At 41.8% G+C, this 60,948-nt stretch overlaps 1 protein-coding gene across 1 annotated transcript; it reads left to right on the top strand.

The window, feature by feature from the left end:
- Nucleotides 1-498: 498 nt before the first annotated feature.
- Nucleotides 499-52,588, top strand: PIN1 (peptidylprolyl cis/trans isomerase, NIMA-interacting 1). Its single transcript, XM_089482992.1, has 4 exons — nt 499-604; nt 15,688-15,888; nt 38,972-39,082; nt 51,012-52,588. Exons 1-4 carry the CDS (start codon nt 547-549, stop codon nt 51,119-51,121), a joined length of 480 nt encoding a protein of 159 aa, XP_089339118.1. The 5' UTR covers nt 499-546; the 3' UTR covers nt 51,122-52,588.
- The last annotated feature ends 8,360 nt before the right edge of the window (nt 52,589-60,948 follow it).

Here is a 60,948-nt window from a genome sequence, read left to right as displayed (position 1 = left end):
CCCTGACGCTGAGCCAGGGCAGTTAAAGCCGCCTCAAACTGGATTATTTTTTCTGCAGTGTGTGTGTTTTTAGGCCTTTAATCTCCACAGAGTCCTTCTACTACTCCAACGTTCAAACCATGACGTCACAATGGCTATATAAAAACCGCCCACAAAGCCGCCTTCTTCTTCTCCGCGGTTTTTTTTCCTTTTCCTTTTTGTCCCTCCGCGGCCCCCATCCCTTTCCATACTTGAGCATATATATACCGTCATTCCAACATGGCTCGTTTATCGGGGAGCTTGGGAGACGGGATTTAGCGACTCCCCTCTCGCGCGCGCTTGCTCCCATTTTTCTTTCTTTTTTTAAAGGAGCTTATAGCCAATAGGATCGCGGCTGCTTCTCTGAGCGTCCAATAGGAAGAGAGAGGGGAGGAGTTTGGGTTTTAGGCTCGCGCAAGCGTTCCGCCAGGGCCGTAGTGCGCGTGCGGCGTTGGCGTTGTTGCCAGGAGAAGTGGGCGTGGCCGTCTCTGCGCTGAGAGAGAGAGAGAGAGAGAGAGAGGAGGGAAGATGGCGGAGGAGGAGAAGCTCCCCGCGGGCTGGGAAAAGCGCATGAGCCGCAGCTCTGGTACCGCCGCCGCGGAGGGGGAAGCGGGAGGGCTGTGTGGGCGTCCCAGGAGGGTGCCTTGGGAAGGGGAGAGGAGGAGGAGGAGGAGGAGGAGGAAGGGAGCCGCCTTCTCCGAGGCTTTGGGTGGGGTTGAGGGGCTCCTGCCAGGAAGGGAAGGGTCCAAGGGCGGGCCAGTGTCAGGAATGGAGGGGTCTCCCCTGGTCCTTAAGGCAGGCTTGCTTTGCTTTATTTTAATGTAAATGTATAAATATATAAACATAAAGGGAGCAGGAGGAGGAGGAGGAGGAGGAGGAGGGCTGCCTGAAGCTTTGAATAAAGCAATCAAATGTATAAATAAATATATAAATAGTGATAAACATAATATATATTATATGCAATAATATGATAATATAAACTTAAAATATATAATACATATTATATAATAATAATAATGTGATATATATATATAAAACAATATATAAATAATAGAAATATAAAATATATAATACATATTATATATAATATAATAATAATGTGATAATATAATATATATAATAATATATAAATATATAAATAACATAAAAATAAAATATATGATATAAAATAAAATATATAATATATTATATAATAATAATAATAATAATAATATAAAATATATAAACAATCAAATATATAAAATATATTTGGATTGTATATTTTTAAAATTTGGATTGTATATTTTTAATTCTTTCTTGCTGCCCTGATTGCATCCTGCAATTTTTTATTATTATTATTATTATTATTTATGTTTATGTTCATAGTTATTTTATATATATTAGTAAGAAGTTTGGAAACTGAAAACAAGGACACCAGTTTATCATATTTGAGTAGAATAATGTTTTATTTCGCACACAGTTAGGTTCAGTACGTATTTAAACAATTTGAGAAGAGCCGCTGGTATGAAATTTAAATAAAAGGGGAATATATTGATATTGCGCATAAATACTCACCCATTGTAGGGCAAAGTGTTAAAATATGTTATGTTTTATATGTGTATAAATGTAACAATGGCCCTATACAGACAGATGCTTCAGGTCACTTTGGAGGTATGGTGTTTCAATGATGCATGCATCCGAAGAGTCTGGAAGCTGCACCAAAGCTGCACTCCAGTCCTTAGGGCTGGAGCGTGGCTTTGGTGCAGCTTCTGGACTCTTAGGACGCATGCCCCATTGAAACACCATACCTACAAAGTGACTTGAAGCAGCTTTATTTTGGCCTGTCTGTTTCAGGCCCATATCTCATGTGACACTGATTTTGATATTTATAGTAATAAAAATAAATAAATGTATAACTGTGTTTCCTCCTCACAGAGCGACTGCATCCACGTTGCAGAAATTAATCCAGTTTTACACCACCTTAACTGCCCTGGCACAATCCCTGTGGAGTTCTGGGATTGGTAATTTTGTGAGGTGTTTTAGCCTTCTCTATCAGAGAGAGTTCTGGTGCCACAATAAAGTACAACTCCCAAGATTCCCTAGCACCGAGCCAGGGCAGTTAAAGCGGACTCCAAACTGGATTATTTCTGCAGTGTGTTTTGAACTAACTACAGTTCACAGGGTTCCATAGCATGGAGCCACGGCTGTCCAGGCGGTGCCAACACCCGCATCTGCACTGCAGAGATAACCCAGTTTGATGCCGCTTTAACTGCCTCGGTTCCATGCTGTGGGGTTATGGGATTTGTATTTTTGTGAGACATTCAGCCTTCTGAATGGTGCCACTAAAAACCCCAGAATTCCATAGCATTGAGCCATGGCAGTTAATGTGGTTGTGAAACTAGATTATTTCTGCAGTGTGGATGCAGCCTCCTAGTCACTTGGTCTTCTTCCTCCCTGCTTTCATTTATATTTACTTGGATCACTTTATCTCCCCTCCCTCCGTCTCAATTGTGGAGGCCTAGGGCGGGTTTTTTGTCACTGTCCTGTGCCTTCAACTCATTTTTTACTTATGGTGACCTATCATGGGGTTTTCTTGGCAGTTTCCCCCCCCCCCCCCTTCAGATGGGGTTTGCCATTGCCATCCTCTGAGGCTGAGAGAATGTGACTTGCTCATGGTCACCCAGTAGGTTTTTATGCTTGAGCAGAGACTTGAGCCCTGGTTTCCTCATCTTTCTTTATTCTGTCTAAAGCTATCCTTGCTCTTTCTTTGAACACTGTTTTTAAATAATAAAGGCAAACTTATAATTAAGAGTTCTTACCATTTTATTTTCCCCAAATGGCGTGAAGAACTTCACATCACTGGCCCATAAGCTCCCCCCCCCCCATATGAACACTTTCCCCCAAAGAAGATTTTTATGTGTTGCTTTTATTAACAGCATTCCAGGCCATGTATTTGCATATGGATTTTAAACTTGCACTTTCCCAAAATCTCTTAAATTTACTTTTCAGTCACACCTTTTGAGGTGAAGGATTTGCCCTAAAATTCATATGTGAGCCCTATTAGGCCATATTACGTTTTCCTTTGTCCAAGGTCTTCTGCATTACAGCTCCACAATCCCTTACCATTCTCCAAACGGACTGTGCCTGATAGGCACTGAAGTCCAACGTTTCTGGAGGCTCAGTTGTACTGATGCGGTGCCTGTTTCACACCAGTTGCATAGATAAGCCAATGAGCTGCATTTCCCCCACAAAGAAATTGATGCTTGATTGCATGCTGTCTCTAAACACTTCTATATGGCTTTTATGACTAATAGCAGCTGATAAATCTCTCATCTGTGAATTAATTCAGTCCTCCTTTAAAGTAAACAGAGGTAGGGACCATCATGTTCTGCTGTGAAAGCAAATTCTGTAAGTCAGAAGTGGGGGACCTGAGACCTGGGACCATATAGAGGTTTCTGGGTTTTTTTCACAGATGACCACGCCTCTTTCCCCATAATGTCATTTGGTGGGTTTTCTCAGTTTTCATGTGCTTCCTCTCATTTTAAATGATTAAAGTGCCATTTATAAGGGAGCCAGCATAGCATAATGGTTTGTGTTTCACTACGACACATAGTGACCTGCATCTCCCATAATCACCGCCACTTGGTATAGACACAATCCCTTACAGTTGACCATGCAGAGTAGGGCTGATTGGACCATAGGCCAAAATATTTGGATGGCCATGGCTTCCACGCCCCTATGTTATTTAATATACACAGTCAGTTTTGCTCTGATCTGTGTAGATTTAACTGAGGGGGGGGGATGGGTGTTGTTGCCATTATGTCCATTATGTTACACCATTAAGCTCATTTGACATGTTCTTGTTTATTCACCAGCATGGATACTTTAGGAAGTCTTCACTCATACTGAGCTCACAGTATCTTAAACAGTATTTATTTATTTGGAGTATTTATACCCCACTCTTCAGCTATAAAGGGTTTAATCAGACATTTCCCTGCCCTCAGGCTTACAATCTAAAAAAACATGACAAAAGGAGAAGGGAATGGTAGTAGGGAAGGGGACTAAGTCCAGCAGTTCTCTCTCTCTTGAGGCCATGAGGATGGCAGATGGACTGGACAGAGGGCCCTTCTTCTTTCTCTGGACTAGGCTTTGTGCAGCTGGGCCTGCCCTTCTCTCCCTCTGAGGCCATGGTGATGGCAGATGGACTGGAGGAAGGGCCCTTCTTTGGGCTATTTTATCTCCATACTTCCCTCTTTCCCTGTTCACCTCAGACTCCAGGCCTTTTGTGTTTATGTAATACTGGTCCAAATACAAACACACAGAGGACTCTGTTGTGTGTATACAGTATATACACTGGTTAGTCTTATCCACTGACTCCTGTTGTTTAACCAATTTGTAATCAATAAAAGACTGTCATTCCATGATTCCTATGTTTTCTCAAGACTCTTTGGAACTCTTATATTGTCAAAAGCTTTTGGAAAGTCCAGCTATTATAATTATCTTCTCTCTCTCTCTCTCTCTCTCTCTCTCTCTCTCTCTCTCTGTGTGTGTGTGTGTGTGTATATATATATAGAGAGAGATGCACATAATTAGTTTTGAAGATTTTAGAAGGTTGCTGTGGTAGTATTTCCCTTTGTAAAAACCATATTGTATTTAGGCTTCTACTTGTAACTTATTTAAGAACTTGTACTTTACAAGTAGAAGCCTAAATACTTTGAGGGCACCAGATCCTGTATGATCTTGAAAGCAAACCAGGGTCAGCCCTGATTAGTATTTGGATTCAGGTGGAGTATGCAGTCCATTACCTTGTGAGGTAGATTAGCTTTAGAGAGCATGATTTACCCAGTGGACTAAATGAATGAGTAAAGATGTAACTCTGAGCCTCCTCTGTTCGAGTTCAATACAATGTGCTGCTGTAGTACACTATCTGGACATATTAATTGTGAGTTTTTAATTTGCCATTTAAAACTAGAGTGTCATCTCTTGTTACAGCTATTTAACTTTAGAGCTCCTCTCAAGGAAAATCTAACTGTGCAGCATGTTCCAGAATGGAAACAAATGGAAAGAATGAATTCTGCTTTTCTGTAGCCTTCCTGTTTTCCTTTAGCAGTACTTTCACTCTTTGTTATTTAGCTGTTCAGCCATATCCCTGACTGTTGTTTCTAATTTAGGCAATATTATAGTTTGCCCTTATATGATACGGTTGTCATTCTTATCAGTGCTAATCGGTGATGCAGGACAATTGTTACAAAACAAGCCTACACTGATCAGAAAGAAGAGGAAAGTATCAATATTCTCAGGCCATGCAAACCTGTAGGATTGCAGAAGTATAGAAATAATAATCAGAAAATAAAGTGTTAGCTGTGAGAAACCTCCTGAATTAGAAAATGCCAAGACTACACATGTATGTGGTTACATACAGGAAAAGGCAGGGAAGAAAGAACACAGATAAATCGGAACTGTGCGGCCATTTAGTAAAGCTTCCTGTTCAGAGCACTAGCAAGACTCACTCTTCACTGGAACAAAGTTTGTGCTTTCTGATGGAGGAGGAGAAGGAAAAAAAAGGTAGGAAAAGGTGGGAGGAAAGATCCTTGAGAGAAAGAGAGAGAGAGAGGCAGATGAGATAACCTAGGAAGAAAATAGAGGGTTTATAGGGCGTAAAACATCAAAAAGGATAATCCCACCACTGCAGAATCAATTGAAGACTGGGAATGTTAGGTAGCAACGGTCAGTTGGAAAAGAAAAATGGAAAACAGCTGAGGATGAAGTGTATTGTCCCAAAGAACAGCATGGTTGTCTGGCTAGAACTCTGAACAAGGACACTCCATACTTCAACAACTTGTTACTGGTCCTGCATTTAGTAGCCATAGCATATTTCTCTCCCCCCCCCCCCCCCAGTTTCATAATTTCTTATTCTTTTTTTATTTTATTTGCTGCGTCTGTTTTATTATCCTTTGGGCTTGACTTCCACCTTTTAACGGAAACGTGTGCCATTTTTAGTTTCCTTGACAGCTCATTAACTGCTGACATCTTCTCAAATTTGTTAGTAACTTTCTTAATCAGTGTTACACATTTCATTTGCAGTTGTGCTATTATGTTTTAACTCCATGTCGAAGAACAGATTCTGTCCTAAGTCCCTTCAATTTGCTTTTAGCTTATGTCCTTATTTTATAGTGGTTCACTTTTGAGATTTAAATGTAGCCACCTTGGACTTTTCACTTAGTGAATTTTGTAGAGGTGATGGTCATTGTTCACCACCAGTTCCAATCCATTTATGTTCTGCACCATACATAGAGTGTACTTGGATTTGTGTTTAACATTGCCTTCTCTGCAGCTGTTCCTTCGCTAATTTAAAGCCCAGTCTCTTAAAATATCTAGAAATGTTGTGTCTTCGCTGTGCAGACATTCAGAGTATAGTTGAAACTACCTAAGATAATAGCTTTATCTCTTATGCTGCCTGCCTGATTATTTTCCCTCTCAGTATCATTTTCAGTTTTGGCTGGAGTAGTGAGATAGTACAGGGAATATGCTAGTTATGCCTGGTATTTTCACTTCTGTGATTATGTGAAGAAGTTTGCTTTCATGTTTTAGTCCCCCTCCTCCCACAGATACTTCTACCACACACAGTATGGTCTTGCCTGTTTCCATATTACTCCAGATATCTGAGCATAAATATATCCCACGAATTCTCATTGTATCATGAGGTTTCTGATAAGCCATTTTGTCTGCATTCTTTCATAATATCAAGCATGCTGGATCAGGCAGTTTTAGTGAAATATCTGGCCACAAGTTTTCCCCCAAATATGTTACACCCTCTTTCTGTCTGTACCTTCTTACCTATGGCTCCTTAGATACCATATTGTCGACAATTTCTGTGCTATCTCCGATTTGAGTCATAATTTAACTTTTAGTAATCATTGAACATGGGCTTATATTAGACCCAAGGTTTCATGGTTTTTATTATCCTTCCTTCAGAAGTTTGCTTACAAGCTGCTCTGGGATCTTTGTGGTTGCATGAATTAGCAGATTGGTTCCATTCCACTTCAAGGGCTTGGCTAGTTTCAAAATGTTCTTCAGTGCGTTCTTAAAATTATTCCTCGTATCTGCCTTCAGCTTTATATACGTAGTTGGTGGCATTTCTGAAAATAGTACCTTGAAAGTTCAGATTCTTAGGTTTGTGTTTAAAATTTCTTAGTGTTGATTAGCATACTAAGCATTAGCATACTAAGCATTAGCATACTCTGCTGTATTAGCTATTATCCCTCGTAGACACCATGCAACATCCAAAACAGTCGTATTGGTCAGAGAAAGCCATGATCAAGAAATCAATCTCTGAGCCCCTAATTGTTCAGACTCCTGCTTTCAATGCACTCTGTTGTGTTCAGACACTTGTCTTTGGTTCAGGAGTTATAAGTTCTTCAGTCAAGAAATTTGTTCATTCTAATGGACTCTTCCCCCATCTCCACCCCTGTACAATGCCTACCTGCCCTCAAGACACGTCACTTCTTTTCCAACATCCTCAAGATGTTCCTGCTTTTTTTTGGATAGTCAAGAAGTGATCAGCAGCAGAGGTCTATTCTGTCTACCTGTCTTCAAATATCTTGTCTTTGGATTTCACTGCTTATTTCAAGTCATCTACTGGGTAGCAGTAAGCAAAGTTATGACGCTGTAGGGAATGGGGGACCCTGGACAGTCTCCACACCAACACTAGTTTCCTCTTTTCATAACATTTTTGGTTAAGTTATTAAAGCTAAAACATGTGTTGGAAGATTTATTTAAAGCCTACTCTGATGGTTGGCAGAGAGTGGCTTTATTTCCTTGGCTTTTGTGCTCTAGCCAAAATTGTATAATGTTATGCTAATTTATCACTTCACTTCTTTTTCAATATCTTGTCTTTAGCGCTCTGCTGTATTTGCAGGGCTGGATGCTCACATAATATCTACATGCATTTGTTCCAAAATATGATACCCTACTCTTAGTTACTCTAGGTAAAGGAAAAGGGCTGTCTTCAGAAAAGTGGTGTTAGAATGAGGGAAGTTGGAAGATGAGGCATAGAGAGAAGTAATATCATATTGGTGTGACTGGCCATTATAATTAGAAACAAAGAAACAGAAATCTCTATCCTTATATCACAGTAGGTTGCAACATGTTTAAACCTAATTATTCAAAGAAAATGTTTACTTTGCATAGAAGAGTGTTACATTTTTAGAGCTTGTATAACTATAATTAGGGGGATACCTTGTCTAATTGTTCTGTTTTTTTGTACTTAGCCTTTCTGTTTGATTGCTGATTCTTCTGTCTTCTGCTGCCTCTTCCTGCTGTATTTGTGGAATAATCTTTCTGAATGACTGGCTAAAGTCTGAGATGCATAAGAAACTTTGCTTTCAGTACTTAAACATAGGAGTAAACTGTACTCATAATTGAATTCATTTTCTTGTTACCTGAAGGTGATAGCCACAGTAATATTTACAAAACAGCTTACCATTAGGTGCCATTGCCTTGTCTTCAGTGCCTAGATTACTTACTTGGTCTTATTGTGGTTATGTTAAAAAGAAAGTAAATACATTCATGAATTGAACAGGTTTGAGTTGTTAGGGGATATTTCTGGTGTTCTGTCTGTCATTAATTTCTTTACTGCTTTGTGTGGTTAGAATTAATTGTTCTGTACAGTGGTACCCCGGGATACGAATTGACCGCGTTACGAAATTTCCGGGGTACGAAAAAGTTAGATTTAAAAAAACTGTTCCGGGTAACGAAAGATTTTTCGGGTTACGAAATTAATTTCGGCGTGAAATTCAAATCGGAAGCGCGGCTAGCGGCTTTCCAGCGGCTTTTCGGGTTGCGAAATGTATCGGGTTACGAACGGCGCCGCGGAACGAATTAATTTCGTAACCCGAGGTAGCACTGTACTTTAGTGGTGGTGGTTGTAGGAATCAACTCTTGGAAAATTAAGACTAATTCACATGTGGCATAAGTAACAGTACATCTATATCTTCTCTTCTTATAAAGTGGCAATTCATGTTTGCCCACTTTTAAAAAGGAGTCCAGTCTTTCATTGCAAGATGTTATCAAGTGATGGTATGGTTGGCACAGTTTGAGTTGGGTGGCATTCCTAGTGAAGCTCCAGCTGCTTTTCTTTGTCCTGCCATTTTCTATTCCTTCAGTACCTCATGACAGGCCACACAACACAACTATGACCATCATTTTAAACTACCAACAATGATATTCTATCACTCTCAACTGCTTGGGGCATATTTTGGTGATTTTTTCTTTTTTGCTGCTTCTTGGTACCACCTGCCAGCTGCATTTTGAAACAAAAATGTTCACTGAAGAGTTATTTTTCAGCTTAAAAATGGAGGAGAGGGGGCTAAAAAAGAACCATGATGGGTGGGCCCCCCAAAGGTTGCACAGGGTCCTGAAGGGTTGCATGCAACCTGAGTCCCACCTTTGCAGTAGTAGGACTCTACAAGTATGCACAGTTCTCCTCAATCCTGAGTGGGGACCTACAGCCAGTTACTTAAATTCATGATTAGAATGATAATTCAACATGGGTCTGCAACTCAGGGGTGGTAGTTGTAGGAGTAAATCCCTCAAAAGACATCCGTGAATTTCTGTAGCAGATACTAAATGAAATATGCTGTCCTCTGTCTCCTAAAAAGCCTTTTAAAAAGCTAGCAGCTGATATACAGTAGGCTCAAGGCTGAAGTCAAAAAGCCTGTTACATAACTAGGTCCATCCTAACCAGACCCCTTTGTAAGCAGTGGATAAATGGAACCATATGAATTATTCTCTGAAATATTTGAACACATTGGATTGCCAATTAGACTAAAATGCTGAAAACTGGTTAGCCACATTTAACATCTGTGGATACACTAATCCTTTCCCCACCAACTGAGAAGTGACTTCTCATTAGCCTCAAAGAGGCATGCGAAATTTCAGAATGGCCCACCTAACCATACAGCATATTCACACCTAGTCTACCATTTGCCATTTACTGTTTTTTTGCAAGCAAGTGGCACCCAAAGTAGTATCTAGGCATTTAAGAAGAACCTGGTTTTCTAGTATCAGCTAGGATCATGATGGTGGGCTTTTCTCATCATTGCCATCTGGCCACCAAAAACATAAGCTTTCAGGCAGCTTATTAAAAAACAAACACACAGCCCTCCCAAACCTCTTCCAGTGGTGGTAGAATTCAAAGACATAGCCATGGTAGTCTGGAAAATCAATATGCAAAGGGATCTTGTAGCACCTTTGAGACTAACTGAAAGAAAGAAGTTGATGGTATGAGCTTTTGTAGATTTGATGCATCTGAGGAAGCAGGCTCAAGTCTATGAAAACTCATATTACCTACTCCTTGCAGTTTGTCTCCAAAGTGCAACAAGATCTCTGCATACAGATCTCTTCCCGTTTAGAAATGTTTTCTTGCCTGAAGGCCATAAGAACCCATCCAAGTTTCTATTTGCAAGCTTGGTTCAATATAGATAAAAGCCTTATCGAGAAACTAAGAAGGTGCCCAAGGTAGCACTTGAGGCAACATACATTTTAAAGCAGAATATTTCTGTGGTTTCAGGAGCAGAAAGTGGCTAAGTAAGACATGGAAATAGATATTCTAGGAAGGCTGGGGTGGGTTTCAGTGACTGGTAATTTTCCCATCTGAGATGGATTTTAGTGATTGGTAATGATCCTGTCAATAACAAAAGGGGAGCAGGTCTGTTTACTGTACGCCCTGCACTAGGAATTAAGCATAGGTGACTAAGCAGTCTATTGAATTAGATTTCATGGGACCACGAATAGAAGACAGTTAGCAATGTAAGGGGATGCATCTGTGTTAAAGCTTTTCAAAGTGAGGTGGAAGAAGAGATAGACCTAGGAGAATTCAACATGTCTCTTCGAGTTGCCTTGGAGCTTTGAGAAGGAAACCCACAGTCGGCAATAGTAGAGTACTTTGAATTCCTAGGTATTGTGTTGAAAGTTGAAGAGGCTCAGGTGCTTTGGACTTTCCCAATCTCAGTCATGCTGCTCAGCCTTTTTACGTCTAAAATCTCAGATGATGCAATGTGTTTGAAAAGCAGTATCAGTCAGTCCTTGCAATATCCAGGCTTTTCATCTCCTTTCTACAGTATATGGATTTATTTGTGATGAATCTCTTTCAGTAAAGGGAAAAGGAATATTCCTCTGCTCTGGGCCATAAAAACGAACTATCCTTTCTCTCAGTGCCAGCCTAAAATAGTCAGAGTGGTATGTACTGAAAGGCTGCAGTCACATGACTGTCAAACTGCAGATGCACACACTCCTTTTTCAACAACCTTCAGGATTGTCAGTGGGCCTATCTCCTGCTTGATTGTTTACAGATTAATGCTGCTTTGTGCATGAGGAGGACTGCTGATGTCAGTAAAGTGGGCCTAAAACTGCTGTTTTCTTGGCCATCTTTTAATGCTAATATTCCTTCATTAAGGCTCTTGATCACAGCTCCAAAGCAACTCAAAAATCAAATATGGGTAGGCTTGTTTGTAGCAATTTCCAGTAAGTACGGTAGTAATTTGGACAAAATCAGGGATTTTCAGACCTCAAGAGCTATGCTAAAACTGAGTGGGCATTGATTTAGGGCTGTGTGTGCGCGCTTGTGCTCTAGTAACTGGGCAGAGGGAGAAGCTATGTTTGTATAGGGGACTCACAGGCTTTATCATGACTTCTCTGCCTAAAGGAATTGCTTTCAGGTTCTGCAGCACTTTTAGCTTCTGAGCTGATGTTACAGCCTCTTCCACTTGCAGAATCTGGCATCTTGCAGACTTGCTCAGATAAATGAAAGGCCAGAAGGATACCTCCGAGCTTGGTTTGTGATAAGCAGGCCTTGAATAAGATTATAGTCCTGTTTGTAGGACTCTGATTAAACAGACTTCTTGAAAGAGGCAGGCTTGTGTTTCTCTAGTCAAGTGTTTTTTATACTTTGTCTTTAAGGAATCATTTGCATTGGTTTGTCTGCCACAGAATTTCTCTGCATTGCAGAGAATTCTAAGGTAAATTGTGATGTCTTCTGATGTCCTCATTTCACATGGGATATTACTGAGGTTGTTGGTCACAATTGTTGCTCTGGGTGAACTGAGAATGTTCATTTGTATCTGGTTTTCCAAATTGTGATGCATACATGCATGCATACTGGGAGGCAGAAAGTTCAAATTTATAACATAAATTTATAGCACACTAAATATTAATTTAAAATCTAGACTTACAGTTTAATGCAGGGGTAGGCAACCTTTTTGAGCCGGGGGCCGGGTTGCTGTCCCTCAGACAACTGGGGGGCCGAAGCCAAAAAATTTGTCCCCAAACCAGGACAAATATAGGACTTTTTCAAATGTAGGATATATTTTTAAAATGGAGGACAAAAAAGTTGCTGCTTTTTAAATGCATGTTTCTTAGGCATAATCAAAATGGAGGACATTTTGGCATTATTCCTAGACAGATGGTAGAAATGTGGTTCCCTTTCTGGCCAACCCCCCCCCCCCCCCCCCAAATTCCAAAACACACATGACAGCACATTTGAGCATTTCACATGGCTTTATTTACCATGGGTTCTTGCAGATTTCATAGAATCATAAAATCATAGAGTCGGAAGAGACGCAAGGGCCATCCAGTCCAACCCCTTGCCATGCAGGAACTCTCAATCAAAGCATCCCTGGCAGAGAGGCTTATTGCATAACCAAACCCTTTCGGTTTAATACTTAACATGGGGTAACATGGCTATGCATATTGAACATGTCAAGGTGGATTAACAAGAAGAGGATTTGCCCTCGGTTAATAAAAATACAGGAAAGGGAAAATAAATACACACATATAGGGGAAAAATCCACTTAATCAAAATACAGGGGAGGAAAATAAAAGGCACACAGAGAGATGGGGCCAGGAATCCACTTAACAACAACAGTACACAAGGCAGGGAAAATAAAAGGCACACAGGGCCAGGAATCCACTCAACAACAACAACAACAACAGTACACAAGGCAGGGAAAATAAAAGGCACACGGCCAGGAATCCACTCAACAACAACAGCAACAACAGTACACAAGGCAGGGAAAATAAAAGGCACACAGGGCCAGGAATCCACTCAACAACAACAACAGTACACAAGGCAGGGAAAATAAAAGGCACACAGGACCAGGCATCCACTCAACAACAACAACAACAACAACAACACACATGGCAGGGCAAAAACATGTTGGAAATGACTACCTTCCTCCTCCTCCTTTTCCTTTTCATCTTTGGCGCCTAACAGCACCCGGAAATGGCCCTTTTCCCTGCCGCTCGTCCACAAGGAGAGGCTTGAGCTCAGTGCTCCTCCTCCTCCTGGGAAGCCTCACCTTCCCATTGAGGCTCGCCAATGGTCGACTGGGGCTGGAAACAGCCCCGCCCCCGGCCTTTTCCCATTGGCCAGCCAGCCTCAAGGGAAGGAGTTGCTCTTTGTGAGCCCCGTGCGTGTGCACGCACACAAGCTGGCCGCTCACCAGCTGCTTCCGGCCCCAGGCAGGGAACTCCCAGGGCCTGTGCGGCCGCGCTAAAGCGCTGCGCTCAAAGAAGGAGCGCGGAGAGGGGCAGGTGGGTGGATGGATGACTGGCCGGCTGGCCACATCAGCAGCCAAAGGCACCACACTAACAATGCCCGGGGGGCGGGGGCAAATGTTATGGCAACTCTAGCAGCGGCGGCGGCGGCAGGACTGCCCTGGGGCCGGTACAAAGGCCTCGGCGGGCCTGATTAGGCCCGCGGGCCGTAGGTTGCCAACCCATGGTTTAATGGTTTGCATGCTATACCAGATGCCAAATAAGTTGTAAACCTAATGAATTTCTCTGTATCCTTCTTTGTTCATAACCAAACACATTCGGCAACAATACTTACCTTAATAAAACCCAGCAACCCCCAGACCTTTCAAATGTTGGTAACTACTAGCAGAACCATTTCTTTCCATGTCATGTAAGGCAGTTTGATTGGAAAATCCTGAATATTTGAGAACAGAAGATACTATAAAGCTTGGAGACTTAGAGATCATTAGCTAATATATTGTGGGGAGGGAGGGCCTTTTAAAAATAATACAGGTTGAGTCTCTCTTATCTGACACCCCTGGGACCAGAAAGTTTTAGGTTTCAATTTTTATTTTTTTGGATTTTGGAATACCTGTATTTGCATACTTCTACATAATGAGATACCTTGATGATGAGACCTAAATCTAAAGACAAAATTCATTTAGTGTTTCATACGCACTAATACACAAAGCCTGACAGTAATTTTATAAATATTTTAAATAGTTTTGTTCTTGAAACAAAGTTTGTGTATACTGAACCATTAGAAAGCAAAGGTGTCTATCTCAGCCACCCATGAAAAAGGTTTGATTTTTGGAGTATTTTGGATTTTGGAATTCCAGATAAGGAAAACTCAACCTGTATGGGACCTGAAGCTGATAAAAAATATGGCAGCCTAGCTTTAATCAGTGATAGCAGTGTAGAACAGAATACGTCATATTACAAGAGCCTTATTGCATGTCAGTTTGTTTTGAGAAAAACATTATGGTGTTGTATTTTACTTTAAAAGTACCATATATGTAGTGCCCTTTAATGGGCTGTTTAGCCTTGATTTCTGATATTTGAAGGATCCTCTTCTTCCATATTTACTTTTGTTGGTAGCACCTTGCAGAATAAAGGAAGATTTGTCATTGAAATTGATCAGGCTAGTTTATTGTGTCATAAGCATACTCATCTTGCACATGCTGTAACATAACAAGGTAGTTACAATAACACTGTGGCTGTCTTGAGATTCTTTTCATTGGCTTTTTTTTTCAGGGAAGAAGGTTGATAAAAAGAAAACTTCTGAATTGCTTATTAAGGGGGGGATGAGCTAAAAGTTAGGAAGGTACTGACATTTAAGCTATTAGATCTACTCAAGATGGATGAACTAACGAAAGGACTAAGAAATAAAAACTCAAACAAATACAAAGAAGACAGGGGTGAAGTAATAACTATGGGGGTTGAATCAGAATTAATTATAAAGATTATTGGTTAATGCCAAACAAATATAATATCTTGTTTATATCTGCTCTTTCTCATGTTAAATTACAGTAAATTCCAGAACCCTGGAAGTTTAAGTGATTCCAAAGATTATTTGTGTTTGAAGTAATGGATAATTTGGAAATACTCTAGAAAAAAAGATTTATTTTGTTATATTAAAGATAACGATAAACTCTGAAGATACTATCTCCAAACCAGTAGGAAGGAAGTAATGAATGTTTGGAGGATCGATGTAATTTTATTTACTGTTATTGTTTGTATGTATGGAAGGAATGTATGATATTTTATTTGTGTATTTTTAAAATAAATTTTATTAGATTAAAACAACAATTACAACATAACATACATAGCATTACTATTCCAAAATCATTCAAAAACATCAATTTCTTCTACACCTGAAGACAAAACAGAAGACAAAATAAAAAAAAACCCAAAATACAAAATACAAATGTTTTTATACAAATATTTGTGTATTTTTAAAAACCGAATAAAAATTATTTTTAAAAAGTTAGGAAGGTACTTTGAAACTAAAATAAGTATGGCAGGAAGAGTATAAGATGATACACCTTAAGAAGCAGCTGAACTCTGAAGGATCTGCTTCACCCGAGAACTAAAATTTTCCTCTTTCTTTATTTTCAGGTCGTGTGTATTATTTCAATCACATTACAAACGCCAGCCAATGGGAGCGCCCCACTGGAAACAGCAAGAATGGACAAGGGGAGCCCACAAAAGTGCGATGCTCACACCTCTTGGTGAAACATAACCAATCTAGGAGGCCCTCATCATGGAGGGAGGATAAGATTACCCGGAGCAAGGAGGAGGCCCTGGAGCTAATTAATGGCAAGTAAAGCAAAGGAAAGTGAGAGCTTAATACACTGTCTCTGCTTTCCACATCAGGGAGGCTAGCAGTCTATGAAGTGGTTTCCTTTTGTATTTCTGGTGGATGCCAGCAGCCAGTAAACAAGTGGGACTTCTTGTTTCACATTTCATCCCTATTTTATCGTTTTTTTCAATTACCTCTTGGAACCATCTGTTTTTTCAGAAATTGTGCATGCATATGCAGATTCCAGTATGTTCCAGAGAACTTAGATTACTGAGAATCTTGTGTCTATTTTAACATCTCTGGACTTTAAGATTATGGAGATGTGTTTGGAAGTGGGCAATGTCTGTGAAGGCTTGTCCTTCTCAAGCTTTCCAGGTCTATCTATCCATTCTTTGCTTCCCCTATTCACGTTTAGCCCATAAAAACTTTGCCATCTCATCCATCTCCCCATGCCAAGAATTTCCAGTATTATAAAAATGCCATGTTCTAAATTAAGCATGCTGATTGAATTTTTTTAAAACCAGCATGTTGATGTGCCATGAAAGTTGGGAGCACCAGATGTAGATGGCTTTTAGTCTAGAACATGAGAAGCATAGACTAGGGAGATGGCATTAGTTAGGTTTTAAGGCCTGTTTCATATACATATCTGTTGAGGTAGTGAAATCTGCTCAAATACTATGATATTTCATACTGCATATGGAGAGTATTCCAAAGAACAAGTTCCCTCCTGCCCTCCTGTTGAAGAATGGGATGTATTCTTGTGCATTAAAAAGTAGCTTACTGGGGGATGCACTTTTCCATAGCATCTAATTCTTTTAAAAAAAACCAAAACAAGTTCAAGGGGCTTGTATGGTGGGGTGTTCAGTCAGTGCAGTCTCCTTCTGAGCTGAAGTGGCACTGTCCAGGAACTATTGACTATGTCTTCTGCTGGTGATATGACCTGTTCCTAAAAACAATTGTCTTTAAGATATCAAAATAGTAAAAAGGAGCCTTCAGTTTTGTTTGAACAAAAATGGAAATGCTGTCCAGCACAACCTGTTCTAAGAAGTTCAGTCTATATTGTATATTCTGGCATATACCACATAGAAATCCATTCTCCCACCACAGAGAGGGAGAGAGATTAAAATGTCAGTCATATGCTCACAGCAAATAGATTTATCCCCTCTAATGTTGTAATCAAAGCATTACAGTGTGGGTGGAGTCAAGTGAAACAGGTTTGCAAGGTAAGGATATTAATAGGATTGTTCAAGCAGTGCTGCCAGTTCATGTTGATGGCTCTTATTCTAGACTACAGTACATAGAACATCACAAAAGGACAGCCATTGTCTTTCCAATTCAGCAAACGAGTGTGGGTGGATGGGGGACCATGACATACTGGTATCATACATTATCTTGAAGTTGAAGATTGAAGTGTAGACTATTGTGTAGGACACCCACTTCGGAGGAATTCTCAAATCTCTGCTGAATCATTTGGCTATTGAAGTATCAGTTGCTACAGCTTCCAACCTGTTCTGCCATCTCACTTCCATTCGTAGCACTTTATTTTGTAATGCTACCTGAGAAGGTATGCTTTGTATTTTCTTTGTAAAAATGTTTGTTTTTATACTGAAAATAAAATTTGTATTTCAAGCCAAAACAATGCTTGTTAACACATTTTCCTTTATGTTGAATATTTATTTTGTGGTTGGAGGGAGACAAGAGGGCATCATAACTGTGGGCATAGCATGGGAGATAGGCCTGTGATATATGTGAGATCTGCTGCCATGCATGCTTATCCAACCATTTTCAGGTTCAGGAGATCCCTGATTAAGCTCATTTAAAAACAGTAAAAATGTTCTGGAAGCACTGAACTCTTAAGTTCAGTCCTAATGAGGTGGGGAAAAACAGAATAGCAGTATTAGCAAGTAGAAAAATTTTAGTGCCTAAGAATTCTGTCTGGCTTCTTAACCTGTTTTTATAAATACATTATACCTTCACTTGTACAGAGGACATATAAATTCTACATAGCTTGATAATATAAGAGGCAAATGGAAACTGCAGCAGGATTTTTTAAAAGAGAGAAGTGTATTTCAAACCACTTTAGAATGCTCAGTTGGTCTAGATTCTTTCAATGAACTCCAGTCATGGCAACAACAGTACTTTCTGTGATGCAAGGGAGTTGGTTTCCTTAGTTCTAGGCCTTGTCCAACATGACCACTAGAAGCAGCAGCACTTTCTTACGATCTTTTAATCCATCCCATGGGTTGCCTACAAGAAAGCAGCTTGCCAAGGGACAGGCCTTTCCATGTGGTCCTTTTCTCAGTGCTATGGGACAAAAGAATTGGATCAGTCAAGGTTAGAGGAAGAAATGTGCCTTGCGTAGAATATCTTGTATTTTTGGTGCTGTCATCAGATGATGGAGAGTTTTCTTATTTTAGAATCAGGGCTTCTGGGTCAGTGAAAGTAGAAGGCTGCTTTCTGTTGGAGCTATCTCTCTCTTTCTCTCCTTGTTGCTCATCTGGTGACAGATGCATGTTACATCTTCTTTTCTTTTCCCGTTGCATTATAAGTGAATATCTCCTCTTCAGTGAGGAGACACCTTCAGTTCAACACCAGGCTTTATCTAAAATGAACTATGGTTGTCTGCATTAAGCTTTTACTCAATTGGATTTCTTGCACACAAATGTCTTCCTGATAATTTTCCCTCCCCGTGCTTTTTTTTTTAAAGGAACAAACCTATTCTATTTGTAAACTTTACATACAGAGCTGACTGCAAAATTTTGCCATTGGGAAGACATTTCCAAGACAGAGTAAATTATGCCCCTTAATTTATTGTTTTGCTTATGACAGCCTAAATTTAGTTTGGGTTGACTGTCATCAGATGCTTTCATACAGTTCTGAGTCTGAGGTCCAGAACACACTGCAGAAATAATACAGTTTGAGACCGCTTTAACTGCCCTCGCTCAGTGCTAGGGAATCCTGGGAATTATAGTTTATTGTGGCACCAGAGTTCTCTGACAAAGAAGGCTAAATGTCTCACAGAACTACAGTTCCCAGAATTCTCTGGCATCGAACCAGGGCACATAAAGCGGTCTCAAACTGAATGATTTCTGCAGTGTGTTTTAGACCTCAGAAGGATATTTATGACATGTTTTCATCCTGACAAATGTCATAATTTAAAAAAATGCATATATTTTATTATGTAAAGTAATATATGCAGTATGTAAGTATGTATTTTTCAACCAGGGCTCCCCAAAATATGCTTTCCAGGTTACTGATGGCAGTCATATCTTTCAGTCTGGTAAATGCACTCTGATTTTGTGCTGAGTTTCAGAAGCTCAGTGTGACAACCAAGGTAAGATCCTGTCCATCCTCCAAGTGTGGTTTTCAGATATCATTCACAATTTGTGAAGTCCGTTACAAAAATGCACTGCAGTGGCATCATTTATTTTTTAGGAAATTGTGACTTTTACCTCACAGTATGGCTTTTCAGACATTTCTACAATAGAATACAGATAGAGGCAGGAAAGAGAAATGTCAACACTTCTGTTGTATTCAGATTGCACTGCGCAATGTTCCTGTGTGCCCTCTAGAGTGTGCACACCCCTCCACAGTTCTTCTTTCCTAGTAGAAATTGAGACTTGTCAGCCTTTAACTTGTGTGAGTCCGATATATGAATCTGCTTGCTTATAGCACACACAGATGTGAGAGGAGAAGGGCAGCTGTTCAAGGAAGGAAGCTAGTTGCATACAGACTTCCTTTTATTGTGTAGTTTTAAAAAATACAGTAAGATTTTCCTTATTTTGAACCCATGCATATTGGCATAGGGGGAAAATCTGTTGTCACTAGAAATTAGAACATATTTCTTTCTCAGAAAAAAGCAGCAAAGTTTGGAACTCCATTAATCTGGCCTTCTGAATAAAAACAACAGACCAGCTGATATTGGAGATTTTTTATTTACCATAAAGCTTCCCTTTCTCACTGAGATTAGTGGTGTGTCTGGCATAATATGGTGCAGCTAGCACTTTGCTATTGAACTATTGTCATATTTATTTTGGGTTAAGATATAAAAACACTGCACTAGTTTTTGGAATTGTTGCCCTTGATAAAAACATTCCTTACTGAATATTTGATGTGACTGACCTCATTTGAACTTGAATGTTAGGGGTTTAGGAGCTCGACAGACAGGCAGTAAGGGGCAGCGAGATGCCACACCTTTCTGCCCCAGATCGTTGCCGCAACAATGATCTGCACCTTCTCGGAAGCAAAAAGAAGCTGCTCACAGCAGCTTCCTGGAAGGGGCACCATCATGGCCCTCATGTTTGGGTGCTGTGTCACCCTTGTGTCATCATGGTGCGCCCTGTGTGCATCATGATGGGGCCTGGACAGCGGACTAGGGTTCTTGGTCGTGTGCATGCCCAACCCTAGTCTGTGTACAGACTGGCGTAAACTGCCAGTCAGTACAGAGCCTTACTTGCCTAGCTACCATTTTAATAATAATAATAATAATAATAATAATAATAATAATAATAATAATTTTTATTTATATGTCCCGTCTCTTCCAAGGATCAAAGTGGGATTACAACATTAAAATGATATATACAGTTTAAGTGATCAATAAAATACTAATATTGAATTATACATCCTTATTTGTTCGTTAAAATCTCCAAACATCAAATCATATACCATCATGATTAGGGTGGGGTCTTAATCATTGTCTCTATATCAAATCCGATGAGAAAGCCCACCAGAAGAGATCCGTCTTAAGTGCCTTCTTAGAGGCATCTAAGGTGGTAATGAGACGGATCTTCTCTGGCAGTCTATTCCATAGTTTAGGTGACTGTAGCAGTAAATGCTCTGTGGGAAGTTGTGGTTAATCGGGAATTACAGTGTTCCAACAAATTCTTCCCTGATGTTCTGAGTGTGCAGGGCAGATTATGTAGGGAGAGGCGTTCCTGCAAGTAACTCGGGCCCGAGCCATGTAGGGCTTTAAAGGTAATAACCAACACCTTGTATTGCGCCCAGAAGCTAATTGGCAGCCAGTGGAGAGATTTTAACACTGTTGTTATGTGGTCAAACCTAGAAGTACCAATGACCAATCTGGCTGCTGCATTTTGAATCAGTTGAAGCTTCTGAACTTGGTACAAGGGTAGCCCCAAGTAGAGCGCATTGCAGAAATCTAAATGAGAGATCATAAAGACTTTCTTGCTTTCCTTTGAACATCTTAAACTGCCTGATACTGAATTATTAATCTATCCAGTTCACTATTATCTACCCTGGGGGTAACTTCTTAAGGCAGAGGTGTGAATAGTGTGGTCCTCCAGATGATGTTGGACTGCAGCCCTAGCATTCCTCGTTGGCATAACCAGTAGTGAGGAGTGTTGCAGGTTGTAGTCTGCATGATTTAACCTGCTATAGAGTGTGAGGTGCAGGTCTTACTCAGCTTTTGCTATCTCTGATCCTTTCACAGGAGATGTCAGGGACTGATTCCAAATGTATTGCTGGTATGTGCTTCCTCAGTCTTATAAATATTTTTATACTTCTAATGAGAAGGTGTTGCCACTCTTGCCCACCATCTGTAGTACCAAATTATCATCATTTATGTCAGAGTGGAGAAAGTGCAGCTCACAGGCTACATGTGGCTCCAAAACCATTGTTTTTTTTGCCCTACAGGCCCCAAACATTTTTGAACAATTTTTTTAATCCCTCCTCCCCCAAAGAACTAAAATGCTTTTGGCAAAGGAGACCCCCTGGGGCAATGTCATGTTTTAGTACCCCTGGGCTATTTCAGGCCCAACAGAAGCCTTTCTTATGAGAAGTGACCTGAAAGTTGACTTCTAGGCATATTGTAATTGGAATGGTATAATTTTCCCTCATACTTTCATGAAAGTATTCAGGGAAGGGTTTGATATTTTTATTGAGGGAGCAGTGCTCTGAAATCTGTGGGTGGGCAATGCAACCCCCTAATCCCCAACTAGTCCCCCCCTCCCTCTGGCCATCTATTCAGTTTGGGAATGCCTAGTTGTTCCAGGTTCTTTCTTTGTACTCCAGTCTTGGCAACAACAGTATTCTCTGTGTGGCAAGAGAGTCATGTTCCTTAGTTCTAGGCCTTGTCCAACATGACCAATAGAAGCAGCAGCACCTCCTTATGATATTCATTGAGAAAAACATGAGGGGGAGACAGGCATTTTCTGCGCATAGGACCACTTCTGGAATATAAAGTGATTTGAAATGCTGAGCCACCTTGGGGTCCCTTGGCTGGAGAAAAATGGAATGAATAAATAAATAAATAAATAAATAAATAAATAATCCCTACAGCTAATCTATATCCATTGCACATAATTCACATATGTACAAATGCATTTCCATAGTTGGATGCATTGTATATTGCTGCTCTTAAACTGGAATGTGAAAAAAATTGGACTCAGACCTTGGAAAAAAGAAACTCAATGCATTTAGCTGAGTTATCAGAGTGGAAGAAACTAACGAACCTGGAATTTTTTGTGCTTTGGTATTTCTGTCAATCACTCCCCAGAATTGTCTACTTAACATTGAAGAGTTTAGCACAGCATCTTGGAAATGGTGGTGATAGCTTTATATATGTTCCTTAGACTCACTGCATGAAGGCACACAAGACAGGGAGAGGGATAAGCTTGATCTTTTTTTCCAGATATACTGGCTTCCCACAGAAGGCTATAAACATGTACAAACATGGAGACACTTTTTATATGTGTCTTTCCCACCTGGAAGCTGATACAGAGCTCAGTTTGTGGCTGAGGTAGAAGATTGAAGTGAAGTGCATCATACAAAGCTTAATTAGGTCTGTATTATTGAAAAATTGCAGGCCAAATGTGCATTCACATTCAGGGGGCCATGCTACTTGTAGCTAGGGTAGTTAAAAAGTAAAGACTTTAAAGCCTATTTATTCTTTTCAGTTGAGTCCATTATCAGTTATGAAACACACTGCATTAAAGGGTGATCTATGGAAACTCATGGGAATCTGATTTTTTTTTGAGGGGTCGGTCAGTCATTGTAGTTTAAATGCAGTATTGCAGGGCTTCCTCCTAGAACAGGAGTGGACAAAGTGCCGCCTACAGCCCATACATGGCCCCATATGGCTGCTTTTCATAGACTCATAGAGTTGGAAGAGACCTCAAGGGCCATGAAGTCTAAACCTCTGACTTGCAGTAACACCCAAATAACCCCCAACAGATGGCCATCCAGCCTCTATTTAAAACCTCTAAAAGAGACTCCATCACTTTCTGAGGGAGTGTGTTCCACTGTTGTCTTACTGTCGGGAAGTTCTTCCTAATGTTGAACTGGAATCTTTTTCTCCTTTTGCAGTTCCCAGGTCCTCTCAAGAGTTAAAACAAACAATTTTTCAAAGTATATTTTCAAAAAAGTGCATGGGGAGCACCTTCCTTATTTTGAGAAGAAATGTGTTTCCTGAAAGGTTTCAGACATATGTTGTTTTTTTCTGATAAAAGGTGTATGTCTCGTGCACCTGACTTTAGTGCAAAAGTTCACATTTAATACAGCTCACAGAGGGCTTGTGATAGCCCACGTGCTGAGTGTTGACCATTTTTGTAATATTGATTTACTTAGTTAAAAATACTTACACAGTATGTATAATCTCCGTATCTGTGGGGGATGTGTTCCCAGATTTACCGTAGATATTGAAAATTAAGTAAAATGGCGAACCCTATATTTTAGTGGAAGCTGACCATAGAGTCACACTGGAGGACCTCCACATGTCTAGAGGGACCTTTCCCCCAAACCCGGGTAAGTGAAATTACAGTTACTGGTTCCACAGATATGGGGGTCATAGTGTATCATGAAATCTCAGGGCAGATTAAAGCCAGCATCAAGCAGTTTAAAACAGTTTGAAACAAAAGAAATAATTTAAACAGAATAAAAATCACATTAAAAGAAAAACAGTTTAAAAGGTTAAAGGAATTTAAAACTACATGGATATTTTGGGAAGAATCGCACCCAAAGGGTTGAATAAACAGCAGTGAATAGTATTCAGTGTTAAACAAAGCATCAGTGCCATTTAGGCCTCCAAATGAGAGCAAAATTCACAACCAGGGTGCCACAGATAAAGCTTTCTACATCCTCTATAGTGTATTGAGCATAATGGAGGGATGCAGAATGCATCTACATTGCAAGATTAATGCAGTTTGGCACCACTTTAACTGCCATGGCTCGGTGCTATGAAATTCTGGTATTTGTAGTTTTGTGATATAGTTAGTCTGTGTCAGACAGCTCTGATGCCACTACAAATTCCATCACACTGAGCCAAGACAGTTAAAGCGATGCCAAACTTCATTATTTCTGCAGTATGCCAGCAGTCACAGAGGTGGGCCTGTCCCGCAGACCTGAGACTTCAGGCAAGTGTGTATTGGGACAGATGGTTCTTCAGGCATAGGTTCATTTACTAAATATACAGGCAGTTTTGTACAATTTTATATTCTGTGACTGAACTTTATAATTTTATGCCCTCAAATGAAAGACTATTTGACTCAGCCATCCAAATGGCAGAAAAATACTGTTCTGCCTGTAAATACAGATTTTGATACCTAGAAGTTTACTTGGTCTTCAAGTAGGTAATTTTGTTTAATGTTATGTGTACAGAGAACTAAATAGAAATCCATTGATTTTGCAATCCTCTTGTCTCTAAGTGGGTTTTCTGTGCTCTAAAGGTAACTGCTGTTATGATTGGCAAGTCTGTGCATATTCTCTTAGAAACAAGAGTCACCCACTTGTTAATTTTGATCAGATGTAGTGAAGTCTCAAGTGAGAAATGATCATATCTGAATAGTTTTAGCAAGCATTTGGTATACGTTCATTGAAGAAACACACAAATTACAGACTGGACATCAGTTGTTAGAAATAGTGAAGTGAGAACCAACGTGGTATAGTGGTTTGGGTGTTGGACTATGACTCTGGAGACCAGGGTCGATTCCCAGCTCAGACATGAAACTCACTGGGTGCTCTTGGGAAGACACACACTCTCGGCCTCAGGAAGGCAATTGCAGTTTTCTTGCCAAGAAAACCCCATGATAGGTTTAAGGGTTGCCATGAGAAATGACTTGAAGGCATACAACACACACATAAATACACCAGTTTTTATTTCATCAAGTGAACACTTTTGAAGCTATTCTTGTAGTGTCTGATCTAGAACACAGAGGAGAAATCTACAGGATATAAATACAGATGTACTGTATATACTCAACTATAACTCAACATCATGTATAAGTCGAGGACAGGTTTTGAGGCCAAAATTATGGATTTTAATATGACCCTTGGATAACTTGAGGGTAAAATTTATGGGCATGTAACGAAGGATATAAAGAACAAAGCAAAGGAAAACAATGCCAAAGAATGTATAAAAATCCAGCAGGGATAACTGTTTGGGCGTGTACTAAAGGCTGGATGGATGAGAGAGAGTAGAAGTGGGCCAGAGCTTCCAGGGCAGATTATACTCTTGCCTTTCACCAGGGGATGTGTGTGTGTGTGTGTGTGTGATTTAAAGTACAGTACTTACATTGACCTGTGGATAAGTCGACTCAGGTTTTTGGGATCAATTTTTTAACCTAGACTTTTACATGAGTATATACATTAAATCTATATATGTTCCCCTTAAAACATCACAAGAAGTTCTGGCAGCCTGATAAAGTAGCTATGCAGATCCCATCTGATCTTCGAAGCTAACAGGGTTAGCTTTGGTTAATATTTAGAGGGGACTGGATACTGCCAATGAATACCAGGTGCTGTAGGCTACATTTCAGAGGAAGGAACTAGCAAAACTGAAAACCACTTCTGAGTCTTTGTTGCCTAAGCAAACTATGTAATTCATGAGATTGCCATAAACTGACAAGTGACTTGAAGGCACATACACACATGCATTTAGGTGCTGGTACTTAACGTGGTAGCACTCTTAAAGGAAGCTGTCATTTCCTTCGGATTCTTATGGGCCAGGTTGTGTGCACTCTGGGCTAAGAGGAACTGAAGCCTTGCTGTCTGAATTCTGTGGAAGGAAAAGCTGAATACTGCAATCCATGCACATTTATGCAAATTAAGCAAATTTGCATGACCTCGTTAGCATAATTCTGCCACTTTTACTAGACAAGGGGATATGCAAAGAAGCTATACAAGGCACTGAACCGTAGCATGCAACAACCCTGTTTATATGTCTGGCTGCTAGCTTCCAAACGTGATATTTTATCTACAATTTGATTTGAATAAAACTGTCAATCCCCCAAACAATTTTCTAGATGGGTATTGTTTAGACATTATGCAGCATATAAAATACCTTTATCTCTTGCAGTGATAGTGAGCATACTTTATCACACACACTGCTTATCTTGCAGCTGTTCATCAGTATTTTCATGGATTGGGTGTGGGAGCAGAATGGTCCTCTGGGTATACTGCATTACACTCCTTTGTGCTCCATGGCATTTTATTTAAATGTTGAGAAAAGGTTTACAAAGGCTGGTCATACTTGGGCAATAAGTAACCTCCAAGTTTCTTTGTAGCAGAATATCTGTCAGGTAAAATCACTCCTGCAGAGGAAGGTTTAGTTGAAGATCACAGGAGCACAGCATATATTCTGTATGCAAACAGTCTCAGGTTCAATCTCCCACTTTTTTCCAATTGGGGCTGAGAATCCCTACGAAGCTGGAGCCACTACCAGTCAGCATAGGCCAAGGTAAATAACTTGTGACCTTTTAGATGAGCTGTTACTGGATCTGACTTGGAATAAAGGAATTTCCTAGTTCCTGTCTCCAAAGAACAAGTTTGTCTATTGTATCAATATCAATAGTGGTTTGATGTTATGTTCCTTCAAGTCATTTCTGACTTACGGCAATCATAAAGCAACCTTATCACAGTGCTTTCTTCATAATATTTGTCAGAGGAGATTTTGCTGTTGCCTTTCTGTGAGACCAAGAGAGTGTGACTTTCCCAGTGGGTCTCCATATTCAAGTGGGGTTTCAAACGCAGGTCTCATGGAATCTTAGCCCAGCACAATGATAGTGTAATCTGAGACAAGCAGGCAGGAGATCCAATTCTAGAAGAAATTAGGAGCTTGAACAGACAAATTCTACTTGCTCGGACTGGAGCAATATCCTGAGGCGAGGGCAGGGAAAGGAATCTTATGGCTTTCTGCATTATATTGGACTGCAACTTCCATTATTCTTCATCACTGGCTGTGTTGGCTAGGGCTGCCGGTATTTGCTAACCAACAACATTAGGGTGGGTAGGAGCCACATGAGTTGTCCAGAGGGATTAGAGTTATCTGATACAGTACTCAGACATGTTTTAGGATTGGCATTGTAGATATGGTGACACCTTTCAACTACAGAGCTCAGTTTTCAGGGTTGTTGACAGTGCCTTGTTGATGGGAGCCGTAAGTGGGAAATGGTAGTGAAGAAAACTTGTTGTTGTTGTTTTTTAAAAAATAAAATCAGTCATTCTTGTACTCTGGGACTTTCATTGACAATCAAAAGGATTTTTTTTAAAAAAAATCCTGATTTTACTTGCATGTAAGGAAATCCATTGCCATTATAAGCAAAGATTTTCCTTTTGCCCTCCAGACAGTAAGAGTTCACCTTAATTGCTCTTGAGGGTCTTTTTAGTCTTTGGCAAAACAAAATACTGCCTGCCTCAGTGGCCAATGGCATAGAGCAAGATTATTTATTTATTTATCATTTTTATGCCACCTTTCTCTCAGAAAGGGACCCAAGGTGGCTCACAAATAAAAACATTTAAAAAGAATTTACAATACAAGTTTTAAAATCAATTGAAAACATCAAATAAAAACAGTATAAAATTACAGGTATCATTCCCTTAGAGTGTGGTGATGTCTCCGTTGGAGGTTATTAAACAGACTGGATGGCCATCTGTCGGGGTTGCTTTGATTGTGAGTTCCTGCATGACAGGGGGTTTGGACTAAATGGCCCTTGAGGGGTCTTCCAACTCTTAAGATTCTATGATACATACATTAAAAACTACACTACACACCACATATAACAAACACCCCATATAAAAGCTATCCTATGATTATGTATTAAACACTTGTCTGAAAGGAAAAGCAGGGGGGGCAGCCTAGTCTCCTATGGAAGGGCATTCCAGAGGTTAACCCACTTGGTGCCATCCATTGATTTTGGTCTGAAGCATCTGGAGGACACTAGGTTGCCTACCTCTGATGGAATATAGGCAGTCAGGTAGGCATGAATAATTCAAATCTAGCAGCAAATTAGAATACGGAAGTAAAACAAGATTTTAATCAGAGCTGGGCCACATCATTGCAAAACATTAAAAATAAATTATATCTAAAACTGCTTCCTATTCTGTGAGTATATTGTCCATGTGTATGTTAGTTATGGAGAGAGAATTACCAGAGGTTCAAGTGGGGTTCAGGAAAGGAAGAGACACTAGGGACCACATTTCAAACATACAATGGCTAATGGAGTGCACCAGGGAATTCCAAAAGAAAATCAGCATGTACTTCATAGACTTTAGCAAAGCTTTTGACTGCATAGATCATGAAAAGCTATGGAATGCCCTTAAAGACATGGCAGTGCCAAGACATCTGAGAGTCCTGATGAGAAATCTGTACTCAGGACACAGAACAGAACACAGAGAAACGGAATGGTTCCCAGTTGGCAAAGGAATCAGACAAGGCTGCATCCTTTCACCCTATCTGTTCAACTTGTATGTAGAACATATTATAAGAAAAGCAGGCTTGGACACAGAAGAAGGAGTGAAAATAGGAAGAAGGAATATCAACAATCTAAGATATGCAGATGACACCATAGTACTAGCAGAAAACCTCACCGACCTGGAACACCTACTAAGGAAGATCAAAGAAGAAAATGTAAAGGCAGGCTTAATGTTGAACATAAAGAAAACAAAAATAATGACCACCTTCACAGATTAATTTTAGACAATGAAGAAATAGAAATAGTAAAAGAATTCTCATACCTGGGATCAAGCATCGATAGATATGGGGACTGCACTCAGGAAATCAGAAGAAGATTAAGAATGAGAAGGGTGGCTATGAAAGAACTAGAAAAGATTCTAAAATGTGAAGATATACAACTTAGCACAAAAGTTAAAATCATACAAGCCACTATATTCCCTATTACCATGTATGGATGTGAGAGCTGGACAGTTAAGAAAGATGATAGGAAGAAAATCAGTTCATTTGAGATGTGGTGCTGGAGAAGAGTGCTGAGGATCCCATGGACAGCCAAAGAAACAAACAAATGGATGGGAGTTTCTTAAAAGGGAGATTCTGAAGGCACAATTTCAAACAGTTCCAATGAGGAAGAAAAATGGGAGATTTCTCAAGAAACCAGGATGGATGACTAAAGAACTTTCAACTGAGCTAAGATTAAAAAGGGACATGTATAAGAAATGGAAAAATGGGGAAATCACCAAAGAGGAATTCAAACAAATAGCAAGCCTGTGTAGGGGTAAAGTCAAAAGCCAAAGCACAGAATGAACTCAGGCCTGCTAGAGAGGTTAAGAACAACAAAAAGGGCTTTTTTGGATATGTCCGCAGCAAAAGGAAGAAGAAGGAAATGGTAGGGCCACCGCATGGAGAAGATGGCAAAATGCTAACAGAGGACAGAGAAAAGGCAGAATTACTCAACACCTTCTTTGCCTCAGTCTTCTCAGAAAAGGCAAAGGGAACTCAACCTGAGGATAAAGGAGCAGAGGACAGAAAAGAGGAATTTCAGCACAGAATAAGTAAAGAGATAGTACAGGAATACCTGTTCAACCTAAACGAATATAAGTCTCCAGGACCAGATGAACTACATCCAAGGGTATTAAAAGAACTGGCAAATGTAATATCAGAGCCATTGGCAATAATCTTTGAGAAGTCCTGGAGAACCGGAGAAGTGCCAGCCGACTGGAGGAGGGCAAACGTCCCCATCTTCAAAAAAGGGAAAAAAGAGGATCCCAACAATTATCGTCCAGTTAGTCTGACATCGATACCAGGAAAGATTTTAGAGCAGATAATTAAACAAAAAGTCTGTGAACGTCTAGAAAGTAATTCCATAATCACAAAAGGTCAACACGGGTTTCAGAGAAAGAAATCATGCCAGACAAACCTGATCTCTTTTTTTGATAAAATTACCAACTTGTTAGATGAAGGGAATGCTGTGGATGATCCCATCCCATCCAAGAATATCCCATGATATTCTTGCAAACAAACTTGTAAAATGTGGGCTAGACAAAGTAACTGTTACATGGATTTGTAATTGGTTGACTGGCCGAAGCCAAAGAGTGCTCAACAATGGCTCCTTTTCATCCTGGAAAGAAGTGACCAGTGGGGTCCCACAAGGGTCTGTCCTGGGCCCAGTGCTATTCAATATCTTTATCAATGACTTGGAGGACAAAATTGGGGGCATACTTATCAAATTTGCAGATGACACCAAATTAGGGGGAATAGCTAATACCCTAGAGGACAGGATCAAGATTCAAAATGACCTGAACAGACTAGAAAACTGGGCCATAGCTAACAAAATGAAATTCAACACAGAGAAATGTAAGGTACTGCACTTAGGGCGGAAAAACGAAAAGCACAAGATATAGGATGGAGGACACCTGGCTGAATGAAACTACGTGTGAAAGGGATCTAGGAGTCCAGGTAGACCACAAGTTGAACATGAGTCAACAGTGCAATGCGGCAGCTAACAAGGCCAATGCGATTTTAGGCTGCATCAATAGAAGTATAGTGTCTAGATCAAGGGAAGTCATAGTGCCACTATATTCTGCTCTGGTCAGGCCCCACCTGGAATATTGTGTCCAGTTCTGGGCACCACAATTCAAAAAGGACATTGAGAAACTGGAGCGTGTCCAAAGGAGGGCGACTAAAATGGTGAAAGGTCTGGAAACCATGCCCTACGAGGAACGACTCAGGGAGCTGGGGATGTTTAGCCTGGAGAAGAGAAGGTTAAGAGGTGATATGATAGCCATGTTTAAATATTTGAAGGGATGTCATATTGAGGAGGGAGCAAGCTTGTTTTCTGCTGCTCCAGAGACTAGGACCTGAAGCAATAGATGCAAACTGCAGGAAAAGAGATTCCACCTCAACATTAGGAGGAACTTCCTGACAGTAAGGGCTGTTCGACAGTGGAACAAACTCCCTCGGAGTGTAGTGGAGTCTCCTTCCTTGGAGGTCTTCAAGCAGAGGCTGGATGGCCATCTGTCGGGGATGCTTTGATTGTGATTTTCTGCATGGCAGGGGGGTTGGACTGGATGGCCCCTGTGGTCTCTTCCAACTCTATGATTCTATGATTCTAAATGGATCCTGGAGCAGATCAAGCAGAAACCTCCCTGGAAGTCAAGATCACCAAACTGAGGCTGTTGTACTTTGGACACATAATGAGAAGGAAAGACTCATTGCAAAAGACAATAATGCTGGGAAAGATGGAGGGAAGTAGGAAGAGAGGAAAGCCACATGCCAGATGGATGGACTCTATTTAGGAGGTCACGAGTTTTATGGGGTTGCAGGAATTAAGCAGAACAGTGGAGGACAGAGGGTCTTGGAGATGTCTCATCCATAGGGTCACCATGAGTTGAGGACAGTTAACAACAACATTGTTAGTTTCCAATTTCTTATAGGACCAAGCCTACTTCCAGGGTTGGATCCAAAGAGATAAGGAAGTCGACAGACTGAAGACTGTAAGCCCACTGCACATAGGGAGTTTTGAAGAAGAAAAACTAATATATACCATATAAGAAGTCAACTGAAGCTAATTCCCTTAATTGAAAATCTGCCACACTGTGACAAGGGGAAAATCTTTAAGGTCTGGGAAAGGGTAGCCACCCATCTATTATGACATGGGGAAGTTAATGCCTTGCAAGTCACAATGACAGCAAGACTCAAATCTTGTAAAAAGTCATTTAGGAGACAGGGATGAGGAACATGGCCCCCTCCTCTGATGTTGGACTGTAAACCCCAGTAACCCTAACAGCCCATGGTGAGGAATGCTAAAAGGTGCAATCCAACATCTAGGAGGCTGCATGGTTCCCAACCCCATTGTAGGTTATGTTTTTCATTTCAAATGCTACTGGAGCTTAATTCAAATTCTGTGCTCCCAAATGTTGATCTGTTCATGAGTCCAGAAAAGATGTAATATCATCCTGTTATTTCATAGATTCATAGAGCTGGAAGAGACCTCAAGGGCCATGCCAATACACAATCAAAACACCCTGACAGAAGGCCATCCAGCCTCTGTTTAAAAACCTCCAAAGAAGAAGACTCTGCCACTCTCCGAGGAACAACTGTTACCATCAGGAAATTTTTCCTAATATTGAAGGGGATCTCTTTCCCTGTAGTTTGAATCCATTGCTCCGGGTCCTATTTCTTTTCTATTGCCTGGTTAACTAGCATAGTGATCACAAGAAACATTAAAAAGGTGCTTAAGAGTGAACAGTCCTCATGACCTCCTGCTCCCAGGATATGGAACAGTGACAATCAACCACTTGATGCCGGCAGAAATGACAGGATGAAAAACTAGGCTTTGCTTTCTAAGTGGGAAATGGGATTCCCAAATCTGTGGCATTGAGCATCTTAAATGGCAGTCATGCCATGCAGGGCATGCAGGATGGCAACAATTGCATCTAATATTATATGCCTTGGCTCATTTGAGTTTCCATAATTTGCAGATTCTTCCGTTCTAGTGCTGAACGATTATAATATTTGGGGTTTTCGATATGGTATCATGACAGCGTGATCATTTTGCTCTCATTTCCTTTATACTGAGCAAACTTCGGTAATGTGTGATCGGTAATGTGGAGCACAAGGGTACGTATCTGACACTTGAATGTTCCAGAACCACATCTTCAATTAGAAATTCTAATAACAACTTTTCTCTCTATGTTATCTCTCCAAGATAGAAAATCCAAGTAAATGAAAACTTGTGGCTGGGCACAGCTATGCAAGGTCTCCATCATCTGATAAGGTTATAGAGAGAGACATTTTAATCTTGTTTCGTATGAGATCCAGATGTAATTCTTATATTCAAGTGATGTTTAAAATGTATTAAAGGCATGGGTTGATAGCCCAGGAGACGAAAGCCCTTTTGCTATCAGATAATTTTTATGTTAGAGCAATCTTCTGTGTCACTTTAAGGACAGAAGAAAAGATGAGATTAAAACTTATTTCATCTAACGATCCTGCTGTGAGGTTGATAAAACCCGTTAAGAATTCATTTATTTGTCACTTTTATTATCATTGTATTTTCCCTTCCCTATTCTCATGAGTATGAAATGCCATGATCGGGGGGATGGGAATCTATTTTCTGTCAACACCTCCATCTGTCCTTGATAAACACCATTTGCCGTTAAGGTCATAGGAGCTTGCATATAATTAATCAAAATTGGCGCTGTGCACTTTGGCTCGATAAGGATATGAAGAAGGATTGATACTGTTGACTTGGTGAGAACAGTCTGTTATTGTCTCTCTAAAAATGAGCAGGTGAAATTATAAACAACAACAGTGATAAAAATAATCCCACTAAAGAATTTATTGCATGGATGCCCACCTTAGTCACAACGAAACAGCTGAGCCTCATTGAATTTCTATGAACAGACTTACCATCCCTGATGAACATAATTATAGCCCAGAATTGTTTAAATAGAACCCTTGGGAAGCATCAGTTTGACAGGCATATCATCATTGCCTTTCACATTTTTGTTTGGAGAATTTTAACTCTGCGATACTGTGTTTTTTGTTAAACACATTGTGAGGGCTGGGACTTGTCAGAAGAGTTGGGAGTGTATATTAGATTTTTATGGTGTTTGTCCAGGCTTGTAAATAGCCACTTACTTGCTATGATGAGTAGGAATCTGTTGCAGGTAACCAGGCATGGAAGAGTTTCTCGCTTTCTCTCTTTCTAGGAAAATTTAAGTTGCTACAAGTGATTGATTTGGGTATGCCTAAGCAGACAGTTAGTTTAAAAAGTTTGTGGACTACCAATTTTTTGTGCACTTGGTTAGGGGACTGGCACTGTTAAGGTATGGCGCACCTGCTCCAACTGTGTGCTTGCCATCTGTGGATTTGAGCATCTGCGGACCCCATTGATTTCAATGGCCGTGCATGCCGGAGACCCCAGGAGAGCGGCCACATGCACACTGCCATTGAATACCATGAGACCTGAGGTCCCACGGTTTTTGCCATTTGCCGGGCGTGGGGGGGGGGTCCGGAACAGATAAGAACAGCCTACTGTTTTCTCAGGAAATGAACTGTAACATCCCTTTTCTGGCAAATCCTTTTAGGAAGATTCAACTGCTTGCTGGCTTGAGTGAGTCACTAGGTGGAAATTACCCCATGCTCCAGAATCAGTATTGATATCTGGGCACAATGATATATAAAACCCTATATAGTTATATGATGTATAAAGACTGTGAGAGCCAGCATGGTGTAGTGGTTTGAGTGCTGGACTATATCAATGTGGACACGAGGGTTCAAATCTCCCACCCACCCAGCCATGGAAACCCTACTGGGTAACCTTGGGCAATTCACACTCTCTCGCCTTCAGAGGAAGGCACAGACAAGCCTCTGAACAAATCTTGCCAAGAAAACCCTGTGATGAGATCACCTTAGGCTCATCATAAGTTGGAAATGACTTGAAGGGACCACAACAACAACATGACTTAGGTCTAGGCACATTTGATGAGGGCACTGAAGAGAGCCTTCTCAGTGTCTGCTCCCAGGATATGGAACTATCTGCTGCAGAAGATTGGGCTGCCCTTCTCTCCTTCCACCACCAGCTAAAGACCTTTTTATTTGAATAAGCTTTTGATGTCTAAATGGCTATGTGTAAAAGTCTTTAATGCGGTACATGTGCTACATTTAAAAAAAAAATCTTTTCAAGGTTTTACATGATTTTGTATTGTTTTAAAGTAATGGTGTTTTAATATGGTAGCTTATTTAATTCTTTCAAAACTTTTTGATTACTAATTTTTAATTCATCTGCCTTGTTTAAAATTCATATATGAGCCCACTTGAGTCCTATGCAAGAGAAAGGCAGGGTATAAATAAATAAACATCGCTTTTGCTTTCCAGTTGCAGTCCTGCTGCTAGTATGAACATATGAATATTCTACATACTGTATAGAGTAGGGGCGGATGATGTACAATCCATGGGACCTTCTCCAATTTTGTTTTTCATGGGGAAAAATAGTATTCCCAGTTACTTCTTGTTTCTGAAATAGGTGTTCTGTTGTCTTTCATGGTAGTGTTATTCCAGTAACATTGGAATGGTAAATTGTAATCTCAGGGATTCTGGGGGCACTATTCACTTTTTTTTTAAATGAACATATTTTCATTTGAGTAGTTGGAGGGGAGGGGAGGTCCTTGAAGTCTAGAGAAGGGCAGAAATGGCTCCTAGATCCTCAGATGTTGATCATCCCTATTGTAGAGCCCTCTAGAAGCATTTTAAAAATGTAACTGGAATTAAGCAAATATGATGAAAAAAACCATCCTTGATTTTATAACATTCAGTATTCTAGACAGAGCTAGGAAATATCTCTGCTGGATATCTTGGACAGCCACTGACAACTTACTGAGCTAAACAAGACGTACAAGTCAACTGAATATGAGGCAGCTTCCTATGTTCATACTTTAATGGGTAGTTTACTTGTTGCATTGGGCTGCTGGTATTTTCTGACTTACCCTCACACACCAGAAGAAGTATGAATTCATAATCAGGTTAGAGTTTGAACTCCTTCACTATAAATGGTAGAGTCAGCAAAGGACAACTCTTCCTGGGAATCATGTTTGTCCATCCAGAATATGGCTGGGCTTTCTAGTGACTTTGGTCTAATGGGCCTACAGCTGGCATAGCAAGAAACCGTTAGTCCAATAACAGCAGCCATTTCATTGCTTGTGTGTGCAAAGACCTCCTTATTTCTCTCCAATTACAATCTGTCTTTCTTTCCTACACCTTGTTAAATGCAATGAATGTGAATGGAATCCCTTCAGTATTGAGTGATACTGATTCTTACAAAAGGAGCAGAATTAGGCTGGCCAGAGAGAGACACAACTAGGGAGGAGGTGTGTCTCAATGGAGGGATTCTTCCAAGGTCTCTTGCTGCTTCTGCCAGCCCCCATCCTGTTCCTCAATGGGTGAGAAACACATTGCTTGTGGAATTGGCTAAGAGAGAGCAGAAAGTCCCAAATATTTTGAGGAACTTTTTGCATAAAAATGGCCTCTTGTATTCCCATCCTCATTAGGGGGATCAGAGGTGTTCAGTAGAGATCTATCAGTGCCACACCACTCAAGAGTATGGCATTGGGCAGAATGAAACCCAAGGAGCTGACTCTGCTGGTTCCTGCTGTTCTTGAGGGGCTGAGTTGTTACTAAACCTCTTGCCAGAATGCTGAAACACACAATGCTCATGTTCTCCACCCTTGCCCCCAGCCACCTATGCTACCTTGGAGAAGGAGGAGAACAAAGATGAAGCCATTTGCTCCTTCCCAATCTTGTACCCCAACATTTGTTGGGGAGGGTGCTGAATGTCTTCACTTGGGAACCTCTCCTCCTTCAGTAGGTTCCCCAGTGATTTAGGACACACATCTAGGGTTGCACAGGGAGACCACACCAGTGGAAAGGGCAGCCTTCTGCAGATGTTCAGCCTCCCAACCTGGAAGGCTGTAGAAATGGTGGCCAATGGCCTCATCCCAACACTCTGTTGTGTAATGGTCATGGAATGGGTGGGAGAGAAAGAATATCCAAATAGTGCTTCTCTCTAGTCCAGTGTTGAGGCTGTCTTGTTTTAGGCTGCACAATTTGCTGAGTGTGATGTCTTACAATTGCTGAGTGTAATGTCCTACAAAAACTAATTTCTTGCTTATAAAAATTAGTAACTCAGGAGAAGCCCTGACTTGTATATAGGTGGATACTCAGTGGGAAATAGTGTGTGGCTCCTATCCATCATCTCTCCCGATTTCTGTGGAAATATAGTATTTCTAAAAATCCAGTTGTCTGTTTCCAATCTCCCAAATAGATAAGACGATATGGGCAAAGAGTGGTTGATTGTAAGAGTATAGTTAGGCACTTGAAGAAAGTATACAGAGAGCTAGGCTTTGATAGCTTCCTGGATTTTGCAGACAGAAGCAAACATGGAAGTGACTCACAAGGTAAGTAGCTTGGGACATGGAGCAGGAATAGTAGTAGCAGTAGTAATAGTAACAGTGGTGATACAACAGATGATTAAAATGATTTAGACCAGTTGTTCCCAACCTTTCTAATGCTGCGACCCTTTAATACAGTTTCTCCTGTTGTGGTGACCCCCACCATAAAATTATTTTCGTTCCTATTTCATAACTTTAATTTTGCTACTGTTATGAATCCTATTTTCATTGAACATAAGTAAAGCATAGTGATTAATCACAAAAAAAAGCCTCAGAGGTTGGCAAAGGCAAAGTTCCTCTGAAGAAACCTGTCCAGAAAGCCCCAGGATAGGTTTGTCTTGAGCCTTGGACAAGGAGCCACACTCTCTCAGCCTCAGAGGATGGCAATGGCCAGCCCCCTCTGAAGAAACCTGTCCAGAAAGCCCCAGGATAGGTATGCATTGAGCCTTGGGCATGAAGCCACACTCTCTCAGCGTCAGAGGATGGCAATGGCCAGCCCCCATCTGAAGAAACCTGTCCAGAAAGCCCCAGGATAGGTTTGTCTTGAGCCTTGGACAAGGAGCCACACTCCCTCAGCCTCAGAGGATGGCAATGGCCAGCCCCCATCTGAAGAAACCTGTCCAGAAAGCCCCAGGATAGGTATGCCTTGGGCATGAAGCCACACTCTCTCAGCCTCAGAGGATGGCAATGGCCAGCCCCCTCTGAAGAAACCTGTCCAGAAAGCCCTAGGATAGGTATGCCTTGGGCATGAAGCCACACTCTCTCAGCCTCAGAGGATGGCAATGGCCAGCCCCCATCTGAAGAAACCTGTCCAGAAAGCCCCAGGATAGGTATGCCTTGGGCATGAAGCCACACTCTCTCAGCCTCAGAGGATGGCAATGGCCAGCCCCCTCTGAAGAAACCTGTCCAGAAAGCCCCAGGATAGGTATGCCTTGGGCATGAAGCCACACTCTCTCAGCCTCAGAGGATGGCAATGGCCAGCCCCCATCTGAAGAAACCTGTCCAGAAAGCCCCAGGATAGGTATGCCTTGGGCATGAAGCCACACTCTCTCAGCCTCAGAGGATGGCAATGGCCAGCCCCCTCTGAAGAAACCTGTCCAGAAAGCCCCAGGATAGGTATGCATTGAGCCTTGGAAAAGGAGCCACACTCTCTCAGCCTCAGAGGATGCCAATGGCCAGCCGCCTCTGAAGAAAACTGTCCAGAAAGCCCAGGATAGGTTTGCCTTGAGCCTTGGAAAAGGAGCCACACTCTCTCAGCCTCAGAGGATGGCAATGGCAAAGCTCCTCTGGAGGAACCTGACTAGAAAGCCCCATCATAGAAGGGCAGAGGGGTAGTTGTTCAAAGTGAAACTGAAACTCTTTGGCTGTGCTGTCTCTCTTCCTTTTTGCAGAGCTCTATGTTTCTGAGAGAGGCAGGAAAGGGGACTCTGTGGGCAGTTACTATGCAACTGAGGAGGGGCCTGGAGGTGGCTGCTGCTCTAATGGGCCTAACTTGGGAGCCCTTTGTTTGGGAAGTGGTGCTCTGAGGGGGGTCCCTGGCGACCCCTGGGAAATTGTAATTCGACCCCCAAAGGGGTCCCAACCCCCAGGTTGGGAACCACTGATTTAGACGAATGGGATGAAGTCTGGTAGTAAGGATTTGCCCCTGTAATTCTAATTGTTACTTGTATCTGAATTCTAACACTACAGATATGGGTGAGGAAGTGCCTCCTTTTTTGCCATCCACATGGAAGGATGTTTATTTCATTTTATTTTATTTTCACTGAAAGGAGCATTCACTTCTATGATCCTTCCCCTCTTAAAATTGTTTGCAATCTGAAGTGGTACAGCCTAAACATCAGCTTACCATCTGAGTGAAAATTAGCTGTACCTAGTTACATGTGTATCTAAAAATGTCCTCCAGCTATCTCTCCCACTGCTTCTTGGCTTCCTCATCAACCTCTGATTCTTCTTTGTTCTTCCCAGGCTACATCCAGAAGATTAAATCTGGGGAGGAAGACTTTGAAACCTTAGCATCACAGTTCAGTGACTGCAGCTCGGCCAAGGCAGGGGGAGACCTGGGCGCTTTTGGAAGGGGTGAGTTGAGCCAGGATTTTATGTGGACGCAACCCTCCTGCTTCTTAAGTGGAATGGGAAGCTTGTAAAAGGGAGGGATATGCCAATGTTCACTTTCCTTGGTGGGGAGAAAATGGCTTTCATATGGACCTGCTGAGTAAGAAATGAACATGATTTATTTTAATAACAAAATCAGCTGGATGTCTAGGAATATGGTACAGACCCAGGAAACACTGGTGATGGTGTCCAGAACTTGTTGACTGTGTTTTAGGCAAGCACTGAGACTTTGGTCCTCTTTTTGAGAGGTTCTCACTGTTGTGCTGAGTCCCAGCCTGCGTTTATTTGGCTCCTTTTGCCAGATAGGATTTTTTCCCCATATGGCAGCTGCTTCTTGTAATCAACACTTTGGAGAATAGTGCTGCTCTTGCTGGGATGAGTGTTAACCATAATGGTTAGCAGTCAATTCACTTTATGTCCATACTCACCGCTAAACTTACCTGTCAGAATTCAAGGGCTGAACTCCTCGAGAGCTGTATGACCATGGCATCCTCCTCTTTCTCTGATGGCAGTGTTCATCTTGCAATGGACCCTTACAGACAGGCCAAAATAAAGCTGCTTCGGGTCACCTTGGAGGTATGCTTTTTAAATGATGCATGCGTCCTAAGAGGCCAGAAACTGTGTCAAAGCTGTGGTCCAGTCCTTAGGACAGGAGTGTGGCTTTGGCGTGGCTTCTGGCCTCTTAGGATGCATGCATCATTTAAACAGCATACCTCCAAAGTGACCTGAAGCAGCTTTATTTTGGTCTGTCTGTACAGGCCCAATAATAAAACTAAAAGAGCCATATACTGATAGCACACGGTTGTGTTCTCCTCAAACCCCTCCTTTACTGATAGTGTGATCTTGCTGTGTATTTATGTGCTTTTAGGGTAGTGCATGAGAGAGAGTGGTATCCTTATTAGGTGAATTAAGGCCACATTTCTTGGGGTCTATTGCTCTGGAATAAAGCTATTTTAGAAAGTGTTGTAGGGCATGGTAGGCTGAGTTTTGTGTCATCTGCATTCTTGTCCCCAAGAGGATCATGGGGGAAGTGACTGGTCTTTCCCATCTGTTACAACTTAAGGCTTTTCTCTGCTTCATTCCGTATGATTAAGCTTTCTGTCTACTGTATTGCACCAGCTGAGGCCTGGCTTCCTTCCCTCCTCCCTCCAGTTGGCTTCCACTGTGTGTTTGAATTAAAGGCTACCTGCTCTTCTAACGATTTCACCACCATAGAGGTTGTTCCACCTGCTGTGTTATACATTTGATTGATCAATTTGTCCTCATCTTTGGCACAGCAAAAGAGAGCTGGAAGGGATGCTGTGAGTTATCTACTCTTGCCTTGAGGCATGCTAGCCAGGACTGCTGGTTTATGTGGCTTCATCTGGAAAGTGCAGGAATCTGGTATCCTTAGAATAATAGGTACTATTTTTAAAGGTTTTAATTCATGCATTCTCAGAGAGAAGTTGGGGTGGAAGGTGGAAACAGGGTTGTATCTAGAGATGCTTGGTGGGTTTTGTGGTTGTTGTTGATCAAAAGAGGGATTTAAGGGAAATGGCTTGGCTTTTCCCTCTTCCAAGATTAGTATTATTTAGCCTCAGTTCTAAGTCAAAACTTGAAAGGGCTGTAGCTCAGTGGCCATGGCTGTTACTTCCATCAGGAATGTCCCAGGTTTGTTCTCTTTGGCTGAGATCCTGGAATGCTGCTGTTGGAGTAGACAGAACTGAGCAAGGTGGGTCAGTGGTCTGATGCAGCTTCGTGTATGCACCAACCACCTGAATACTGCAACTTATTTCAATTCTTCAAATTAAGCATATTGTTATTGTTTGCCTGCAAGTTGTTTCCTACATATGGTTTCTGACTAAGACAAACCTATCACAGGTTTTTCTTGGCAAGATTTGTTTGGCAGGGGTTTGTCTTTGCCTTCCTTTGAGGCTGAGAGAGTGTGACTTTCCCAAGTTCACCCATTGGGTTTCCATGGCAGAATATGGATTCAAACCCTTGCCTCCAGAATCATAGCCCATCACTCTAAACCACTGCTCCACATGGATCTCTCGTTGGTGTAGCTTTGTTTTTGCATAATCTATATTCAGTTCCTCATCATCATGAGGAAAGGCAAGTGCTGTTTGATGTGCTGAAGTCATCCCATGTTGCTGGGTTAACCTACTCTAAGTTTCTACATTTCACCAGGCACTCCTCATACATTTCAGAGTTTGAGGACTAGCAAATTGATTTTGCATGAAAACAAGATCTTCACATGGATATCTTCACAACACTGAGTTCTGAGCCTGATGTCATTTTATGTCCTTCCTGGGTAAAGATGGAGGGAGAAGGAGGCATAGGCTAAAAATATTTTAAATAATGAAGGCTGTATGCCAATGTAGAGGCAAGGAGAGAAGAAGTGAAAAGGGAAAGCCAGGTTGCTGCTGGGAGTGCCACCCCTGATGTTTGTTCACTATGTCCTTGGTGCCTTTAGCTTCATACTTTGAAGCTTTGTTGCACCAAAGAGGACTCTTTGGAGTGGAAAACAGGGCATGTAGGTGTCATGAATGAGACTTGTTTGCCCACAGAACCAAAGGGGATGTAATTATACTGCCTTACTCACCAAGCCTCCAGCTTTTCTTTCTTTGCTGAGCCACAGTCTGGACAATGGTAATGCAGACTGCCTGTGAAAAATGGCACCCCCTGCAAGTGCACTTGCCCTTCTTCACATGCTGAAGGCAACTCCAGTTGGATATTGTCTTCCTCTGCAGAGATTACAGCACCTTTATGGCTTTCATTTGAGATGTGTTTTCCTAAGAAGATGAGCTGTCCCCTTCTGAATGACCCTGGAATAATATGTACCGGTAGACTGCAAGCTTCTGTCAAATGAGCTCAGGGATATATTTTTTTATGAGCTGTTTAGTGATGGCTGCGGGAGCCCTGCAAATCTTCTTGTACAATATGAAACCCATAAAAAACAGATTAAAGTAGCAGACTGTTTGCTAGTCATCTAATTTTTGGTTTAAAGCAGACGGGACAACCTTTTCTTTCCTTTCCCAGCTGCGATGCTGCTTGAATTTGTTGATGGCAAAAATGTGAAATGGTTACTTTAAAACAAGGCGAGTAAGAAATGCACATCTTGTAATGGGAAGGTAGAGGTCCCCCCCTCACTGCTATTGAATTTTTTTAGCAGGATTGTGGGTCAGTGTCATCCCCAGCAGACTCAAAGTTGGGCAGCATGGCTCTACCCCTACAAGAATTTGCTCAGTCCTGTTTTAAAGTCTCCATTCCAGATGAGTGAGTCCTGCAGATGTTGGCACATTCCCATTGACATTGCAGGGAGCATCCTAAAACCTAGAGGTCTGAGGAAGGCATTGGGTATCCTGACGTGTGCAGACTATCCTCAAAATACATTCTTCACTTCACATTACTTTCCAGAAGGGGGAGTAGGTGAGTTGTAGCGGAGAGCTGGCTGTGTGGAGAGCCTGATCATCCTCATCACTGTTAGTGGAACAGCTTTCAAGCACTCAGTGTCCTCCGGACAGAATCCTAAGCACAACAACAGACCTTTCAAAGCCAAGAAGTCATTTTGGTCTCAGCCCTGTTTTAGTAGCTACAAACTCCAAAATGGACTTATTTCCCGCATTGAACAGAGCAATAGCTCATTCTGTAATTCACATACTTCCAATCAAAAGAAGAAGCATCCACTGGCTTGTAAAGGTTGGAAGGTAAATGTGTTGAATTTGTTACATTTATGTGAAGGCTTTTTAATAGCTCCACATGTAAACTTTTGGGAAACATTTGTGAACATTTTGCCTTGAATGCAGAACAACAGGTAGTCTAAGTGACTTCACCCAGGATGTGTTGGCTTATTTGCATCTTTTCTAAAGTCAACAATTTCTGCTGGAAATAAAAGCTCTGGCTACTTGAGAGCCCTGATGTGTTTATTCAGCCACTAGCCAGGACCCTGCTGATCTAACCTAGTCAAAACATTTTTCATTTGGAATCCAGGTCTTGCTTTGCATGGAGGCAACCATTTTAATTGCTCTTTGTCTTCATTTGCCTGTTGTGCTGTCAAGTGGCAGCTGTCTCTTCCTCACTTCAATATTTCTTCCTCACTTCAATATTTTTAAGATGGTTGCTAATATTGACACTTTATGGATTGGGAAGTAATGAAACAGCCATTAATCTTGGGCTGCCAGTGACTGGTAGCTTAGTCTCATTTAGAAACTGTCAGCTCAGTCCTGATCCTGGGTGACTTACTGAATGAGATGGTTTTAGACAAGAGAGGCAAACATTGCACAGCAAGGCTATAGGACTTTCTTTTGTCCACTAGGTGGTACTCGTGGCACAAGCAGCTTCTTAGTGTTTTCCGACACACCAATTCCCAATTTCTCATTTATTTATTTTTTTGCTCATTTCATTCATTTTGTGGAACTGCAAACTATAATTTATTAGAACTATGAATCCTGGTTATGTTTAGAAGTGAAATGGCTCAAACATTCCAATTTATCATCTCTCTCTCTCTCTTTTTAAAGTACCAAGTAATTGACGTTTCCTCTTTTGACTTTATTGAAGCCTGGGCGGTTGTTTTTCTTCATTTTGAAATGACGATCTCATGGTTTGAAAATAAAATTGACTTTTTAAAAAGATCCTTTGGGGAAGGAAAGGAATGGGGCGGAAGAAAGGGTAATAGAGGAAATGGTAATAGAGGAAACAAAATGGAATGGTCCTTCCCTGTTCGTTTCTTGCAAATCCAGGCTTGTGCATATATGCATATATATGTTATCCTACAAGAAGTAATAAAGGAAAACACACTCAGGACCAAAACCTCTCTACATTTTGGTTCCATCCTCTTCAAGAAGGTAGATGAACATTACTTTTCTTTACCAGTTCCAATGCATCTTTTTGCTATGCTGCTTCATTCCTAGCCTGAGTTAGTTGGGCCCTCAGCAGTCAAAACCCCAGTGATTAAGGGAAACCAGGGCCCGTTATAAACGGGCACCCTAGGACGGACTCAGTCCGTGCTAGGGTTAGAAAGGGGCGCCTCTTCCAGACGCCCCTAACCCTAGCACGGACTGAGTCCATAACAAATGGCGGCAGCCGTTCCACACAGCTGCCGCCATCTTGACGTAACAGACGCTCTGCGTCCGCACGTCGCGCCCCGGAAGTGACGCCGCAAGTGCGCGACTAGCGCCTTGCGGCGTCTCTTCCAGGGCACAGAAAGGAGCACGATTTTTGCGCTCCTTCTGTGCAGCGTCCGGGAACTGCGCGGTTTGGCTGCTGCGGTTCCCGGACGCTGCAACCGGCAGCGGCGGCAGACCGCCACTTCTCGGCGGTCTGTAACGCGCCTATCTGTTATAATTTATTAAACAAGTTATTGCCAATAAAAGAAACGTTACCTGTTCCCTTCTTCTCTGAAATCCCTCTCCATCATAGGAGGACCTTCGCTCCATTTCCTCCTCTTCCCAGTTATGGTTGAATATATGTATGTGGGTGTGTGACTTCAAGTCACCTGTCAACTTATGGTGACCTTACAGATTTCATAGCAGTTTTTTAGACAGGGAATACCCAGAGGTAGTTTTACTCTGAAATAAATTTCTTCAGAGAATTTTCTGGGTTTTGGTTCATCCCCTTTGGGAGGTGAACCACTGGCCATTGCAATAATTGTAGATCTGCTTAGTGCAGGGATGGAGGAAGGTCCTCCTATAACCAGGATTCGGCTCTCCATGTATTTTCAGCTAAAATGCCCATACCCTGTTATGGCTGGCCATCTGGCTGAATCTTCTGGGAGATGAAATCCAAAACATATAAGGGGGGGGGGGGAGTTCCCTGCATTCCTTGCTTAGTGTGTATGAATAGTTGAAAGAACAGCAGCTCAGAAGATTGCACAGCTCTTGATCATTCCCTAAGGTTGCCTCATTGATCTTATTTATATAACTGGTGTTGCTATTCATGTTCACTAAATACTTGAGCTCTGCAATGCATTCATTGCTTTGATTATGAAAGTTTCATTGTCTACTAAGGAAACGACATGGACACTACTGTAGTTTTTAATGTTCTTTCCAAGTAACCTGACTTCTGGAAAGTTCTAGACATTTATGTGGAGGTTTAAGTCATCTTGTTTCATGCGTGTTTACAAAGAAATCCAATTATTTAGTGAAAACCAATAAGTTATATTTGTTATAGCAACTAATTAGTGTCCATGTTTGTTTAGGAGGTGTATGAATTACAGAATGAAAAACTTAATTACAATTAATTATAAACTCAATTACAAAATGAGAAACAATTTAAATCAACTATTTAAATTGGCCTCTCCAACCTCTCCAGTTATGGTAATTTCATTGAATCCTCCCTAGACCTGTTGTTCCTAAACGTGTATGATCATTTCAGACTGGGGACTGGCCAAGCTGGTGCCCACTGCTACATCTTGTTCCCTAAAATATTCTATTAACCATCAGCACTATTCATAATTTTATAAACCTTCCTCATCTATCAATGCTCTCATCCCCCCAAGCAGAGCAATCCTACCTCAAAGGTGCAGAGAGACAAAAGCAAATAAATGAAGTGTTCAATCCAAAGCCTCCCACTCCTCTCTCTCACACACACACTAGGCTCATACTGGTAGAGCAAAGAGGAGTTTCTGTTTCTGTTTTACCTCTCTAGCCTCTGGAAAGGAGTTAATTTCCAGTGAAGCTGTTGCTCTGCTGCTGTATTGAAGGGGGATGTGTCCAGACTGAATCTAGGAAAGCTGTTGATCCTGCAGGAACAGCCTCTTCTGGCACAGGCAAACTGATTGTGGAGGTTTCCATTGTGGTTGGGAGAGAGATTGATCTCTGTCACTTACAGTCCTCTGTGTGTTCTCATAGGAAGAGATCCAGTGTATCCCTACCAGGGGCCATAGGAGTGCATCTTATGTTTTTCTTTCCTAAACTAAATACCTGCAGATGCTTCAGTCTCTTTCTCTGATGGAAGCTGTTCCACAGCCTCAATCATTTGGGTAGTTCTTTCCCCCTTCCAGCTGTGGGAATGCATTCTGAGAGGAGACAAGCATTGTGGTATGCTGTGTTGTGGTATGTTGAGAGGAGACTGTAGATAAGACATGGCTGAACAAAGATACAACCCATTCCTTTCCCCTGTTTCAAGTCCCACACCCAATCCACAATACCAGACTAGCTCAGAGGGGTGCAGGATTAGTATAATATTCTGAACAGAACCCTGCTGATAGCTGCTGTCATGCAAGTCCAGACACAACAAATGGAATTATATTTTGGCAGGGAGCAGAGCACTGAATTGAATTTTTATACATATATACAAGGTTAGGAGGTGTGGTCTACTGACAGTACCAAGAGACCTTGGAGGGTCATCTACCCCACTATACCCCCAGCCAAAGAAAATATATGTTTGCCTCCAAATGCCCTCTGGAAAAACCTCGAGATCACGTCTTGTTTGAAAAGGCTTCTTCTGGATCCAAAATGGTGGTGGTGATGGGAGGGAAGAGGAGTGACAAAATTGTTCCAGTCTTCTCATATGGAAGATGTTCTACAGCCCCAGTAATTTGGATATCCCTTTTCTTACCCCTTTCCAATTTTTTAATAAGTTGTTTTCTTTCCCCAGCCCATGCAATTCCTTCTCCACTCTAGACAGTTCTAAGGGACCACAAAAATGTCTCTAGGCCTACATAGGGCACACAGGCTGTACTTTCCCCATCCCTCATCTGTATCTACCTTCTCTTCCCTATCTTTGTTGAGTAGATGGATCACGTTTTTCACTGTTGTCCATTCTCAAAGCTGTTCCTGTGTCGATTCCCTTCCTTCCATTTTTAATCATCCTTGCAGCCACATGCATGGGGTTATTGCAAACTTAGATAGATACCTCTTTGCTTTCTCCCTCTCTCTACCCCAATCTTTTTGTGAACTAAAGTTCATGGGAAACAACAGGCCAAAGATATAATTGCTAATCTTAGGAAAGAAAATATAGACTTGCAGCCAGAAAGGAAAGGCACAGATGGATTTAAAGTCTAAAGTAGAATATATAAATTTTACCCAGCCTCTTCAGAGTCATGATGCATCTGTGATGCACAGCTCGTGCAGAGCCCGCAAAGAGATTAGTATATCATCCAAACGTCACTCTTTTTTAAAGGAAGTGGGGAAAGGATTCATCTGTCACACTGCCTTTAAGCTTTCTGTATTCGTCTCCTACAGCACTGGCTTGCAACTCGTAGACAAGGGTCATAAACTTACATGAGATTTACTTGGTCTTTTTTAGCCTGATCCGTGCTGTGTCGAGCATCTCAAGGCAGAAAGTGCTTGTGAAGGCTTTCAGAGCTGAGTTCAGGCATCATGGAGCTTGTCTCCTTGCTCTTTTCTTTCTGTTATCCCCCAGAACTCAAAAGAGTTCCTGTAGAGGTGGTGCCCTTTTGCAGTAGTTAAAAGCCTCATTATTTTGGGCTGAGAGCTAGAGATGCTTGGACTTCTTTAAAATCAGATGCTTCAGGTACCATTTGTTCTGTGCCCTGCTGCAGCCATTTCATAACTGCCTGTCTCTCACTCAGCATTTCCCCCCAACACTCCTACCTCTTGTTGCAAAACAGATTCCTAGCATTGTTGGACCTGAGTTTCATGTGTAGAACAATCATGACTTGAGCTGAAGCTGTGCCCAGAAAGAAGGCATGTGAAAATAAAAAGTGCTGGATTAGGAGTCAGCATGGAGTAATATATGAAGGGAGGCTTTCTGAAAGATCAGGATTCAGAAATCCCCATGTTTCAAAGAAAGGGAAATGCAGGGAACAGAAGGGGTCTCTGATAGTACTGTGGGACAACCTGGCAAAACCCTTTTCCTACTTTCCTTTTGCTGCTGAGACCAAACTGGCCCAGGCAGGGAAAGAGATGTGCCTCATGCCATCACAACATTTTTTTCTTATTATAGATAGGATCAGATAACAAATAGATAGAGGAGCTAAAACAGAGTGAGTTTCACATTCCATGGACAAAGGCTCCCATCTTTCCAATAGAGAGCTACCCAGTGAGAACTGGAAAAGTTCCCTGCGTCCAAATAATATTATCTCTTTTAGCATGTTTGGTTTAAGTATTATATTCAAAAATATATCAAAGCTTTATGTGGAAATTACTTTATTGAAATATTTGTCATAATGTAAAGAGAATAGTACAATCAACCTGCGCCATACGTGGGCTTCCCATATGCAGCTTTCAGCTTACACTGAAGCCACAGTACAATTTAATGAGTGGTGTGTGCACCGTGCCATGCACCATGCACATGCTCTATTGTTTTCAATGGGGCGCAAGCATACACGGTTTTCGCCTTACTTGGGGGGGGTCCGGAATGGATTCCCTGCATAAGGAAAGGGTGGACTATATATACAGTACACCCTTGCCTTACGGGGTGGGACCTGTTCCGGACCACCACCACCAACCCACGTAATGCTCAAGCCCATTAGATATAATGGGGCTCGTGCATGACATGCAGCATGCGCGCCATTGTTTGTTCTGTCGTGCAGCTTTCAGCATAAGCTGAAAGCCACATAAGAGGTGCCCACGTAGGACCCAGGTGATCACACTTGCAAGAACATTGGTTTTTTAAGATCACATACAGTATCTAAACAGAGCTGTACCTGATACAGCTTATACCAACAGTCTTTCTTTTATTGAAGTACAGAGTGACCAAAAATTATCTTTACAATTTCACTTGTATATAGAATTGAAATTGTAAAGATACTTCAAGCACTCTTTATAATTGTAGTACCTTCAGCTTGACTTGCTCACTCACTGCACTGCTTATCAGTTCCATTTGACACTGAGAAAAAATTGATTCAGTACAACTAGCTGAACTTTTATTTCTTTGAAATGTGAACGTGAGTCTGGACACAGGCAACATACCTTATTTTTTCTTGATTAATGGTACTTATAACTGAGATTTTGATGTTTGACAAAGATTTTGCTAAATAGAAACAAGCTTATCAGTCTGTTCCATTTGTTAGTCTGTTCCTCTGTGCACTAGGGTTTATCATGCTTGCCTCCTCAGAAGAATAACTAGAACTTTACATTTTGTATTTAGCCCATATAACATGATTTATTGCAATGCAGCAGCCCAGACAGCAATGGATAAACATAGATAAAGATATGTAAATGGTGTGGAAAATTTTCCATGGAAAAATATAGCATTCAAAAGTTACCAGAAAACGTTCTGTTTTCCATCCCACATTTCTAGGGGTATCCCCTACATCTTGTCAGCGCATTGCAGTCTTCAGCATCAGTACAGTGCTAGGAGGAGTGTAGAACAAAGAAACAACTTGTTGCCATTACATTTGCTTGGGAAGAGCAAAATATGGCCTTCAAGCTAATCCACGGCCATTTTTGCATCTTGAACCCCCTCCCAATGCAATCTGACTGCTGATAATTACCTGGAGAGTTGCCTTTTTTTTGCTCCTGGACACTTCAAGGAATAGTTGTTTTCAAGTTCTAGACCCTTCCAGATCCCCCACTATCTCCCAAAATTGGAAAAAAACCTGACAAATAAAGAATGAAACTGGAATGAGCTTTCAGCCACTTCTGGATTTTGTTTTAAAAGAATAGTATTTTTAGGCTTTATGCCCCTCTGGTGGTGCAGAGGCTAAAAGCAGGTACTTCATCCACAGTGTTGTGAGTTTGATCCCAAGGCTCCAAGATTGACTCAGCCTTTTATCCTTTCGTAGGTCAGTAAAATGAGTACCCAACTTGTTGGGGGCAATTGGCTTACAGATTGTAAACTGCTTAGAGAGTGCTGAGTTCACTACTAAGTGGTATAAAAATATAAATGCTATTGCTATTGCTCACCCTGACCTCGGGCAAAAAATTGACCCCAGAGCCTTTGACAACTCAAGTGTGCATTAGACTATCAAAGCAGACGTAGGGAACTGAGGAACTGTTGCAGGATGTAACGTTGAGATGACTGAGATTTTCTCTAAAGATGGGAAGACATCCCCTATATTAAAACAACAACAAAATACACTTTGCAGCTAGTAAGCTTCACAGCAAGAATTTTCTTCCATGATGTACTAGTTTTCTGGTTGTAGAAAGTATTGTTTGTAGTGTGTCCACTTACTGTATACATACGAGGAGACACATCATTAGAGCATTAGGAGAGTATTGGGAAGTAGAATGCCCTCTTCGAACTCTGATGTGTTGCAATCCTATCTCATTTTATGTCCTACATCTGATTTTATATCCTATGGACCACCTGCTTGATACATTAAAAAGAATGTGTAAAATGGGGGAGCAGAATTGGAACAAAAACGATTTAGGGTTTGGGTAACTGGGAATGCTTGATTTAGAAGCTGGAGTGTTAAAATGCACACCCAGCCTAGATTTTTAACGCTTCCATCTTGTCTCATAAATGTTTGAGGGTGGTTTGGAATGCACATTACAATGTGTTTTTTCTCCTCTGTGCCAGAGAGTGCATTTGAGGTGGAGAACTTTAAGACTGGCGTGTTCTTGGTGCCAGGGGATTTGGGGGGATGGTAAGAGCCTTTTGTCAGAATCTCAGGAGAGCCCTGCAGTAGAGTGTTTGCAGAAGGGCATGTGTATAAGTATTACACATGGAGTTTTGCCAAGAAATAAAACATGCATATTTGTCCAACAGTAAAGAATAGTGTGTAATTGTATGCTATTGCTGATTAAGGCCATTTGCAAACTTCTAGACTAATCTAAACACTTAGGAGAAAATATTTTGCTATGGTCCTCTTTTCACTTCTCGTGGATGTGTCCACCCAAATGCCTTTTCGTGATTACTTATTGTATCTTCATGTTCTCACATTGCTCTGGATAACCTGATGGAACACGTGAGGACAAATTTGGAATGTTTCTGATTAAAGTCCTCTTGATATGATGCCAGTTGTGTTCGAGCTGTAATTGAACTCTCTTCTTCTGTCTGGCAGGTCAAATGCAGAAACCTTTTGAAGATGCCTCATTTGCACTGAGGACTGGCGAGATGAGTGGACCAGTATTCACAGATTCAGGGATCCATATCATCCTACGTACAGAGTGAAAGTGCCTTGGTGTGACACACTGGGAAAGGAAAGGGTGGCGGGAAAAGAGGAACAAGAGAACCTTTATTCCAACCCTCTGTGCTCTCTCTGTCCCTGAACAAACTTCATATCTAGCGTTTTCATTTTTATTCTGTATTTAAAAAAAAACCCTTGTTTCATATCTCAGTTCCTTCTTTGGGACCCTGATGTAATGTTTCCCCCCATAGAGATGCATGGTTAGTCGAGGCTGAAAACATAATCAAAAACAGAGAGACAGTAGCGTCTTTCTGGGGCTAGAGACGAGGATGTTTTAAATAAAAAATAAATGAACAGCCGCTTGAGTCTGATGCTGATGATTCCTCTCATTCAGGAGATGCGCCTGTGCTTACAGGATAATTCGTCAATGCTTTAGCTCCCTATTCAACATATAGTAGAGTTATTTATTGCAGGGCACCACCCACCGATGGTGGCAAAATTTAGCCCTCAGTGTTTTAGATAGAATCAGGATCTTTTCTGCTACTGTCTACCCTTATTTAGGTGTTAAAAATATTATGTTCCCTTTCCACCCCGAAGCAGAATTCAGTGGCATTCAGTTTTCAGGTTGGCCAATCACTGATAAATTGCCCTTGGATATAAACAGGAACCTTTTTTCTGCAAGATAGCCTTCCTTTGAGGTAGCAACCTCAAATGTGCAGTGTCCTAACTGAGCCATACTGGTGGTCCCCACTGGGCTTCCTTGTTTGCTTCCAACAAGCGGGAGTTTCCTTGCATCTTGTTTGCTTCCATATAGGGGGAGATTCCATGCCTCTAAAGAGATAAGTACCCCCTTCTGTTGTATTGTTCTTCACTACCCCACACTCACACCCAATAGAAGCAAATGGGGAAGACCTGCTTGTGAAGTAACTCAGCATGGGCATCTGAGTATTCCCAGGACTCTGGATCCAGACACCTGGTTTTTAATCTGCTATGTGTTTTCCTCCAGTATGTTTTCACATTGACTTAAAACTTGAAGATGCCTTTTTTTTTTTAAGGACAAGCAAAGGTATTAACCATTGGTACGCTTCCCATATAGCTCTTCCTTTCCCCAGCTTTAGATTCCTGAAAAATTACATTAGGTTAGATTGTATGTTAACCATTCCCATGTATGGTTCTTGATGCTGAAATACCATCCTATGGGAAGGCTGGTAGATATAGTTAGCAGGGGTTTGTTAGTTGGTTTATTTGATATGTTATTCTTTTTTTTCTTTTTTAAGAAGCAAGTCACGATCCATTTGCGGTTTAAGAAAACACTGTAAAGTCAATCTTTCAGTTACACTGCATTGTTTCTGTTTAGTCAAATAAAATTCTCACCAAGTTCCTCGCATTTGGTCATCCAAGCAAGCTTTGTGTATATATATGTATAGAGAGAGTGTTCCCTTTCTCTTATGCAAGAAAAATAAAATAAAATAAACCTCTCCAATTAAATATCATCAGAGTTTTGACCTTAAGATGTGATTTTTGTTTTGTTTTGTTTTGCTTTTTCACATGTGCTTGTATTTGATTGTATGTATCTCATTTTATTCCTTTTTCATCATAAAGCAGAGCTTACCAGGTCTAAAAAGAACTCGTTTGAAGTTACTGGAACAATTCTGCACAGTTTCATGAACAACCAGGCCAAACACAGCCCACCTAGCTGTGGACTGTGTATGGCTCGCTAGGTGCTCAGCAAATGGCTGATATTGCTGCCCGGTGCACATTCTCCATTTCCTTCCTCTACTCCTTTTTCAGGCTGCCTAGTAGTTCCCTAAACAGACTTGTCATGGGTGATTGATAAGTGACAATTGGTAGAGGTCAGCTCTAATGGAAAAATATTGGAAAGAAGTGGTATTTAGCACCTTTCTCCCAAATTGGACCTGAGAGGGCTCGCCAAAGATGCTTAAAAACAACAACACAGTACAATTTTAAAACACAAAGATTAAGTTAGGTTGAGTGTGTTATGGAATGAGATTTTGTGTTGACAGAGATAGAATATTTATTTCAAGTTTCAAGGAGCCATTTCAGTGGAGGACAAAGTCTGATGGTGTCAGAGAGGAGAGACAGAAAGGAAGAGAATACAAAGTCAAGGAAAGTTCACATTTTCCAGGACTGGTCATGGTTTGAATAGTTGTGTAAATGGGTTGGTGGTGGGCTGTAGTTCTTGCCATGTCCCAGATCACATTTGAAGTGCAATGAAACTACATTTCCAAATACCAGTCCAAATACTTCCGATACTAAAGTATTTCTGAATACTTCTGATACTAGTCCTATCATTCCAAAACTGGCTTTAATTTTCCTGCTGTATGGGGAGACAATCCTTACATTGGGGTCTTGCTCCTCCTGCACACTTCCAAGGCAGGGTATCTTCAACCTGTTACTCCACTTATCCACTCTAAGTGTGAGAGAGAGCCCCTCCTTTGCAGTTCCATCAGGCCTCACATCCAACAGGACATGGTTTCACTTATCGCTGAACCTTTGGGTTATTTTTGACAACTAATGACTGGTTTTGTTCTAAGGAACATTTTTGGTTCTCGCAGCTTTTCTAGCTTGATGGAGGTGGTTAGTGTACAGAGAAATGGATTGTGTGCTGAGCCCCCAACTCTCCTCTGACAAGTAGTTGGGGCGAATGGACAGTGGAGGAAGCACCATTTGAGTATGCTGAGTTGGAGGACCCCTGTTTGGGGTATCAGATCCTAACCCTTTTTGGGACATAGGTGGCTAAGGGGTTTAGTGATGCTACACAGTAGTTTGAGCATTCAAGTGATTTGAATGGCATTGCTGTGGCCATGCAGATGAACATTTCTGATGCTCCCACTTCTCTCCTGCCCCTTGTGATTGATCAGCAGTGCCTACATCCAGAGTTTTGCCACTGGATTTCTCTCATAGTGAAACAGGCAATTACTTAAAAGCCTGTGTGAACAGGTAGGTCTTTCTCCAGAGCGAGCATCTCTTCATTCGTTTGACTCGGAGGAATTCCCTACGGTTCTCAGGAAGGTGGAAAAGTCTGAGTTTAAATTCTACCAAGCAGGTTTCTAGTAAAACAAGGGAAGGAATATCTGAAATGAGATCTAAGGCTAAGAGATTTCTGTTGAAATGATGGAGGGGGGAATGGTCTCAACTTGGTTTGGCAAGAGCTGCACCGGCTTAAACTAAGGGCCTTTATGCCTTTTCTAATGAGGTGATGGAGATACTGAAACTGCCCTTCATTGGTCCAAAACATATTGCAGAAATAATCCAGTTTGAGACCACTTTAACTGCCCTGGCTCAGTAGTGGGGAATCTTGGAAATTGTAGCTTATTGTAGCACCAGAGTTCTCTCACAGAGAAATGTCTCAGAATTACAGTTCCTAGAATTCCCTAGCATTGAGCCAGGGCAGTTAAAGTGGTCTCAAACTGGATTATTTCTACAATGTAATGGACCATTCATGCTTCTCTGGCTGGACTGGCTTGGGGGTACTCTTTTCCCTAGAGATACAGATGATATCCCCAGAAACCATGAGGATAAAATATTGGAGACTTTTTAATGCAGGCCTCACAAGGTTGCTGTTCTTGCCATTTGAGCTGCTGCAGTCAATTCTTTGTTTGCTAAGACCAATATTAGAACTGGATCCTGGATTTGCTCCCACAGGTTCCTAAGGACAAAACTAAGCTTTGGCAAGGGATCAATAAATTAGTCAAGGCCTCTGCTTTCATGGCAGGTACCAGTCTTAATTCTGTACAGTTTGCTTCTAGGGCCATGGCACCAGATATTGCTACCATGTACCAATAATTGGCTAAAGAATTGGAATGCTGACACCATATCTAAGGCTTAGTTGGCTACATGTCCTTTTAAGGGCTCTAAATTGTTTGGCAACATGTTAGATGATGTGTTAGTCAAAATTAAAGATAAGCAAAAAGCATTGCCATCATTAGCTAAAAAGGAGGATAAAAATACTTTCAATGTTAGAGCTAATTCTTTCGTCCCTACAGGTCTCAGTTCAGACAGTGAAAGTTTAGATCTTTCAGATCTAATTGGACTTCTTCCAAACCACTGAATTGACAACAGCACTCAGCAAGATTTAATAAAGTTCCAGCTTCTACTAACAGAGTAGAAGATCAAACCAAAACTCACCCAAACTGATTTTTTAAAAAAACTTGCTTTGAGTCACTGCTGGTGTTTTTCCCTGAATCTATGAAGATTCCAGCGCATTGTAGTGGAGACAAATGCAGTAACCTTCTGGGTGTTTGTAGGTACAGCATGAAGGGTATCACACAATAATCAAACATCCAGGACCAGAACATGTACGTTCACATGTGCCAGATCACTTATTTAGAGCAGTTGATAGATTTTAAAGGTAAACAGCATTATTTTCATGTCCTACCAGTGTTATTTCCAGCTTGGGGTGGGAGCATCTTTCTAATTCCCATGGACACGAATCAAATTAGGAAATGAATACAGATTTTCTACCCCAAAATAAAATAATTTCTGCTGCAGAAAATCCATGGTCATCCTTTATGCCTGCCATTTTACACACCCACTTGCATACTGCAGTGACTTGTAAGCAAGTGTTCTAATGTGGTGCATTTTCTGCTGATTTTCTCTATGCTGTCCCACTGCAGAACTACCTGTGTATTAATGGATGGGGTGGGGTAGTGTTTATTTTGTTGAAGGTTATGTTAGGACTTTGTTTAATATATTTATGCCAGTTTTATATTGGTGAAAAAATGTCCCATTATATCACATTAAGGACATGGTGGCTCAGTGGTTAAGATGCTGACGCTTGACGATTGCAAGATCAGCAGGTCGGCAGTTTGAGGCCCAAGTGTCATTGGGTGGAGTGAGTTCCCATCACTAGTCCCAACTTCTGCCAACCTAGCAGTTCGAAAGAATGTAAAATTGCAAGTAGGTAAATAGCTACCACTTTGGTGGGAAGGTAACACCGTTCTGTGCAGCCATTCTGGCCACATGATCACCGGAGTTGTCTTCTGACAACGCTGGCTCTTCGACTTAGTAATGGAGATGAGCACTGCCCCTTATAGTCAGGCACAACTAGACCATCATGCCAAGCTAAAACCTTTACCTTTATATCACATCCAGTCTAGAAATACAATTTCATTAATGTGTAATTAAACAATCTAACTAAACTCTGCTCCCCATGGTGTATCCAGCTGCTTGGCCAGGTAAATGTCTTTCTTAAGTGGATATGATGCCTCACAGCACCACAACACATTTCTGACAATTTCCCGATTTTCTTGACATACACTGCTGGAATGGACATTTACCTCTGAATTCAACCAACTGTTTCTTCTTCGTGATCTCTGAATCTGCACCTCCACAGTGCGATTTCTGGAGTGTCTAAAGCTGTAAAGCTGGTGTTTTGGCAGTAGCCTGCCCCTTTCCCTTAGGTATATAGGTGAGCAAAACATCCTAGTGGACACATTGAGTCACACCCTCCTATCATCACACAAATCACACACACTCTACATACTATCTTTATGATCCGGCATACCCCAGAGATAGACAAATTAGAACTCTCGATATCACCTCAATGGTTTTCCAAGTGCGTGGCAGCAGCCATCAACCTGACATATGAGATGGTGGGCAAACTGCCCTTTCCTCAAATTAGAAATCATTCCACCAGAACAGCATTGGCATCTACAACCTTTCTGTCTGGAGTCCTGCTACAGGACATCTATCAGGCCACAAAGTGGTCACAACCTTCCACATTTGTCTCCCACTACAGGAGGCAGCCTTTGGCAGGGCAGTACTTTTCTCATCTGTGTCATGGCACTCCCACCTTTGGGGTTAAGGAGCTTGCCAGTCTCCCATTTTGTGTGAGTCACAGAGATGAAGAAGGAGAAGCTTACCTGAAATTGTTTTTCTTCAAGTGGTCATCGGTGACCTCACACAACTCTGCCCTTCCTCCTCTCTTTTGTCTCGTTGACTTTTCTCCCTAAATTCTGCTGCTTCGTGCATTTGGTACTGAGGCTAGTCAGGCAGGGCAACCTACATATTGCACTGCATATGCACAGAGATCGAATTTTATGTGAGCTCACAGATGACCACTCAAAGAACCACACAGTCACAAGTAAGCAACCTGTTCTTATCAGTAGTTAGATCCATCTGTAGTTTGTACCACATTTGAAACTGCTGAATAAGCATAACCCACACTTTCTGAAAGACAGCCAGTCTAAATTTTATGCACACTCTAGTTTCCTTATTCTTCACATATCTTGGAAGTGCACAAAATCTCATCACTGCTCTGAAGTGGCAGCACCTGCAAAATTGGATGTCAGATTTCTTCCAAGGCTTCATGTTATTTGTGATACACCCTTACCAGGAGCAGCAAGCTTATGTATTCATCTCAGTGCTGTCAAGGGACTCTCACATTGTAATAGAGGGCCTCAACAGACCAGCATAAAGAGCTGGCATGGGGGAAGAGTGGGGCATGGCGACAGCACCCCAGCTGCCCCGCCTCTACCCCCACACCGGCATGACACTGTGTGCCCCACTGCATGGCGGGCAGCATCATGCCGTGTCTTTGGCTCAGTGTTTGCATGTGCTGCACTAAAGATTCGTGGAAGAGCCGTGGCAGCGGTGGCTAATGCGCCCTTTCCGTGGTGTAAAAAGGAGCCACTTTTTGCAGCAGCTTTTTTGCGCTGCAGAACTGCTGGGTTGGGGGCTTGGTGTGTGGTTGCCACATCCTCAACCCAGTTCTTCTAGGGATGGCACGGAGCTACCTCTTAGGGACAGTCTGTTCAGCCCCAGAGTTCCTCTCCTCCTTTGCCTTACTCCTTATGTCTTTATTTCTTGGCTTGTCTGGTCAAGACTGCTTTCTCGGAGGAGCAGTTTGAAGGTTTCTAGCTTTGTCTTTGTTTGCATCCTTCTTTGGTCATGGCTCTTCTACATTTTGGGACATAGCTCTGCTCTGTTGTAAACTATGAGTGGATGTATTCAGTAAGTCCTTTCATTCTTTGCTTCTCCATTTGGTCCTTCCTTAACAGGATCAGGCATGGACTTGTGCTCTCCCGCCTTCTAGGTGGAGGAGTTGTTCTCATCCTAGCACCCATACCAACATTCTTGCATGGTTCACTCACAAATCAACATGGGACATTTGTGTCCTAACACAATGTATGGGACATCATCATCAGTATGCAGATGACACCCAACTCTATTATTCCTCTTCGCCACAAGCCAAGGAAACTGTTTTTGGTCCTAAACTGTTGCCTGTCATTAGAAATGAACTGGATGAACTCGAGACTTAATCCAAACAAGATGAAGGTGTTCCTGGTCAGTCAGCAGACAGATGAGGGAATAAAGATTCAGCCTCTGCTGGATTGGGTCATACTTATCTTGAAGATGCAACTTTATAGCTTGAGTTTGCTCCTGGACTCAACTCTAAGCCCGGAAGCTCAGGTTTCATCAGTGACTAGGAGTGCATTTGCACAGTTAATGCTTGTTCACCAGCTGTGTTTGTTCCCTGAGGTGTTGGATCTGACCATGGTGACATATGCCTTAATTACATCCTGGTTTGATTACTGTAATGTGCTCTAAGTGGAGCTGCCTTTGAAGAACGTTTGGAAACTTCAACTGGTCCAAAGACCTGCAGCCAGATTACTAATGAGTTCTGGCTACAGGGAGCAGACAATTTCCTTGTTACAACAGCTCCATTGGTTGCTGGTCCATTTCTTGGCACAATTCAAAATTCTGATTGTGACCTTCAAAGCCCTACATGGCTCAGGTCCAGATTATTTGAAGGACTGTATTCCCCCTTATGAACTAGCCTGTGCTCTGAGATCTGCTATGGTGACCCTTCTCTCTGTCCCACCTCCCTCAGAAGTACATCTGGTGGGAAGGCAGGAGCGGGCCTTTTCAGTGGCTGTCCTCAGGCTCTGGAACCCCCTTCCCAGAAAAGTTAGGCTGGCACCCTCCCTATTTACTTTTCACAAACAAAGAGTTTTCTGTTCCGATATACCCACCATCTTGCATAATTCATAATCATAAAAAGAAAGAAAAAAACACTGATTATAGAATTAAAGTAATGAAAAATCTGGACATAAACCTCAATGAAAGATTACTAGATTTTCAAAAAATATATCTACAGGAAATCAAGGGGCTGTACAGACCGGCCAAAAGGACTGGCATCGGGGTGGAGTCAGGGCATGGTGACTGCACGCTGCAAGCCCCAAAGTTGTGTCATGCCACCCACCTGTCCAGATGGCAGGTGGCATCACGATCTTCTTCAGTGCAGTGTTTAGGCACGCTGAGCCAAATAACAGGGGAGAGTTGTGCAGTGGCAAGGGTGCCCTTTTTTCAGGCCAAAAAGAAGCAGCATTTTGCAGCTTCTTTTTGTCTTGGAAAAACACTGGATCAGTGCCACGGCGTGTGATTGCCACAGCCCCAATCTGGCACTCAAAAGGGTGGCAGCAGGCCACTTTTTCAGGGTGGTTTCTCTTGTCCCTAAGACCAACAGACAGACACATATCCACACAAATGTTCCAAATGTTGCAACATTGTAAGTACCTCAGGATGCATCTACATTGTAGAAATAATACAGTTTGTCACCACTTTAAGTCAGAGACTAAGGGCCAGACTGGCAAAGGTGTAACTGGCTTCATTATATACATGCACCTATGGGGACATTTACACTGTAATGCAGTTTGACACCACTCTACTGCCCTGGTTCCATACTTCAAAACTCTGGGATTTGTATGAGGCACACACACTCTTGGGCAGAGAAGGCTAAAGACTGTTCTTGTTATTGTTGTTGTTGTTGTTGTTAGATGCTTCCAACTCATGGTGACCCTGTGAATGGAGTATATCACACGGAGCTTTTTGGTGGTTTTGTGGCTCAGTTCCAGCTCACTTCCGAAGTGACTGTACTTCCAATGATGCGGTTTCATGTCATAAACTGACTGTTTTATCAGACACCATTGATTTCTATGGGAGCTCTTTGCGAACTGCTTCAGCAGTGTTTCTGAAGTCACCCCTCATTTTGGTAAAAATGGGAAAAAAGTGGCTTCAGAGAATTCGCTTCCTGGCTGCCTTCGATTGCACTGCGATTTGGTCTGGTGTGGAAAAGCACTCCAATGCCATCCCCCTTGGCCCCTGCGTCCTGCTCTGTCACCCCCCCTCCTCGTCCTTCATGCCATCTCCTCCTCTCTGCCAACCAGCCGATCCCATCATCCCCAGAGTCCTCCTAGACTCCATCTGCTCCCCTCCTTCAGCCTGCCACCAATCCCATCATCCCCTGCCTTCTCCTAGACCCCGATCTGCTCCCCTCCTTCAGCCTGCCACCAATCCCATCATCCCCTGACTGCTCCTGCATCCCGATCCTGGCCCCAGGGACCCCCAGTGAGCTAACCCATCATCCCCTGACTGCTCCTGCATCCCAATCCTGGTCCCAGGGACACCAAGCGACCTATCCCATCATCCCCTGCCTTCTCCTGCATCCCGATCCTGGCCCCAGGGACCCCCAGTGAGCTATCCCATCATCCCCTGACTGCTCCTGCATCCCGATCCTGGCCCCAGGGACCCCCAGTGACCTATCCCATCATCTCCTGCCTTCTCCTGCATCCCGATCCTGACCCCAGGGACCCCCAGCAACCTATTCCATCATCCCCTGCCTTCTCCTGCATCCTGATCCTGGCCCCAGGAACCCCCAGTGACCTATCCCATCATCCCCTGACTGCTCCTGCATGCTGATCCTGGACCCAGGGACCCCCCGTGACTTATCCCATCATCCCCTGACTGCTCCTAGACCCCGATCTGCTCCTCTCCTTCAACCTGCCACCGATCCCACCATCCCCTGCCTCCTCCTTCACCTTGATGAAGGATGACAGCTAAGGAGGGG

The sequence above is a fragment of the Sceloporus occidentalis genome, unplaced genomic scaffold (genome assembly GCF_023333645.1).
Source record: "Sceloporus occidentalis isolate IW3139 unplaced genomic scaffold, rSceOcc1.0.p SCAF_1, whole genome shotgun sequence".
NCBI lineage: Eukaryota > Metazoa > Chordata > Lepidosauria > Squamata > Phrynosomatidae > Sceloporus > Sceloporus occidentalis.
This window is presented reverse-complemented; position numbering and strand designations above follow the sequence as displayed.

Bases quoted from the DNA above. Each gene is read 5' to 3' on its own strand.
- PIN1 (XM_089482992.1), top strand. From the start codon at position 547: ATGGCGGAGGAGGAGAAGCTCCCCGCGGGCTGGGAAAAGCGCATGAGC. The intron at 605-15,687 runs GTACCGCCGCCG...CTTTATTTTCAG, and splicing joins GCGCATGAGCCGCAGCTCTG to GTCGTGTGTATTATTTCAAT. The intron at 15,889-38,971 runs GCAAGTAAAGCA...TGTTCTTCCCAG, and splicing joins GGCCCTGGAGCTAATTAATG to GCTACATCCAGAAGATTAAA.